We start from the raw sequence: 71,725 nt of genomic DNA on the forward strand, positions 1-71,725 counted from the left end.
TCGCCATGTCAATCTGAATGCAGAATATAATGAGCATCTTGATGATGTGAATCCGGTCACAGGTCATCCTGCTCTTTTTGAGGCTAATGGACTCAGGTCTAGGTTTATACCAGAGGACAGTGTTAGAGATGGGCGTCGCGTATCCTGTAAAAGAAAAGCTCTTGATGCAAGCATTGGTCAGTCCTCTTCAAGCGGAGGTTTCCGTGAGGTTCAGCGTGGAGAAAGCAGTTCTTGGATCTCACCTTCTGCGTATTATAGTCCAGCAATGACAACAAATGATTTAAACCTATCTCTTGATCGTCGAAGGGGTTTGGTGGTATCTAATGCTGTTTCAAATGTATCTGCTCCTGCTATCACAGAGAGCTCTAGTAGAAATTACTCTGTCAGGGTTAATCCAACTGATCAACAAGACACCGTAAGCCCATCTGTCTTTGCTGCAGGAAGTGTCATCAGACGACTTGCTGCTCCATCCTTGAACTCACAAGGGTTTCCACCAGCAGATCAACAACTGATCGACTTGAGATATGGACATGCTTTAGGCAATTTTGCTTCTCAGAATCCAAATGCACCTGCTACTCACATGTCTCCTGTATTTAACTTGAACGCAAGCCCAGTAGCAGCGGCTGTACCGTCGAGTTCTGCTACTCCTGTTGAGAGAAATGTTTTGCATCGAGATGAAACGAGACAGATAAATAATAGTCTACAGATTCCTTTGTTTGTACCTGCTCCTGAACTGAGACATGTAGCCAATGGTCATATCAGCAATAATGCAAGTAGTGCTAGACATGCTGTATCTTCTTCATCCAGGACAAATGTTCAGCAGTGGCAGTTTCCGTCTCCGTCGCCGTCGCTATCTAATCCAGCATGGAATCCTTACCCGAGTAATAACTCGCCACATAATCAAGGAAGTTTATCTGAACACTTGCGTAGGTCATTGCTTTCTTCCCTTGCTACAACAAACCAGAGAGCTGCTGCTCGTTCCTTGGTCCCTCCTGCCTCTCCTCCGGTTGAGCATGTGGTTCAGTCTGGTGGTGAAAACACCTCTCAGGTGCGTACTCGGGCTTCCTCGAGAACAAGTCTAAGACAACGGCCACATGCAACAACTGCTTTGCGAGGCAGAAGCAGAACGGCGTCATCCGAGGTTAGTTTCATATCAAAGATTAATGCTCCCTTTTGTTTCTTATGGATTGTAGTAATGTTACATTTGTGTTCATATCGACTGTAAATACTAAATACCCTGTAGACGGTGACGCATTATTAATCTGATAATGTATGTGTTTCTCTTATGAAACAGATGCGTAATGTCTTGGAGCAGATGCGTAGAGGAGGGAACTTGCGTTTGGAGGTACTGTTTTAGATATTATGTATTTACAAAAAAGATTTAAGTATAGCAGAATCTAACTTGATGAATGCAATCAACAAATAAATGCTACCTAGATTTTACCTTAATGGTCATATTTAATCTGTTTTATCTTGGGCTGCTTTGTTCAGGATGTTATGCTTCAGTCGATGGTGCGAAGTGTGGCAGATCTTCATGACCGACATAGAGACATGCGACTTGATGTTGACAACATGACATATGAGGTAAAGCCAGAGCAATCCCATAATCATTTTATTTTGTTTCATCATATTATTAACAGTGTGTATAAAATCTACAGGAGTTGTTGTCTCTAGAAGAGCGGATTGGCGACGTTTGTACCGGTTTGAATGAGGAAACCATATCAAACAGATTGAAGAAGCAAAAGTACAATAGTAGTACCGGAGCTCCACAAGAAGTAGAACCATGCTGTGTTTGTCAGGTAAGAATATCAGATTTGACCATTATGAGTTGCACTTTTATTTAATCTTTATTAATTATTCATGACTTGCCGGTTGCTTAAACTTTGATGCAATGACTGCAGGAGGAATACAATGAAGGAGAAGAATTAGGAATATTGGAATGCGGGCACAACTTCCATGGCCAATGCATCAAAGAATGGCTGAAGCTGAAGAATCTTTGCCCAATTTGCAAAACAACAGGATTAAACACTGCAAATAAGCGAAGAAGACAATGATTGAACCTGTTGGGTTTTAACCATTTGTCGAGTGTTCTATACCATTGCAGCCTCATCAGAACACTGCAGTCAAGTTGGTGTCTTGTCAGATAGGAATGAAGGGAAGTAACTGAAGGAGATAGGAAGAAAAGGAGAACCTAAAGAAAAGAAAAAAACTTGGGTTCTTCTGAATTTGTTTGGATAAGTTAATTTTACCAATTAGATTTTTTCTTTTCTTATGATTTTACCCAGCAACACCAAGAAAGCTTGTAAGCCAATTTGGCAATTTATAGTTTTTATGGATGATTGGTTATGTAATTTATTATTTATCGTATATCCAAATTGGATGTGTCGACATAGCATAAGATATTCATATTCTTTGATTCAAGAAGGTAACAAGTTCTTAGCTTGATCATCATCGGAATCTTCGAATTGATGAAATCCACAAAACTGGGACAGAACAGAATCAGCTGTTGAGGCATTTGTCACCTGTGGATAGAGATGTTAATATGGTGGTTTGATATGGTTTCCTCATTCAGACAGGTATTATTATTATTACTAGGTTAGATCGGATGCCGCGGGATGTTATTCTATACATTTAAAATATATTGGATGTTTAAAATCTGATTTACATTTAAGTTAGGGTAAATTTTATCTTATAATTGACTTAACTCTAGTTTGGTTCATATCTTTTTTTTTTTGTTAAGTTTGGTTTATATCNTATATATATATATATATATATATATATAAGCTTTCTCACAAAAACAAAAAAATGCTGATGTATTGCGCTCACAAACCTCCAGAAATGATTTCTTTATTTGTCTTCAGATTTTAATAGTATTTACATACCATTGTATTTTTTTTTAAAGTGACACCCAAAATATAATTCTTTTATTTTCCTTATACCTTAACTGTATTACTTAATTACTTACATTTTCATAAAATTTTAAAAACTCTTGATTCATATAGCGAGATAATATAAAATTTATATTATAATAATTTCCATATGTCAAATCTAATTATTATACAAGAATTTTATATATTCAAATAAAACTGAAAAATATATACTACACAAATAAATTTTAGATCCCATTTAAATCAATGAGAAGATAAGAAGAAGAAAAAAAGAAGAGAGTATATGTTGTCCCTATCTGTTGTTCCTTGAATTATTTTGCAGTATCAATGCCATTGACCCTAAGACCAAGATGATTCTCCAGCTTTTGCGTTTGAGACAGGTTAGTGTTCCTTTTTATGTTGTTGTTGCTGTGGTATATTTCTAATGATAGGGTTTCTTTAGATGATGGGTTTTGGAAAAATTGTCGCTAAATGCTAGAGACTTGCAACGTAGAATCATTGCAACGTACCAAAAAAAGTCAGAAAGGACACTTCCAACCAGTTCTAAAATGCGGGCGCTTTCACGGTATATGCGCCGCGTATTCTCTATTTGGTGTCGTAATACAACTTATACAGCTTATTATGTGTTTTCTTATAAAGCAGGCGTCTGGGCACCGTATAGTCTACGTATATAACACCGCCGAGACGTCGTCCGTATGTTTTGTTAAGTGGAAAAAAAAACTAGTTTCTCAATAGTTAATGAAAAACCTTAAATACAATCCCAAGTAATATTGATATCTCTCTGGTTATACCTCTCGTTTTCATAGCTCGTTAAATTCTATTCCCTTATTTGTTATTCTGTATTCCTCTTTGGTTTATCTCTCTACTCCGATTGGCCTTCTTCCCAACGTAAGCTACTCTGCTGCTTCATGGTCACGAGTCTTTGTGATACAGTTTTTCTTTATTATTTAATATTATACTATACTAGTAATAGTTTGTTGATGTCTCTGTTCGTACCTTTGGTTTATTGTTTGTGGCTATTCCTTGTGAAGTGTTTATATAACATTGGTTTATTGTTTGTGGCTATTCCTTGTGAAGTGTTTATATAACATTGATTGTTGGAGTTACAATCATGTTCTGCTGTCATGATTTGATTATTTAATTATTTCTGTTTATATTTTTTGTATTGTTCTTTCAGTAAAAATTGGAGGAGATTATCATCAAAATTCAGCTGATCTCGGACTGAATCTGTATAAATATTTGCTTTAAGAATATAGTTATTTTATAATATATATATATATATATATTACACTAATATATATATATATATATAATTATTTAGTATATATAAATATCCGCCTAGACTCTGCCTAAACACCCGCGTATACAGCTAGGCGCTAGGCGTTTGTGTATCGCATAGAGAACGCCTAGCGCGTTTTAGAACACTGCTTCCAACAAAACCGTTAGCTAAGACAACTTCATCAACTTTTACATTGTGGTATGGTAAACTTGGGTTCAATCGCGAGTGCTGTCAATGCCCACACTGAAAACAAACAACCAAAAAAAACAAATTTTTGATCAAGAGACAAACAATTCCCTGTCTCATATGTTATGTTTTGGATGATACACTTGCAAAACGAAATAATATGGAAGATATTAGTATACCAAGCCACCAGAAAGCAACAAGTGTGAACAGTCTAATGTATGCAAACAGCTTTTGCACATTAAACCCCTTCTCCTTCTTCACCGGCAAATTTCTTAAGAAGCATTGTGTTGTCAATAACAAAAGGGTGGCCACGAGGTTATCCTCCCCAACACACAAAATATTTTAATTATTAAAGGATCATATACAAGAACAACTTCTAACTTGTAAATAGTTTATAGGACTACAGAGAGAAGCCCAAAGAGATCTCCCATAAGGGACCGTTGCCCGTTGCTAAACACAAATATCAACCGTACGTTAAAAAAATATGGTTGATGAAGTTGGACAACTCATGTAATCAAATGAATCATTAACATCCCAAGTTTTCCCGAGCGTCGTCATGACCACACCGGCCACGCTGACAAATACAGCAACTACTTTTGAGAGGTAACCATGCTTTTATTTTGAAAATCCCATAAAAAAAATTTCCACAGTATTTTGAAAAAACAAATAAGAACTTACTTCAGAGAGAAGAGGTTTCTCCTTCTTATTCCCGGTTTTGTCACCTGAGTTTGTGAGTCTCGTTGTTCTTGGGAAATTAGAGGTGATCCTGCCATTGCCTGAAGATGGTAGAGAATGACGTCAAGGAACAGTGGCTTTCTCAGTTCCATTGGTGAGCCTTGCAGCCTTAGCTTTGCTTTTGCAGATTTAGTTGCTTGCATATAGCTTCGGATTGATGGGCTAGTCTGACTGTGCCCATTACTCTCTTCACGCTCGGTCTTGCTAGTAGCTGAACCCTTCTTCCTGGATTTCTGGTTCTCCTTCTCAGCTGAATTCTCTTTATTCTTTGGTTTGGGAGACCGTTCTTCTTTGGTATCCTTTTCTATTGAGGCTTTTTCCTCCACCATGGCTCTTCGTTGCTGTCAATTTGGTTGACCAGTGATGAATCAAGTGCTTCATTGGTTTCTAATGGTGCAGGAGTATGTACTTCCACCTCATGAACATGTACCTCCTCCCCAGGCTGTTCAGACATTTCTTGGTTTTTCTTTTCGTCACATACATTCACAGGTTCTTCTGCAGTTTCATGTACCAGCGGATATGATGACTCAGTTATCTTCTCCACGCCAAGATTTGGCTTCTCGACTTCCCTATGAGGGGATCGTTGAGGTTGGATAGAGCTCTCAACTACAGGATTATGTACCTTCCTCAAGCTACGTTTAACTTTTTCAAGTTCAATCTGAGGATCTTCAACAGCGGGTGGCTCTATTGACTGGCTTGAAACTTTCCGGAAACTTCGTTTGGGTTTCTCAAACTCAAAAGATGTCTGCACTGAGGAACTTTCCAAGCTTGCAGCAGGAACTTTACAGACACTCTTCTTGGGTTTAGCAGATTCAGCCTCGACTAAAAGCTTGTTCTGAGGTTTTCCAGAAGCATGAGGCTGACCAGTTCTCTAACCAGATCAAGTTTGAGTTTGGATTGGATTAATCATAGGCGTGTACAAGTATCACTTTTGGTGATGAAGCGAGAATCTGCAAACACAATTATCCATCAAGATTTTTAAATAAAGTAGAGAGACTCTATAACACAAGGGAGAAAATGTATACAAACTTAGCTCCTTATCTGTTTCTCCTAGTTTCAATGTCAAAAATGAACCCATCAAATTAAGTAACTCACCACCAAGCCAAGTTATTCTGCAAAACCTACTTCTCAAAAGGCTAAAGAACTTACCTTTACGACATAATCCACATCAATGAGTAATTACAACATCCAAAGATTAAGACTTTAAGTGTCCCCAGAAAACGAAAATTCAATTTGGGGACAACATACAAAAATCGAGAGAGCGAGTAAATCCAGATCTGTTGAGGAGTGTTTACCTCGTCCCTAAGCTGTTTAGCTTCATCAGGTTTAACAGTTTCGGCGAGAACTCCATGGTGAAGAACAAGACCCGAGAATGTGAGAGAGATCAAGATGGGAAACAAAAGCCACCTGGAATTTGATTCCATCGATAAGCTGATTTTAATCTTGTGAATCAAGAATATGCACAAAATACCAATTTTGTCTGGAAGTAAGGTTTGTTTACCTGACAATATCAATATATTCGATTGTACCAGAGAAGGAGAAGAAATCAATAAGATCTTCATTACAAAATCAATAAGAACGGCTTGCAAATTATATCAAGAACACCAAAATCGTTGATTCACACATCGTATTACTATAGAGTGGTGGCGAGTTCTTGAGACACGGTAAAGGGAGAATTGAGAAATCAGATTCATGGTTGTTGAGATTTTGGGACATTTTCAATAACTTTAAGATCATTAGAATGTTATTTAATAGGTAAGCAAAATTATAGATGATATGTATTAATCGTTATAATTTAATTGGTTAGCTATTTTTAGTGATGCGTCAGTTTTTCCTTCGTTATAAAAGCTGAACTGTTAGTAGCTGTAAAAAAATTTATTGTATTGATTACAACCACCAATCAAAGTTACAACTTGTATGCATAAAAAAATATGTGTACTAGCATTGGCAAAGCAATGTGAAAAGAATCAATAAGAACATTGACAACACTACTGTACGCACAACATTTATACAGCTTGTCGGTGTGGACGTTGATACGTGTGATCAAAACATTTTCTCATTTGCCTCTCACGTAATTTTCTCATACTAATCACTACATTATGTCACATGATTGACCAAACTAATCAGGATTATATTGTTTTCATTTTATCATTACTTATTTGTATGTAGTTTTTTTTTTTTGTTAAACTTATTTGTATGTAGTTTTGTTGGCTTTATGAACAAAACAGAACACCGAATTGGACAAAATCGATTCAGTTCTAGTCTTCTAGATAGTCACGTTAAGATAAAAGTATTGATTCGTAACTTTCAGGAATATGGCCTACATTTACAAATAATTGTAGAATAGTGAGACAAAATAATTCTGGATATTAATCAAATTATTGCAGGAATATGACCTTCATTATTTTTTTTGCTATCATTTTTAATGGAGTTAACGATTTTCACATATCAAAAATATTAAAATAACATATTCTTTTTGAAAAAAAAAACCTTTTAAAACTTGATTTTTTTTTTAAATATTTTCAATCACAATTGATCTGAAACAGATAGTGTAAATAATAAGTATATGGAAGACATCTAAAGCAGAGTATACGAGAGCCCAAAATGGAAGGGGTTTAGTCTCTCATAAACATGATTGTGTTGCTTCTTCTTGTAGCTTCGTCTGGACTTGGAAAATGCTTCCATGCTTACAGTTACAGCAGGAGTGATTTCCCGGAAGGTTTCGTTTTTGGAGCCGGGATATCTGCTTATCAGGTAACCAAGCAATCCCATCCCTTCTTCTCTGTTTTTTTTTCTTCTTCTTCTCGATTTTCTTTTAAGTTTTTTTGGTTTCTTCTCAAAGTGGGAAGGAGCTTTTGATGAAGGCGGGAGGAAGCCTAGCGTTTGGGATACATTCCTGTTGGTGCGGGATTCAGCACCCCCGACATACCGAACTAAACCAGAAATACTAATTGATTAGTTAACCGGGAAACCGGTTAAGGGCTTGATTAGGTCAACAAGAGGTCAGTTCGGCCAAAGCGTAGCCTCACTTCGGCACTCTCGTAAGCTTTTTTTTTTTTTTCCATTATCTTTTTCTATGTTTTGGTCTTTGCACTACGATCTGAGGGAGGGTGGGTATTCCTGTTTACACTTCACTTTTCCCGGTTTTACGGTCTTATACAAACTGAAACCATTTAAAAGTACGGTATGTAATTCCATTTGGTTATGTTTGGTTTTATGGTTTTAGGATATATTGCTTTTAAAAAAAAACTAAAACCATATGCAATTCTGTTTTGGTTTGGTTTGGTTCAGTTTTGGTCTATTCAATGACTTTTCAAAAAAAAAACATTGCATAAAATTAGCTGTTTTTTTTTTTGGTCAAACAAAATTAGCAGCTCTATGCTTAGAGAATAAGGTTCTCTTCAAGTACTTTAAGAAGAAAAATACATTTGATTTTTTTTGTCTTTGGTCTTTATCATCTTCTGTTTTATCTCCTTTGCTCCAATACACTTGGCAGGTAAGATGGATAACGGAGACATAGCTTGTGATGGATATCACAAGTACAAGGTTCGTTCTCTTTTATATACATGTTATTTATATATATTCACCAAACGAAATACCAAAGATTTTTTTTTCTGACACTGCAGGAAGATGTGAAGCTTATGGCCGAAACTGGCTTACGTGCATTCAGATTCTCCATCTCTTGGTCTAGGCTTATTCTCAGTAACCCTTCTATAATTATGACCTTTTTTTCTTACTTTACTCCAAAGGATCAACTTAATGAGCTCTTGTCTCATTAGATGGAAGAGGTTCCATTAACCCGAAAGGTCTACAGTTCTATAAGAACTTTATCCAAGAACTTGTCAGACATGGTAATACCTACTAACCCGACTTTAAACTCTTCTTCTTCGGAAGTAGACTTTGCTTTTTACCTCATATTAACTATACTATATGCAATTTTACTGCAGGAATTGAGCCACATGTTACACTTTATCATTACGATCATCCTCAGTATCTCGAGGATGACTATGGAGGATGGATCAACCGCAGAATCATGTAGAGCGCAGCATTTTAATTTACTTTGCTTCCACTTTCACATGATGCTACAAAAAATTACCTGAAAAAATGAAAAGCTTCTTCTTGTTATTTTTTCATATCGCAGCAAAGACTTCACTGCTTATGCAGATGTTTGCTTCAGAGAGTTTGGGCGCTACGTCAAATTCTGGACCACGATCAACGAGGCTAATATATTCACTATTGGAGGTTACAACGATGGGAATTCACCGCCTGGTCGTTGCTCCTTTCCGGGCAGAAACTGCTTGTTAGGGAACTCTTCCACTGAAACATATATCGTCGGCCATAACTTGTTGCTTGCGCACGCCTCTGTTTCAAGACTATTTAAGCAAAAGTACAAGGTATAATATCTGTTTTTTAGATAACCCTCTCTTGAATGTGAGACTTGATAACAAAGGAGTAAGGTATTATATATATATATATATATATTTATATGTAATGTGCAGGATATACAAGGAGGTTCTGTAGGCTTTAGCTTATATGCATTCGATTTTACTCCTTCTACAAGCTCCAAGGATGATGAAATCGCAACGCAAAGAGCCAATGATTTCTACCTAGGATGGTGAGTCATGCACAAAACAAACTTTTGCAACATATGTATCCAAAGTTTTAAGCTAAAAACAAAAACAAAACATATATTCTTGAAAACTCAGGATGCTTGAGCCTGTTATATATGGACACTATCCTGATGCGATGAAAAAAACCGTTGGATCAAGACTGCCAGTTTTCTCAGAGGAAGAATCAGAACAAGTTAAAGGGTCATCTGACTTCATAGAAACTATACACTATCTTACCGCTTCTGTGACAAAGAACGAAATGAACCCTTCACTTTCAAGAATCACAGATTTTAACTCAGACTTGGGCGTATCTATTAATAGTAGGAGCCAAAAAACTAATCTATATATATATATATATATATATATATATATATATATATATATATATATATATTCAAAACTCTTTTCTCTTTTATCCTATGATATTTTGCATTAGCTAATCATCTTTTTTTCTTTTTATTGCTTGGGAGGCAGTTTCTTCTCTGAAGGTAAGAGTTTCGAGGCTACTAAATTCAGATGCAAAGCGCCTAGTATTAATTACTTATACCTTTTTCACTAGTTGTTATTTTTTTTGTTTTTGTTAGGACAAGTATGTTGGTTCTCCATGGGCTATGGAAGGCATCCTGGAGTATATAAAGCAGCGCTATGGCAATCCCCAGTCTACATTCTTGAGAATGGTCTCTCTCTCTCTCACTCCGTATGTCTTCTCTCTTGTGTTTGTCTTAGTCTATTTAATTATCTTGCCAATGCAAATAAATATAGGTAAAATAATGAAACAAGATTTGGAGCTGCAACAGAAGGACACACCAAGGATTGAGTACTTAGAAGCTTACATTGGAGCAGTGCTGAAAGCCGTTAGGTAAGTAAAGTGTTTCATAATGCATCTTACCTTCCCTGCTCTCTTATCGGTGTATGAAAGATACAAAAGTCATGACTACATGTAGGAATGGATCAGACACGAGAGGCTACTTCGTATGGTCATTTATGGATTTGTACGAGTTACTAACCGGATATGAGCATAGCTACGGATTGTACTCTGTCAATTTTAGCGACCCCCAACGCAAGAGATCTCCCAAACTCTCTGCCCTTTGGTACTCTGGTTTTCTCAAGGGCAAAACCACCTTTCTTGGTTCCCAAGGCATCATGCAATCGCATAGCAATTTCTCGTCTTCCTCCTAGTACCAGGGTTGCTATTAAATATGATGTATCCGGTTCAGTATATAGTCAGATTCTTGAATAGAAAAGATCACTGAAGTTGTGTGATACGAGCCAAAGAATTCAGCTTCAACACGTACTGAAACGTTTGATATAAGAGAGATATTTAAGCAAAAACTTCCCTTTAACCCAACTCTTTCTTTTTGAGAATTAGGTTAATTGTTGGAGCTTGAGGCTGAGAATTAGGTTAACCCAACTCTCTCTGTACTCTACTTGAATGTATATATTTACAAAACTATATGTGTTTTAAACAGTAGCTGTAATCTGTTTCCTCGATAAAACATTATATGTGGTACGTGAAAAGATTGTTCTCCACTAACACCCTTACATTGACAACATGTAATCACTCCATTCCAAGAAGTGTAAAACATCAAAGATCGAGACCAAATTGTGAGTTAGTGATCCATTTTTCTACAACCTTGCACAATTTCCGCTGGAGAGCGATCGAGTGTTGATAGAGTCGCGGGAGGCGACTTTTTGAGGATCTTTGGACGAGTGAGGGTTGTTAATATTCAGATTACAGGGAGTTAAAGACGACGGATTTGATTATCAGTCCTGTGTAGTTGTATGATGTTACTTGGGTATGGATTGATTGCATCGTCATAAGGTACATATGGATTATCATCGGGGTAGAGTGGTTTTTGAGCATCCAGGAGGGAAGTTGGTATTTGATGGAGTGCGACCGACTTCGCGGAGTCTTATGATCTTGGCCATGCAGGCAGGGAAGATGATCAAAAAGGGACGTGGGGCCTATATGTTTATAATCTCGATGTTGAAGTTAGTGGGGCAGTCTACAGTTGGCGGTATTCGGGTTTGTTGAGGAGTTCGAGGATGTGTTACATTCGTTGTAGGGGTTACCACCATCTCGGTTTGATCCCTTCACGATTGAGCTGGAACCATGGACTAACCAGAGATGGCTCCAACATAGATCATCCTCCTCCTTCTCATCTCCATGATTCCACGCTACACACTACCTACACCACAAACACAATGAGATGCGTGAGTATTAACAGAAATACCCAGTAAGGCGATCCTCCCATCTACGAGCTCTACACAAAAGCAAATAAAGAGTACAACCACAAATAAAACATAACAAACTAGTCATTAAATAAAACACCCAATAACACATTCACCACACTTACACATGATCACACAAAACAAGCCATACAACCCAATCACTTACATAAGCTCATGGTCACGCACTCACCTTATTCTAACAACAACTAAAACCAGGAGAGACTCTCTTGGCGTCTACAAACAGCCCAGAAACACCCTACAACAAATCACAAAACCAAAATGACCTTGAAACAAAATTGAGAGAAATAACAGAAACCTTCAGTATTAAAGACAAAACCCTAAAACAAAAACCAACTGTTAACTATCAAATTCCTCCAGTGAAAAGCTATCTATAGAGGTCAAGGCGCTTCCCACAAAATCTGATGCCGATCAGATAACAGAAGAGCCCAGGATCGCACTTACAATCCCGGCTGGTCTCAGTTTGCGTCTAAGACAAATCAACTCACGAAACTGCAGATAACTCTTCGATTATTAACTAAAATCTAAATCCGTAAAAACTATCATCTAGATAAAAGGCTTATGTATAAATTCACTAAATTCCATTACCTTTGGGTACAATTTGCTATGTAGAAACCCTTTTCTATTAAAACCCTAACAATTCTAATTTCTCCTTAATCTCCTTCATACCACACTGAGCTTCTCTCTCTTTCTCTCTCTTTGCTTTATTCATAGCCCAAGCACGAAATCAGCAGCAACAACAACAAGGAGAAGGTGCAGAGACATATAAACATATAAAACACTTCTTAGGTTTCTTCCAAAACCAACACTAACCGGTAAACTCAAACCAAATCGGTGAACTTAAACCAAACCGGCCAATTTTTAAAATTAGGAAACCGGGATGTTATAGTTTCACCGTGGGGAGCGCTGGTGTTATTTTATAAGAAGAAGGATATGAGTTTTCGCTTATGCATTGATTATCAAGGTCTAAACCGTGTCAATGTGAAGAACAAGTACCCTCTTCCCAAGATCGATAAGTTGTTAGATCAGTTGAGAGGTGCTACTTTGTACTCCAAGATTGATCTGGCGTTGTGTTACCATCATATTACAATAGATTAGGCAGATGTGAGGAAGACGACTTCCAGGATGAGGTATGGGCATTATGAGTTTGTGGTGATGCCTTTCGGGTTGAGTAATGCACCAAAAACATTCATGAGGTTGATGAACAGTGTGGTCCAAGAGATTTTGGATGTGTCTGATATCATCTTCATCGACAATATTCTGGTGTACACTAAGAGTCCTGATGAGCATGCAGTACATCTGAGAGCAGTGTTAGGGAAGCTGCGAGAGTAGAAGCTGTACGTTAAGTTGAGTGAGTGCAGTTTTTGGCAGAGGGAGATGGGATTTGTGGATCACATTTTTTCTATAGAGGGAGTTTTTGTGGATCCATAGAAGATTTGGCCATTAGGGATTGGCCTAGACCGCATAATGCCACGGAGATCAGGAGTTTCCTTGGTTTTGCGGGTTATTACAGGAGGTTTGTGAGGGGTTTGTGAGTAAGGCACAACCGATGACTAAGTTGACGGGTAAGGATGTTCCTTAATCTTGGTCACGGGAGTGTGAGGAGGCATTCACTACCCTGAAGGGGATGTTGATTACTACGCTAGTGTTGTCATTGCTAGAACAAAGTGACCCATATTGGATCTATACAGATGCTTCCAGAGTTCGCTTGGGTGTGTGTTGATGTTGCATGAGAAGTTTATTGCCTACGCTTGGAGGCAGTTGCAGAAGCATAAGGACAACTATCCTACTCATCACCTAGAGATGGCTACTGTGGTTTTTGCCTTGAAGATTTGGAGGTCTTATCTTTATGGCGGGAAGGTACATGTGTTTACCGATCATAAGAGCCTGAAGACATTTTCACTCAGCCTGACCTGAATTTGAGGCAGAGACAGTGGATGAAGTTGGTGGCGGATTATGATCTAGAGATAGCTTACTATTCTGGTAAAGCTAACTTTGTTGCAGATTCTCTGAGTCGGAAGAGGGCGGCTTTGGCTTAGAAGCATGATATGTAGACTATGATTGGAGAGATTAGTGCATTGAAGTTGTGTATTGTTTCTTAGGAGCCGTTGGGTTTGAAGGCGGGTGATCGAGCAGATCTTCTGAGTAAAGTGCGATGGGCTCAGGAGATAGATGACTGGTGAAGGATTTTAGAGATGTTGGTATGGAGTATCAGGTCTCAGTCAATGGTACAATTCTTTTTCACGGTCGGATCTGTGTTCCCAAGGATAACGAGTTGAGGCAGAAGATTCTAATGGAGGCTCATGTGAGATGTTCTCCATTCATCCATAAGTGACCACATTGGGTTGGGATGAAGAAGGATGTACCTAGTTGGGTCACGAAGAGTGATTTCTGCCAGCCAGTGAAGGCTGAGCATCAGGTTCCAAGCGGCTTCTTGCAGAGTTTGCCATTCTAGAGTGGAAGTGGGACATGATCACGACGGAATTCGTGGTAGGACAGTGTCTCTGACTCGTGATATGAAGAATTTAGGTCATTGTGGACCGATTGACTAAGTTGACACATTTTCTTAAGCTGAACATGAAGGAGGCTCAGGGTCAGTAGAGAAGTTATGCTGATAAAAAGAGGAAGAATATTGAGTTTCAGGTTGGCGATAGAGTGTACCTCAAGATGGCCATATTGCAAGGTCCAAACTGGTCATTGTTAGAGACTAAGCTGAGTCTGAGATACATGGGTCTGCTCATAGTGGTTGAGCGGGTGGGACTGGTTGCATATAGGCTGGATTTGGCTGATGCTATGATGCGTTACACAAGGTCTTTCATGTGTCGATTCTGCGAAAGTGTTTTTATGAGGATGATCAATTGTTGGCTAAGATTCCTGACGATCTTCAGCCCAACATGACCTTTGAGGCGAGACTAGTGAGGGTTTTCGAGAGGAGAGTCAAGGAACTTTAGATGAAGAAGGTTCTTTTGATGAGAGTCTTGTGGGACTGTGACGGTGTTGATGAGCAGACTTGGAAGCCAAACGCGAGGATGAAGGCGATGTTCAAGAATTGGTTCAAGAAGCAGGTCGAGGCCTGAGCTTGTCTAACCTTGGTCTCAATTGTCGTTGTGGTTGTTGGTGAGGTGAAGTGCGTGGCTAGAGTGGAATTAAGTATTCCAGCCCATCTCTCTTGACACTTGGTCTCTTAGAGGTGGTTGGTTGTGCGAGTAAGTATCAAGATAAGGTGGTGTTTGAGATACATGTTTTAGGTGAAACTTGTTCCTAGAAGTGGAAATTTTCTACTAGTGGAAAGTTATAAAAATGAAGAGTTTTATGTGAGTTAGAATTTTTCCATTTTTAGTAGGTGTGGGCCTTTGTGGTGCTTGTGGGGCCTTCGTGGTGGACTTTTGAGTCAAAGTTTGTCTCTTGTGGCGATCTTTCGAGTTATTGTGTGCCCTTTGTGGGAGACTCTTTAACCAATGTTGTCTGTTTAGACGGTCATTCGGGATTTGTGGTTTGTTTGGGCGGTTCTTCGGGATTTGTGGCCTGTCTAGGCGATCTTTTAGAATGTATGTTCATTGTGTCGGTTCTTCAGGATGTGCGGTCTGTTCAGGCGATCATTCGGGATGTGTGGTCTTCGTGACTATCCTTCGGGATGTGTGGTTTTCGTGATGGTCCTTAGGGGTGTTTACCCTTGGTGGCGATCATCTTTAGGATAGTTGTTTGGCCTTGGCGGTGGTCTATTTAGACATTTGTTTGGCCTTGTTGGTGGTCCTGTTTAGGACATTAATTTGTTGGCCTTAGTGGCGGCTCTTGTGGTTTTTTTATGATCCTTGTGTGGTCATGAAGTATTCTAGTGAGGGAATATGTGGTTGGTAGGAGATTGTGATGTTTTATGCGAGCCATGGGAGGGAGACTTGGATAGGAGATATGACTTAGACGTGTTCATAATTGTTTGCTCTAAGAATAGTTGGTCCTGAACGACTCTTTGGATAACTTTAGTTCTCCTAGTACTGTCATATTCTCAGACTTTGTGACATGAGAGTATGACATATATATCGACTTCGGATGATCATCCGGGGGCGCTGTAGGGTGGCAAACCGAGAGACGAATATTGGACTTCATTTATTCATATATGGTATTAGCCTGACGATGAGCCAATACTATGGCATGCATGTGATAACATCATTATCTTACCCATTTTAGCTATAGTTTTAGTATGCATTTAGGAAGAGTTTAGTATGATTTCAAGGCTTTAATGTCTATTATCAAGTATTTTAGGTTTCAAGAAGGTTTTACAGGTTTTATAGCAAAAAGGACCAAAAGACAAGGAAAATACGTTTCAGGACAAATTCAGAGCTTTACAGTACGGGAAACTTTTGAAGAACTTCCAGAACGCACATTATGACGAGCTTGGTGTCTATGGAAAGCTGATTCTCCTCGAAGTGGAATCAAGTCAATGCGTTCACTCACCAGGAAGTTATGCCCGATTTACCGAGACGTGTTATAAATCGAGGTAAAGAGAACCATTCAGCCGATGGGCTTTTATTGAAGGCTTGACCAGCGACCACCACAGCGGCCCAGTCCAAGTCTTCACCACATTCTAGAACATTCCTACGCCGCCCTTTGTCCTGCACTCAATAAGAAAAGACGTTTCTACCCTTACAAAACCCTAAACATAGACAAAACCCTATAAATACTCTTATAAGCCCTAGGGTTTAGTGTACCTTCAAAGTGCCTTCACCTGCCTCCAAAGAGATCACGACCAGAGAAGCAACCACAACCAAAGCCCTCTCTCGTTCATCTCTTAAAGCTTTGAAGATCCACCAACTCTTTCAATTCTATTTGTTTTGTTCTTTGTTTCTAAAGAAGAAGATCATACACTTTATTTGACAATCATTGAATTAATATCTAAATCCCTTTTCTCTATTTCATCTTTTATGTTTATGAGTTTATTAAACCTTGCTTTGCTTTGATGATTCCCTTAAACATGCTAGAGTAGTTTTCTAGTTGGGTTTAAAGGGATACTCAAAGGGGGGAGATGATCTTAGTTTAGGTGGCAATTTTTAGGGTTTGTTAGATTTATATTCTAGTTTATTCTATGCTTTAATTCTAAGTCTTTGCTTAATGCTCTATGATCTAAAGTGTGTGTGCTTTGCCAAAAGCTTGCATGTGTGCTTGACCTAGCTTAGATGTGTGAGGAGTCATAGGAAGCACATACCCCTTACCTATGGAATTTCATGGATTAGAATCGAACTTGTTTAAAATGCTTTGATCTATGCGTCGTTGTCTGCGATAGTTGAGTAACGGATTATAGTGATTTTAGACGGTTAGCTTGTGAACTATAAGTTAATGGTTCATTCGTGTTTCGTAGTCCGAGTTTTAGATAAACAAACTAATCCTAAACTTTCCTAGGTAGATAGATCATCAAACCCATGTGATTCCCCTTGATGCCCAACGCTTTTTATTTATTTATTTTATTTGCTTATTGCGACCGTGACAACCAAAACCCCATTTTTATTGAGTCCTAGCCTTACATCTCTTCCGACGGATTCTCTAAACAACAACTCTCTTTCTGTGGGATCGATCCTTAAATACTACTACTGATTATCTGTGCAATTGCAGCCGTTGTGTGGTTTTTAAGGTAAAAGATTTTGAAGCGAAATAAACCACGCATCAGCATGAAAAGGCATGATGTGAAGCCAATAAAAACCCAAGGTTGATACCTATGAGTAAGGAAAGTCTAAAACTCAAGAGAAAATAGTGTTTGGAACATGAGTCAATCGCTTGGAGGTAACCTTCGTAAATTGGTCGAAGGAAGTGTGGGCTGTGGAGACGGTTTCACGAGAGTCTTTGTCTGATCGGTGAAGTTTATGAACAAGTATGCAGAAGTCTAGAGAAATCTGGTGAAGTCTGCTGTCTTTTTGCCTGTGTTCCAGACACTTATTTCCTTTTTGAAGTTTTTTTATTTTGTTTTGCTTATTTCATTAAGGGTGTAAATACCCCCAAGTACCTAATTCCCAGGACGTTCTATTTTTTTTAATGAGTTTTCTGCACCTTGATGTACCTTTATAAGCCATTTCTGGAGATTAGAGATTTATTCATCCTTCTTGACAATTTGAAAACGCAATCTAAACTCATTAATTTAATGATATGTCTATATTTTGCCTCTGCTTAGCATGTATTTGTCATGCATTTAGCTAGGATAACTAGTTGGTTTGCATCAATTTCTAGCCTTTTCTGTACACTTTGCATATTTAGGTAGTTATTGCATCATCTTTGCATACATTGTGCATTTTGGAGTATTTCAGATATCTAGGAGACGTCGAAGACGCATCGTTCGAGCCACGTCGTTTGAGCCAGCCTCCCCGCAACCACTCGACCCCGTTCGAGCCATGTCATTCGAGCCATTATGCCACTCGACCAACCACGTCAAATATCCGACTTCTTCCACCTCTTTGATCGAGTCGAGTGAAGATTTTAGTTTTGGATTCAGCTTTCAACGTCCTCACCAAAGTTTTAGGGAATTGAGTTATCTTTCTAATCCGTTTATTTCAAGCCAATCAGAGGTTTGGTTCAATAGTTATCATTGTTTTAGTGGATGCGTATACAGCCAGCTCAAGCCAACACCACATCAGTTCGAGCCGACCTTCGAGCCACCCGTTCGAGCCACTCATCATGCGCATCAATCGACTTCACTCGAGCCACCTGGGTCGAGCCACGATGAGATTGCATTCAACTCGACACGCACGAACTCGATCGCACATGTCAGGAAGAAAGACGTTTGGTTTCACACGCTTCAGGAGATTCCCAAACAGACTCCTTACCTTGTCGTTTTAAGTTTTAGGGCTTTACATGTTTTGACTATAAATACATTTTGTTAAGTCTTGGCCGAGGACATCTTTGATCTCGTTTTAGTTCTTTTCCTTAAGGTTTTACCTAGCCACCAAAAAACGTTCTAAGACTTTTAATCCGACATCTTTGAGTTTATTCAGTTTTTACATTTGATTCCTTCTACAAAGTTGTTCATCTTATTTTTATCTATCTAATTATGCTTGATTCATTGTTTTCTGAGTTTGTATCATCGATGATGATTTCTAGATCTGAGTAGTGTTAGAGTTCTTGAGGATGGGATAGACTAGGTGGAGGATCTTAGTATGTAAGGTGTTTAAGCTTAGATTCGTGTGATTCCTTTCTGGACTAGAGGTAGAAATACTAGTTTCTCTCTGACCAATTGGAACTAAGTCTTAGACATTTCCACACCCAAAAGGTGTTTGATGAAATGTCTGACCAACTAGTGCCAGAGACTTACGTTCCTAGCCTAAGAGATTAGTTGTCTAGGATGTTTGTTGACGTGAATGAACTTGTTTGTCATGCCTGCTCGACCATGTTTATCTAGCAAGAGATAGGTATGGAAGTGGTTGAGTCTGAGTAGCTTTTGCCAAGAGATTGGATTAGCTAAGTCGTGATGTTCATTGTTTAGGGATAGCTTGCTTGTGGCATGTTAAACACTCTATAGACTGAGAGACTCCACCGACATCAATTACCCCATCCTTAGGACTTCTATCTTTTTGATTGATATTGCATTTCGGAGACCGTTTCTGAACCTGCTATCTAGTTATCATTTTTTGCTTTTTATTCATATTTACTTCTTGACATACATTTTCGTTTCTAGTTCTGTAGTCCATTTTCGTTCAACATTTTCAACATTCTAGGATTGTTAGACAAATACTCTTTTGAATTGGCTTGACTTGTGATTGCTTGATTGCATCTTGATTGCTAGCAACATCCCATTTGGATTGACACCTTAAGTACTACAACACATAAGGTTAATTGAACCTGCTAGGATAGACACACAAAAAAACCTAGTATCATTCAATTATGTCTTCTTCATATTTTTGTGTTATTTTCAGCAACATGAGTGAGTAGTTTCCTTATTGGGTTTTAGGATTCCAATTAGGAGATTCAATAAATTGATTTTTTTAATTGTTGTGTGGAGTTCTTAATCCGTAGGTTCTTTGATTCACATGATCTTAATGCTAAAATAGGACTTCTCACCTTGTTTAATAGTTGATTTAATTCAAATTTTTATTTACAATCCTGAAAACCAAAAAAGTTTCTTACGCTTTAGCTATTTATGACTCTCGCAAATATTTAGTGTCCTTGTGCATTCGACGCCATATATACTACCTTGCGGTTAAGTGCATCGGGTAATTACTCAAGCAATCACTATGGCCTATTGTGATTTTTTGGTGAGCTTTGGCTGCATTGAGGGCGGTGGAAGGTGGAGATTAGACCTTCAGCTTCGAGGAGAACGTGTTTGCATGGTCAATGTCGATCGACACCAGGTGGGTTTCGGTTGACACTAAGGTTGTGACAGGGCGAGGACTTTGGCAAGTGTCGATCGACACAAGGTGGAGGTGTCGGTATACACTGTTAGAGTTTTTGGGTTGTTGAGGTGGGGTGTCGGTCGACATCAACCCTTCAGCAGAAGGCTGATACTTGTTTACCTGGTTTGATTGTGTTGGTTGTTGATTGTTGAGCTTTGGATTCTCAATTGCTTGTGTGTATAGCCCAGTAGATGGGAAGACTGGCTCACTAAGTATTTGTGATAATATTCATGCATCTCAATTGTTGTTTGTGGTGCATGTAAAAGCAAATTGATATTGTGGAATCAAGTCGATGAAGAGGAGATGTTCTAGAGGCTCGTTCTTTAGAATGTTGCCTAGGATTGTTGGATTTGTTTTCGAATATTGATATTGCTTATTTGAGTATTTATTGGAAAATTGATGAATTAATGTTGGTTATTTCTGTTGTTTGGGTTGAATGTTGGTGGGTTGTTAGTGAGTATGAGATCACTAGTTAATTTTTATATTAAAAAGGAAATAAATTGGTCGGTTGTTTTAGTTTGGTATTAGAACCTCACGGTTATAGGTATGGGTTTATTGAGCTTTCATTGTTGATGTTTGGATTTACATGCCTTTAATTGATTATGTGAGTTAGTTTATTATGTGTGGCATGAGGTCCTAGAACATACTCTTCGAGTCTTCAATGAGATTCCACGATATGTTGTATTCTTTGTGTTTGGTTTCGGACTGTTTGATTAGCCTTCTGTTCATGGTAGTGGAGATGGTTAGAGGTGGTGTTGTTGCTGGTCGTGGACGCGGACGTAGTCGTGGTAGAGGCAGAGGCCCAATTGCTAACGACATTGTGGATCAGAGTGTGACGGTTGAGAGCATCGGCGAGTCGCAAGCTTTTCAGGAGAGATCAGTGGTGTGGCTGGTAGTGGTACCGATGGGGCAGAGCGTGGGAATCATGTACAGGGAAAAGTTGCACAACTCTTTCAAGTTATCAAAAACTGTTTGAAATAAAAGATAACTTACTTGAACCATACAAACAGTTAGGCCATCATTAACGGGACATCTTTTACACTGATCTTGGGTATAAAAAAATAGAAAAAACTCAAACAGTAGAGAAACAAGCAGAGGAACGATCTTGAACAAGATCTGGTCTTGAGCATTGATCTTGATATTTTTCTCTTATTATAATAATATTATCTTATTATAATATTATTATAATTACTTTAAGATCAGTTGTGTCATTAAGTATGCCCTTAGAGATATAAACTCTTTGCAGTTGCTAACAAGAGGTACCAATCCATCATCTGTGATGACACCATCCACGTCCACTTCCATAAATGTCCTCTCAAAACCGTGGTCAGGATCCAGTAGAATCTCTAATTTTTTCATCTTATGACAGAATTGAGAAAACACAATGAATCCTGCATCCCCAATGAGATTAAAGGTCCTTAGATTCTCCAGGTTCTAAATCTGCTCCTCCAAAAACAGTAATAATAAGTGCGCAACATTGTGCCAACTAAATCAAGTGTTATGATTTTATGAGTTATATGGCATAAAATCGCTATTTCATCAAAATGGAAATCCACCAGGTCACCGACACTAGGTTATTTTAGTTATTAAATCCAATAGATATATTATTTTATTTATTTTCCCTTGACTTTTATGTAGGAGGGAATTAGTTGTGATGACAATGAGTTTGGGATAGTGCATATGTCAATTTATAAAATGAGATATTAATTAATTAACATCATCATCTTCCCAAGTTAAAAGCCTTGTTTATCGTAACTATTTTATACAAATTCTAGCATAAAAATGAGACACTCATTTTTAATTGATTTTGGCATCTATGTGTTTGTTTTTCACATGATTTTTGTTTTTTCTTTTAATATATTTTTGATTGTTTTTAATTTTACATTTGTTTTGATAGGGAGAGGGCTAATGTCCCTAAGAACAATAACACTTTGTGATGCAAGAAATAAAAATCTTAAAAGTATTTATTTAAAGCAACAATACCACATATTTTTCCAATGATACATTTGAAAGTTTTTTGATTGCACTTTATGGTTATTAATTCACAGCCTACAACAAAAACTTCATTGTATAAGTCTATGTTTTGTATTGTTAATGTTACGGTATTTTTATTAAGTTTACTAAAAAAATTGATTATGTGTTAGCTGTCTCATCTTAGAGAAAATATTATTAAATTGAAATTTAAATAAAAAGAAAATACTCAAAATGTTAATTTTTTCTGTGTGTTCAAGCAGATGTTGAACATCTTTTGTGCAATTAATTCTTAAAATATTTTACAACACTTAAACCATATATGATATATATGTATATAAATATACTATATGTACATTCATTTATATGTTCATATATCAAATGTGTAAATAAATATAGTACAGTAGATAGTGCATTATAACTTACTTATAAGCAATGAAAGAAATGGTTGCTGGAAATGTAACAAGAATAGTTCCATTTGATTATTAAAATATATTTATTACTAAAAAAAATTAGAAAAATGAGCCTGTAGAAATTAATTGTTGGTTAACTGATAAAAATTGACATAATTACTACTTATGAAATTAAAACATATAAAAAAATAATATTTTGGATATTTTTGGATTTCAAAATTTTTTTGTGGATGTTAATTGATTTTTTTTACTAATTTTTTTTTGTTACATTTGAAATACTAACCAACATACATATTATCTCATATGATGCACATATTATGTTTGTTATAACCATTTTAACTCTAATCTATGAAGAACGGGATTAAAATACGGTTTTACGATAAAATAGATAGTTAAATGTGATTACCGAAATAAATGTTTAACGATGAAATTTAATTTAGATTAAAAATTATCAAAATTTTAATATGTGCCATTTTAAAAAGAATCATTTAAAAATATTAGTAATATTTTTTTTTGATTTTATAAATTTCAACACATGTACGTTTGTAATGGATACGTGAAAATATAAAATAATTTAAAATAAATAATAATTTATAGGAATGAATCCTCAGTTATTTGATGAAAATGTCTATATATCTTTATATATGTTTTATTTTATAAATTTCACTCACTTAAAATTAATTATTTCATGAGGTAAAATTAGTACTTATGAGATAACAATATATCAAATCTATCTTGGATAATGTTGATTGAGTTTTTTGCTAATTATATTTTGTTAACTTTTATATTTATTTTCAATTCTAGCTAAGATATATATTTGATATGATGTACTAATTGTGTTTGATATAAAATATTTAGCTCTATGCATTAAGATGAAATGTGTAAAACTTAAAATATGGTTTATTATGATAGTATAGATATTTAATTATACTATTTTGTGTTATTTTGTAAGAGTTTTTGGGTAAAAGCACAAAGATTAAGAAACTATAAATATTTTGTTCTTTATAATACTTCAACCAATAGGAAAATATACGGCATAATTCAAATATACAATCTAAAAACATTTATATTACTAATAACATTTTAATTATTCTCAATAAAAATTTGTAATTTTATTATGTGTTATTACGCGGGCCTTATCTAGTATTATTGACTATGTAGTTTAAGTTGTTCATAAATGAACAATTCTAACTGAAAATTTTATAATCAATGAACAATTCTAATTGAAGACGAGAATAAAGTGTTTTGAATTTAATTTGTCTTTGAATTCATTCGAGACGTGAGTCAACCCAATATATAAAGAAGAATATGGTCCATATATGGATTTCCTTTATTGGAACCCTTTTTTCTTGAAACATTGCAATCCTGATTTCTAATATTCGCTGAGGGACATAAGGGAGACGATCTCACTGAACCCATAAGTCCGATGAGACAACCAACGTCAATTAAACTTTTTACAAATTCTTCCAAACGTCCATGCTAGATCCAACTAACCCTGACCAGACAATGACCAACCATAGTCACATGAACTTACAAATATAGCAAGCACCTAAACCATTCACATACTCTTATTCTACCTCCACTGGACCACTTCGTGATCCATTCGATCAAGAAAAAAAGTTCCAATAAAAGAAATCCATATATAGACTAAACTTTCCGGAACAAGCTTCGCTTAAGCGACCAAGTAACAAAATAGATGATCTGAAATACTCCATTTCGCTCTGGTCATGGACTTCGTCTCTTCAATGAACCATCTTATATTTAACCCCACACTCTTAAGTGCCACCTTGGTTCTGCATTAACCAAGACCTAACTCCATAATCTATAAAAGCTCTTACAAGTTCTAGCTCAAAACGAGCTCGTTGGCCCAACCAGTAGTGAAACTTGCCACAAAATAGTCCATATAAAAAACCTCCATATCAACACCTGATTAGTTCACAAACTAACCGTACAATTCGAAATCCTTACTGTTGAATACGGAGCTTGTAGGCGACGAAGCTACCCAACAAATTTCAACCAAATTGGACCTCCATTTTGTCCTCCAAACGCTGCCTCACAGCAACCATCCCGAACTAGTTGGGCGTTCCCTCTGCAGACCTGCAATCATTGATGTTTTTATTTATTTTCTTAGTGTATCTAATGGTAATCATAACTCAAGTAAGCCATTGTTGGGTATAGGTTCATTAAAGTTGGCCCTTAATGAAGTGTATTTCCTGAATATTTTATGTTTGTTTTAATAATAAAAGAGCAACCGATGAATGTTAAAGACAATTAGTGGTATGGCAAAATTGAGTGACGCCTTTTTCATGATTTTAAGCCGCAGTAGACCGCGGGTATATAATTTATATTTTATGTTGTATCTATTTGTTAAATATTGAATGTTTTGTAAATAGAGGAATAACTAAATTTTCTAGTTGTTGTGCGGCTAAATATTTATATTATTTTTTAACCTGCAATACACTTCATGACCATTTGTTTGTTATATTTAGTTTGTTTTATTTAGTGTTTGAGATTATATTTTAATTTTTTATTATTATAAAATAACGGATCTAAATACATAATCAATAATTATACGCTGTGATTAAGTCATATTTTTTCTAATAATTTAATTATTTTATACAGTCTTAGTTAAATCAACTTGATTTTATGTCAAATATTCTAATATTAGTAGTGTTGATAAATAATTAAATGAGGACTTAACCCGTGTTAACACAAACTTAATAATATTTTATTAATTTCAACATGTTCTCTTTATAACTAATCTACTATATAACCACATTATATAGTATTTTAGAATTTTTTAATTTTACATATTCGTAATAATTAAAATTTTTATTAAGTTTATATATGTTAATTGTAATATTTAAATAATTATCAATCAAAATTTTTCTTACGTTAAGAATCAAAGCTCACAGAATGTTGTAAATAATTTTTTAAATAAACAAAACTAAAAGGGCATAACATAAAATGTACTACAAAAATGTTAATATAGATAAATAGTTACTTAAACAATTATGTATTTTAGTGGAATGGCGAGATTCAGTGAGGTTGAGGAAAGCCTAAAACATATTACTTATCAATATGAATAGCTTTGGGCATTCGGGTTCCCGAATCCGATCGGATTCGAGTTTTCGGGTTTTTGGGTTTAGGCATATAGAACCAGTTCGGGTTTTTTGTACTTTCGGGTCGGGTTCGGGTATTATATGTTTGGGTTCGGGTTTTTCGGGTATACCCGAACTCAAAAAAATCATGAACAAACAATTTTTTTTTCATCTTTTTATAAATTTTAGAACACATGTATATATATAAATATTAAATGTTTCACATTAAAACAAAGAAACTAAGATGGCAAAATGGTTTAATATGCATCCTTAAATGTCCACGGTATTGGGTTCGATTCCCCTTAGATGCATTTTTACATTTAATTCGGACTAGTTCGGGTTTTATTTCGGGTTCAGATATTATTCGAACTCGATCAGGTTTTACACAAAACCCGAACCGAACCAAACCACCTATTTGGGGTCGGGTTCGGGATTCGGGTTCGGATAAGATGCCCAGAGCTAAATATGAATGTTAGTTGACATTCATGTTACACGAAGACTATGAACATATCAACTAATTAAACTAGCAATTCCGGCGTAATACGATCTCGTGTTTTGGTGTAGAGGTTGTAATTATACAATTACTAGGTACACTGATACCCCTATATGACTACTGTATTGGTAACATTCTAGATGGTAGTTCCAAATATTGAAGGGAAACTTGGGAATTTGTGACATATATAAACCATATATATGTGGTTGTTTCTCAAAGTTGTTTCCAAGTGAGTCTTGTTTAGAAAGTTTCTTTTTATACAGTGCATGACATCCCAGCTTCACCTTTAAAATGAAGGAATTACTATGATTCTCTAAATTTGAATATTCATAATGATGTTAGGCCAAATAATCTATGATAACTCCTAGTTTACTAGTTTACTGAACAAGATCTCTTAAAACCTCATCTAGAGAAAGCTACTAGCTAGCTCTGGATCCAACACTAGTGTGGGTATAAACCTTGGATATTTCTATCCAAACAAGTCACTCCAATAGGTCCACTAATAGAAGAAATATAATTAATTTTTGTAAGTTTCAAACCTCCTCTGGCCATTGTTGGTGTCGGATCATGCATCCTGGATCCATGACCCGGGGAAGGATGTCCACATGGTCTCCACATCACAGCGTCGGAGGAAAAAAGGGGGCATGCAGTCAAGCAGAATTATCCAAGGCCATCACGAGTTCGGACATGCAAGGTGGAGGGTCAAGGAGTTATTAGAAGCCCAAAAACGAGCACAACGGTTAGAGGCCCATAAAAAACCCATAAATATTCGAAGTCAAGACGTTATGACATTGAAGGTAGGATCGAAATGGATTTATCTAAAGGGAAATCATGGAATGAATTATCCGAATTATTTCTCTACAATGTACGTATAAATATATATATACAAGTATATAACCACATAAGAATGATAGGGAGGTTTTTTCAATCGTTGGGATACAGTTTTTCTTTATACATTTTATACGGTTCATAAGCATACTAAATATTTTAAAGATACGTTCTAGATTTTGTTCTAGAGATTTTTAACCTACAAACATTATTTATCATTGAGTGGTCAGATCCGGTAACCACAGCCATTATCCCAAACTTAGGACAAAGAGAAAATTCGGCAACTCCTCTAAGAACATGAGAAGAAATCCTTGCAATCAGGTCAAACAAATGGGACGCTCATCAAGATCTTTATGTCATATCAACTCAGGAGAATACATTGCAAATATGGATAACAAGTAGCAACAATGGAGAAAAAAAAATTGATAAACAATCCAGCGACCTCAACGATTTCAACTGGATCAGGGAGATTAGGAACATTAGAAGGCTACCACAAATAAAATTTCTTCTTTAGAAAGCCATGAAAAATGATCTACTTGATGGTGAAAATCTGAAATCTCGAGGTGTTAATCATTCGGGTCTTTTCTCTCACTGCACCCAAGAGGTGACATGCTTACACTTGTTCTTCCATTGCAACTTCGCCAGCCAAATGTGGAACAATCACCTTTTAAACTCCACTTATCTCGTCTCGGATCTCAAGTCTGAGAATGAGAATTGAATCCACAAAGCTTTTGATCTGATTACCGCCTACAAGAATTAAAGAAGGGTCCTTAGTCTTGTGGTCATCATATGGATGTTTTAGTCTTGACGAAATAAACGAATATTTGAGAAGAAAAAAGTGGTAGTGTGCATAACTGTTAGTGTTGAGCTGTTGAGGTGCCTAGTTCGACCTTATGACCTTTTTGAACATTTAAAAATCTTTTTGATTACTTTTTAGGTCCAAACTTTTTTTTGAGCTTGCGGTATAATCGAGGCCGGCTCTGAATCAGAGATCAGAGATCAGAGATGACACGGTTAAATTATTTACGGCTGATGCAGCTTAGCGTGAGGATCAATGTGAGGCAGAATTCAGATTGATGTTTTAATTATATTGTTACCTTTTGAAACCATATAGACGAGTCACATCTGTAGCTCAAAAAGTGAGCTCTCCTACTTAATTTTGGATATTATAAACAGGAAATTATCATCCCAAATAAAATAAAATAAAAGTAAAAAAAACAATAACATACCCACAACCAGTTATCAAACACATAAAATACCCATACGCTCAAATTAATAACGATTGTAGTGTGTAGATGGCTAGATGCTATATCACACACAATAAATGCAAATCTCACCCGCAGATTCATTTTCAATTATTAGTCGAAACGGAGAGGTTTGGACGAATTCACGTGGTTCTATAAAAATTTGATATTTGTATGAAAATAACTAATGACACGTTATCGAACACCAAATAGAAATTACAATTTTTAGCTTATTTCTTTGACTTTTGATATCTTTTAGTTACATAGTGAGAATGACTTCAGTTAACTCTTAACTTTGATAAAAGATTATATTTGAATATTTGATATTTTTGAAAACTAATTTCTCAAAATTTGATAAAATATTATATTCTTCAATCTTTATGCAACTTCACAACGGTAGTGAGTAAAAAACAACGTTTGCCTTTGTAAAATATTGCGAATACCTTGTACACGAGTTTCCTTTTCATTTTGATCTTTTCTAAATATTTTTATCGCATATATAATAACTTGAAATTTTTTCTAACACGAAGAAAATCATTTAATCAAGTCATTCTATTTTGAAATGTAAGATGACATGTTGTATCAATACAATTGCACTAATATTACTATTATACTGTATTTTTTAGTTAGGTTGTTATTATAATATACTTTGGTGATATAAGTTATCAAATCATTTATGTTTAAACTCTTATTATGCATAGAAATCGGAATATTACAATTATCCCAGTAACTTCATATTTCTTAAAGTCATAATGATATAATTACCCTCATTCATTGAGTGCCAAAAACTACACCCTCGACGATGTGAGACCACATGTCGCTAAACGTTTTTCACGTTATTCTCTTAAACATACATTCCAGATAATATTAATTAGTTGGATAAGTTGAAAATGATCATATAAAATGGCTTCAATTAAAAACAACCCAAAATCTTAAGATGGACTTTAAACCTTAATAATTTGATCCAAAAGTGGTTCTGTTTCAGTTCGGTGCAAATATCTTGATATGAAATTCAATTCAAATTTTACAAAATTTCATTCCAAAACCTACTTGAATCCACCAGCTGATGGCTGGAAAACGAGGGTAAAATCACTACAACTAGAGCCGGTTCATTCAACGGAATGATACAATGTGACTAAAAAATCTGACAAACAACGATAGTTTAGTTTTAAGTTTAGTCTTATTTCTTTTTTATAAGTTAATTTGGGTTTTGTATTTCTTTGGACATATTCATTTGTTTATTAAGTTTGGGATTCCAAATCAAAGTTAAAAAAATATAAATTTGAGGGTTTTTAATTAAATAAATTCAGCATAATTAAATAATATGTATAATGAAAACATTACAAAAATTTGGTCTTAATTTAGTGTCTATGTGCAAATGCACTTATTGCATTCTGTCAATCGTCGGGGCTGCCTCGACTGATTCTCTAGTATATATATAATTCAAACACATATCTGAGCATCAAATTTCTATTCAGCCTAATCTTTTCGTATATTATAAATTCAAGGGATATCTCTCAACGTCAAATATCCATTTAGTTTTTTCTAACAACAGTAATTAAAATATATTTAGTTTTATCAAAAAAACAAAATATAACTTATCTTGTTTCGGTGGCAGCGATTATAAAATCCTACATATTTGGTGAAATGTCAAGTGTCTCGATGATAAAGATTAGTGTAGTAGTGGATCTAAGCGTTTTAGTTAAATAATGCCTCCCAAATCTCGTCAAAAATCGTATATATAAGTTTATTGGTACAATGGTCAAAACTAAAATATATTTCTTACGTATCCGAGAGATGTTACGGTTGATCAGATGTTATTAGATGTCTGTTCACAAATTTGGAATTATATATACATTTTTTAAAATCGTGCTACTGTAGATTAATTAATGCTAATTTATCTGAGTTGAAATATAGGTGTCATATTCATGTAGGTAAATAAAACTTGCGGCTTTATTCATTCAAATATCGATATTGGCATTAAGTAAAGTAAAGTTTGGTCTAATTCGTATATACCTTATTGTGTTTTTCCGAGGCCCCTTTAAACCGTGCTAATTAATGATGTACAAAGTATTAAAAGGTCGAATGTCACAAGCATAGTTTGCTGATTTGCTCTCTACCGGACAAAATTCTCGTCCTAAACTCTTTAGTTGTTCTAAACGACAAGTAGTGGATAATACTTTTGCTGGTTTGAACAAAAAAAATGCTCTTTAATTGTTTTCAACCCATATATTTTTTTCTCGTAATAATATTTTTGCTGGGAGATAATCCTCGGGTGTTTCACCAAAAAAAAACCCATGAATTTTCCAACCAACGAACAAATTCAACAGTTCAAAAGTAATAGCCCTACTGTTTATTTTTATTTGTTGTTTTAGAATTAATTTTTTGTTTTATATTATTTGTCGTTTTGTAATTACCTTTATGAATCAAATTTTCAGTTTCACCTTTAATTTTTGGGGCATTTTCAAAAATACATCTTTTAATATATTATTTTTCAAAAATACCCGTATACATTTTCAAAAATTCACATTTTTAATATACAAAATGATTAAATTCTAAATCCTAAACCTCAAATACTAAATTTTAACCCTTTAAAACTATACCCTAAATGTAAAATAGAGAACCCAAACCTAAAAAAAAATTCTAAAAATTAATTTAACATATTGTAATAATGTAAAAGAAGGCAAAAATGAAAATGTTCAAAAAAATCATATTTTTGAAAAGGGATATCTCAAAAGGGGTATTTCCAAAAAATTCCCTTAATTTTTAGCTTATATAGTAATTACTTATATCAAATGAAATAATGTATCAAATAAAGATAAAACAGAAAATTTAATTATTCTCTTAATATGTGTCAAGTTATTAATCTGAGATTTTGACATGTGTAAAAATTAATATTTAATAGGGGATTTAAGATTATTTCTTTGAAAAATATTAATAATGTAAAAAAAATAATTATTAAAAAATACAAAAATTAAGTAATTTTTAAAAATAATTATAAAGATTATATATATATAATTCATAAAACTAAATATTATAACATTATTTACTTATTTTAATTTTATGTTATTAATTCTACAAAAAAATAGAAAAGAGATTAATGAAAATATACAGTAAATTACAAATTCTAAAAAATTTAAATACTCACTTCTATATAAATATAGATCGTCTCGTATTTTTCATCCAACAAAAAATTTATGCACAAAAAAATTCTTTCAACTTTTTTTCTATAGGTGAAACTTTTTTAATGGGAAAACAAATTTTTCTATTTTTTAAACCAAAATATACTTTCTCCTTTTTCAGTTTTGAATAGGTCAGATTAATATGCTGACCCAAAAAAAAATCGAAGATTAATATATGCATCTTCTTTTTCTAATATAGTATTTTCAAATTTATTGTAGTAGTTGTAGATGGCTTTATTTAATTTATATTTTCATATTTGAATTATTTGAGATTCATATATTACCAATTTTATAATTTTCTATTATTTCTTTAATTATGTCAAATTAAATTCGTTTATTTTTTTAACCTTGATTGGTTGGTCACAAACCTTTTTTTGTGCAAACAAATTATTACCCATTCGCTCAATCCCAAAAGGAGATAAAGAGGAGAAGGTTATCAACCTAATGGTTGGATAAAATAGGCTAATCAAACATAAGCTTACAACAAACATAGATAGATTGGAAAAACATAAATCGTTGTTGATAGATTCATACGAGCTCATAGACAGAGTCTACTTCATGGTATGTCAAAGAAACTTCCACAAATACAATAAGAAATTTAACATTAGTTACTATCAAAAGATTTTGTGACATTTAAAAAGGGTATTTAGTTTCATTGATTACTGGAGCAAGCCACTTTGAGACAACTAAAAGATGTGAATATGTTCTCTCCACATAGAAGGAGGGCAGAGTTGAGGTTCTTTCTATGGTGGAGGAGGTTAGACACACGGTGATCTGCGCAAGAGAGGAAGGTGGGGGAAGTTGGATGCAAGGTTCTCTTCCCAAGGGAGGAAGACAGAGCCAAGGTTCTCTACATAGTGGAGGAGGGCAGAACCAAGATTCTCTCCATAGTTGGTTGTCATACACTATTGTGATGTAATTTCTTTTTTATTCAAAAAAAATTTTTAGCCAATAATTTTAGTGATTAAAGAAACTATGCAAAAGTGAAAGTAAAGAGACATTTGATAGTTGGCCTAATTTGTTCATATAGATATTTTCTAGATGGTGGTAAATAATATATTTGTAACATACAATATACCTAGGTGTAAAAAAATACACATACGTAAAATATTTGTATATGGATATAAATCAGTGTATTATAGCAAAAAGAAAATTTATAAATAATATCTAATAAATTTTAATATATTTTTATTTACAATTTTTTAAAACCGGATGGATCTTTATCTAGTATATATATATAAGATACGGTTGAATTTTTAATGGTCATTATTAAAAAAAAACGAGACATTTTCTATTCAACTAAATTAATGCAATTTTTATATTAATTTTATAGTTTTTCTTAGAAAATGGAAACTATGCACCAACACAAATCAATCTACTTCGTGCTTATTTGGATTTCATCTTGAGAATTTAAATCAAATTATAAAAAAAACTATATATATATATATGGATATACATGGACATTTTTAACCTAATAAAGGATAACTGGAATCATTACATCTTGAGCATATTTTAGCATCAAAAGAAAAAGGAAAAATAAAGAGGAGAGAAAAAGATAGATTTTTTTTTTACATGAAAAGAGGAAGTTTTTTGGACATAAAAAGAGAAATGTGGTTTTTTTTTGGACATGAAAAGAGAAAGTTAGATGACCTTCTTAATTAAAAACCTCTAAAATACCAATAAAAAAATCTAGATACACATGTATACCTAAAAATTTAATCTTATAATTAAGATACTTTTTTTTTTGTCAACAATTATAATTAAGATACCTATTACTTTGTTATTATAATAAAATATTTCTATTATTTTGTTCATATTTAACTGTATTTTAATATTATATTTAATATATTTTAGTAATATAATTAAATTTGAAACTGTTACGATAGTCCGTTATAAATGAACAAGTGGCAAAAGAGGGTATCTAGATAAAGAACCGATCGTTTCTCTCTTTTTCCAATTTTTACCATTCTTCCCTTTTTAACGCTAAGACACCCCTTTCAAAAACTGACGGTGGAGCTGCCCTAACCACCACTACAAGGCTCCGGTCAAATCGAACTTATTTAATGCGCAGTTAAAACACCGACGAGTTTTTTTACCAAAAAAAACAATTCTTTCCAAATCTGTTGAGTATTCACAAAAATGGTCGGTAAAAAGTGTATATTCAAAGGGATGGGCATGGCTCATGGTCATGGCTGCATGGGAAACCATGGGCAAAGAAAAGGAGTGTTCGTTTTCACTTTTAATTTCAATTTACTAGTGTCTCATGATAGTAACAAAGTCATCGTTATCCTATGTCTATTATTATTTCATTTTACAACAAACATACATATTATAACCAAAAAGATGGTTTTGGGGTCAAAATGGAATTTCAATCATTATGTCAACAAGTTTTCACACTAAGCTAAGGCATAATTAATACGAATATATCGCAGACAGCTGCCACCAATGCTATCTTAGGCAGATCAATCTGATGTTGCAGCTTAGGTTATATCTTCATACAGATAATAGTAAAATCAATAATAATTCGATCGATAGTAGTCAACTTCCATGTTCCAGGACTAGTAACTCGCACATATGTATCATGTATGTGTGTTATATTATCTTACCGACCAGTTTTTCACTTTGATCGGACATTTTTCGTTTTAAAAACAAAAAAAGACAGAACGATTAGGTTTAAATGTGAATCGATCATTTTTATTTTCGCACGTGAAAAACAACTTAGGCTTTTTTTACCACACGGCCCTGTATGATTGGCTCTACTATAAAGTTAAATGATAAAAATATTATGATCCTTATAATTGCTAGCACTATAAATACGTAGCCACACTCTAGGTTGCATGACTCACAAATCAACCATAGTCACTTATTCTTTCTTCTTATTTTTGAGCAAATATTGTTTCTTCCTTTCATATTGTGAGAATGTCGAAAACCAATATGAAAGTATGCAATAATTATTTTCTGGTCGATCCGACCAAAGCAAGTTTTCTTGATCTCCTTCTTCTTTTGTTTTCCTCCAACCTAACCAGCGCAAGATTCATCGATTCTCCTCCGGATACGCTCAAAAGTTTCCGGAGAAGTTTCACGAGTCGATGGATCATTGTGTTGGCCATTTTGCTTCAGAAGATTTTAATGTTCATAAGAAAACCCGTGGCGATCCTAGGTGGTTTTCTAACGTATTCGCTCAATCTTCTTACGGCAAATGGTGGCTTCTTCAAGATGATACTAAACCTTTTGACAGGTGAGAAATCTAACAATATAGTTTAACCTTTACTTATTCAGTTTTTTTTTCCCTTCCTTTTTTGTGCATATGATATAATGTATCCCAAAAAAATTTAGATATGTAAAATCATTCCAAAGATGTCAAGGACCAAATATCATATAGAGTTCCACATATTAATATTCCCCATGGACTTTTGGACAAGGAGGACCAATGACACTAATTACCTCATATCAAACGGATTCGAGACAGACCGAAGATCTCTACATGCAAGACGATATAGCACATATCAAAACCCAAAAAGATTTAACAATATTTAATCAAGAACTTAGTTTGGTTAAAAAAACAAAACAGAGTTTAATCTCCTATAAGGTCTTCAAAACACTATTTAAATTTTGAGACAAACTAATCTAACTATTTTGGTTTTTGTGGATGGTGTTTCACAAGTATTTTTACAGGACTAACTCAGGCTCGAACATTTTACAGGAAAGCTGGTGAAGCCTGATAAATCATCCGCGGCATATACGTCGTTTATAGGATGCTCAGATCGAAGAGTTGAACTTGACGAGAAGATAAATGTTGGTACCGTCGAATACAAGGCGATGCTATCAATGATGGCTTCTAAGATCGCTTATGAGAGCAAACCTTTCATCACTTCCGTCGTCAAGAACACTTGGAAGGTTAACTGCATTCTCCTCTTCTTCTCCTTCTTTTAATTAGGGTTATCTGTCTTATTCTCTCATCGGTATAAACAATCCTTCTTATTATTGGAGAAAAAATAAACAAAAGTTACAGCATCCATAAAATATAAAAATCTAATAAACTTTTTCATTTTCTTTCTTATCATATACAAAATTTTTTGCGTTTTGTGTTTCTCATGGCTAATAATCAAATTAAATTATAAACACGGTAAATTAATGTACTCTACTTTCATGTTTGTTTTACGTCTCACTCTCACTGTGTGGTTTGTATCCTGTGATGCAGTTGGACTTGGTGGGTAACTACGACTTTTACAACGGTCAGTTAAAAGCTAATTAATTTTTTTTTATTTGGTACCAGCTATGCTCTAAATTTCTTTAGGAAATGCTATTATTTTCCCATTTCAGAGCTTAGGGCACTATTTTGTGTGAGATTTTGGATTAATTTAACTTCTTTTGGTGTATAAATAATTAAAGCCAGTTAAATCATTTTAATCATCCATATAGAAAACACAACCTTGAAGTTCTACGTACGTAGGACAAGCATACTCGTAGTAGGGTGAAAAAAAAACAAAGAGAGAGACGTAAAGTTAAAAATTTCTATCAAAGAAAAGGAAAGAAAAATAAAAGCAATAAGTAAAGATCTTTCAGTTTTCCAATGAAAAAAAATCATAAAAATGCCTTTCATTTTCTCAATTTTGATAATACGACAGAAACAAGTCTACGAGATCACCATCATGGTGCTTATAAATGTCAAATAGCCAAATAGGTCTCTCTCTGTTCCATATGGAGTTGTACAAAAATGAATGCCAACTATGCAAGAGACCCTACTGATTATAAATGTGTCATCTGTCGGATAAATAATAGATGCATATTTAATGATGAATGTAGAATAGAAATAACAATTACAGCTTTACAAGTGTCTTCAGTTTTAGTGATAGAACTTTTTTAGATTGCATTTAAATTAACCATCTAAACAAGTTTACTATTTAAATTAATAATATAATGCTAGATTAACTCATTTTCTACGAGTACGTTTATTTGTTGGAATTCCAGTTAAAGTTTTGGAGGAATTATTTTTAATTAAGATTAGGAGTAAGTCAATAACAGTAGGACTATAAATTTATCAAAATTTTAAAAATGTTTAAAATATAATTAAGATCTGAGTATCCACTGATCTAAAAAGATAGTATGTAGATTTATTTAGTTTATAACTTACATACATATTCTACAAAATTTAAACTCGATTTATAATAATATACCGATGATGATAGTATAATTTCTTAGGCTACATAGTCTTTTAAAATTAATTAGGATATATATATATATATATATATATATATATATATATAAGTGTTCATTAAATTTTAGTATATAGTATATTAAAAAATAAATTTCCAAATATTAGATTTTTAAAATTTTATTTTATTTGCAAAATTTTAATCTCTGCATAGAACGTAAGAACTTAAGTTTACATATTATTTTTAAACTATGTTTATGATTTTCTTTGTTAGTCTGGTGCATCTGTGGCTAATATAATATTCTAACAGAAATGGATAATATGTTGGTTGTAATTTTTGTGTAACCTTTTTTTCTTTTATCATGTCTTAAGCATTCTCAAGAGAACAAATATAAAGATTCCAATAAAAAAGAGAGAGAGAACAAATATAATAAGAATAAAACTGGTGACCCAAAATATAATAAGTCACGTGTTTTGTCCGAGTTTAGCAGCTAAGATTCTTAAAGTCAAATGCTGCATGATAGTAGTTCGATTTTTTTCTTATAATATTATAGTAGATCAATTTACAGAAAAGAGGAAAAAATAAAATAGTAACTTTTTCTATTCAAAATTAATCGGTACTTTAACGATTAAACACAAAAGTTATATCGATTAACGTGAATCAATATTACTGTTTTTCATGCAATTACTGATTCTAAAATTNAAATTTTTTTTTTTTTTTTTTTTTTTTTTTTTTCTAAAAAGATCTTATAAGTGTTACTATCTTTTCTATTCATACAACATCAAATTTACCTCTCGATATATATTTATGTATTTATGCATAACCTTGAAATAGTTTGAATATTTAAATAACATTTGAAAAATCCATAAATTCTAAGTTTGTATTTCTGTGGTCAGCTTTCCAAGAAAGTAAATTGACGCAAGCCTTCGTGTTTAAGACGTCGAGCACCAACCCAAACCTCATCGTCATCAGCTTCAGAGGAACTGAACCTTTCGAGATGGCTGATTGGTGCACTGATCTCGACGTCTCTTGGTACCTACTATATATACGTTCTATATATAGTTCTACATCAATACATAGTTACTCTTATTAATTCATATATATACTTCCAAATTTTAAATTAGGTACGAGATGAAGAACGTTGGCAAAGTCCACGCAGGGTTCTCGAGAGCTTTAGGCCTCCAAAAAAATGGATGGCCTAAGGAAAACCTAAGTCTCCTACACCAATATGCTTACTACACCATCAGACAGATGCTTAGGGACAAGCTTGCCAAAGACAAGAACCTTAAGTTTATTCTAACAGGTCACAGCCTCGGGGGGGCCCTAGCTGCTCTTTTCCCGGCGATTCTAGCGATTCACGGTGAGGATGAGCTGCTAGATAAGCTAGAGGGAGTCTACACGTTTGGACAGCCACGTGTAGGAGATGAAGACTTTGGGGAGTTTATGAAGGATGTCGTGAAAAAGCATGGGATAGAGTATGAGCGATTTGTCTATAACAATGATGTTGTACCTAGAGTGCCTTTTGATGACAAGATTTTGTTCTCATACAAGCACTATGGACCTTGCAATTGGTTCAACAGTCTTTACAAAGGAAAGGTAAATTAAAGTAGCCTAAATCCAATTATTTGTTTTTTTTCTTGCTAAATTATTTAAAAAGACGTAATAAAAAAAGAGAGTGAATATTTAAAAAGTTGACATGAAGAAACCTTAAAATTTTCTTTTAAAAGAATTGTCCATTTTCACATGAGATTGACATGATAGTTAGAAGGTAGCAACTTATCCATGTTTAGTTTCCTAATTGCCTTTTTCTTTTAAGAGACTAAATTAGGCAATATTTTTTACTAAAACTAATTACAACGTACGTGGTCCGTATTTTAAAAAGTTAACAAAGTACGTACGTGTGTAATTAAATCTTAAACTCTAATTCAGCTCTATATATAAAGCTAAATTCCAAAAATTAGATCCTAAATCCGAAAACTGTATTTCTTATTTTTTTTATATATAAAATAGTCTATTTTTTAGTTTACACGTTTTCAGCATTTTTTCTAGATTGTTCCTTTTTATATTCATTATTGGTGCATAATCATGAATGTTTACGCTTATTAGGTAAGAGAAGATGCACCGAATGCGAACTACTTCAACTTGTTGTGGTTAATACCGAAGCTATTGATTGGTTTGTGGGAGTTTATAAGGAGTTTCATATTACAGTTTTGGAAAGGTAAAGAGTACAAAGAGAATTGGATGATGAGATTGGTTAGGATTTTGGGAATAGTAATCCCTGGTGGCTCTAACCATTTCCCATTTGACTATGTCAACTCCACACGTTTAGGAGGCTTGGTTCGACCTCCTCCTTCTACTACTACTCCTGAGGATAAACTTGCCCTCATTGCTTGAATATTGCAAATTGAATAATCCTACCCACTTTATCTGCTCTTAATGAGTTTAATAATTGTACAAGAGCTTTAATTTATTATCTGTTATATGTCTTGTGTTTGTGTGAGTTTCTTTATACCATATGTACGTTGTTAACACTAAATATCTATCTTTTTTCAAGTTCTGAATTAGAATAAGAGAACCAGGTACAAAGTATTTCTCATGGATTATACTGTCACCTTTTGTTTATTTATTTTTGGTCACCACACTATCTCCATTTAATTTCGTTTTCCTACATACAATTTCTAAGTTTTGAATCGAGTGATTATAAATAAATAAAATAAAATAAAAATCATCTAAAAATTTACATTCATTCATATTAACCACTTTACACATGGTAATGGTAGTAAAATTGCACCTGAATCTTGCAAGATTGATTAGAGCATAAATTATCTTGTTTTGGGTGGCAAATAAATTTGAGAAGGTCATGTCCTGGTCTCCTTGAGATTCTTATCTTCGTTAGATGCCTCTTATATGTGGTAGATCTTTTAATGAACATTGATGTATATATGCGATATGCCTCTCTTTTTTTGGCTAAAAATGCTATGCCTCTTTTATGTGGTGGACTGGTGGGTCTTACGCTGACATGATGCCTAATGTATATATGCATGGCGTTACAATGATATCTATCAAATTGTGGAATCATCCTAAATTATTACAAATTTTATTTGACATATACACAATAGAAAATTAAAACTAAAATGTAATGATCGACTTTTTTAGTCTTGATTGGTAAGGCGTTTAGAAAATGCGTATAGCACTTTCGTCTATATTTTCAACTACTGCTTCGAATTCAACTAATTTTATGAACATTATTTTGTTTTGACTTTTTGACATCCAAATTTCCACATCACTCATAAGACCATCACCAACCGTTCAAATGGACAACGTCGTTAAAAAAAAAGTATATATATATTTTAATTATATTATAATATTTTTTTTATTATTATTAAAATTAGACTACGAGTTTACGACTAAAGAGACACATGTACAAATTGTTAAACGAATCGGTTCTGTTTTTTTTGTCATCTCAAATTTTATTGATAAACTTGGTTTTGCACTGAGATAGATTACAACAAGTAGAATAGAAGACCCAAATAAGGAAAACATATGCCGCCGGACTACAAGAATATCCCCAAAATCATTAGTCCACAAGAGGGAACCCAGTTTATAAACAAACGATAATATAGAGAGAAGAACAAAGAACTAAGTTCTATATTTGAGAAAAGGCATGAGAGATTCCACAAAGCTTCCTTATAAAACCTGTGAATATCGAGAGCACTAGAAGACCGGATAACCTCACACCGCATACAACCAGCAAGCAAATCGACAGAGAGGAAAGCAAGAACCCAACACGACCAGAGATACAAATACAACTTCCATCACACCTTACCAGCCGATTAGAGAGAACTAAAAACACTAGAGTCAAGGCCAAAACCTTAAAATCTACTAGAGACAAACAACGCAAGATCAACTATTCTTACATGCGGACACTCGTCGAACCAGTTTCAGCCACCTACAGACTTAAAATTGACGACGTCCTCGCAAGAGAAGAAGTAGAGAACGATTCTACTGCTTCCACTAAAACCTAACTCTAAAACTTCCAAAAGGAAACTTGAAGGAATGCTAGTAGGTGACTCAACAACAAAATACCATCCAAATGGCTCACACCAAGAACGAACCTAGAGCAAAAACTAATCTCAAACCAGCAAGAGGACTTTAAAAAGAGGTAGAGCAAAATTCCAGATTCAAACCCCCAAACATATCCACCACCGAAAATAAATGACCAAGAACTGAATCAACAAGGATAACAACTAAAGCCACCACCAAGCAAACTAGGGATATACCAAACGAGCTTGACTTAATGAGAATGTAGCCAAAGGTAACCTAAACACTTGATATATCATGGTTTTTAGGTGTTTTTGGTCATGATATAAGTCTTAATTATAGAGTTTTTTTTTATATTTTAGAGTCTTTATAGGATTTAACATAGATGAGAGCATAATGAAGCTAAATAGGAGGATTTGGAATACATTCTAGCATTGAGGCTGAAGCTGCAAAGTTGGGAGACGAATTCAGAGAAGGCATCGACTGATGCAATTGATAGTGTCGATCGATGCATAGCCAAAGAAGAAATAGGAAGTTTTCCCACAAGTTTTGCAGATTTACAAAGTTTCACCAAAGTTTTCCGTATTTGCATTATTAGTCCATGGGCATGTTTTAGGAATATAAATAGGATTTCTAGTTCATTGTTTAAAACTAAGCTTTATTTTTCCCTGCAACTTTTGAGAGAAAACCCTGAGAGATTTTTAGAAAGCTTTTGGAGAGAAGAATCAAAACTTCTTCAAAGAAGATTCAGAACTCCTTTACTTCTTCTTTAATCTCTTAATGCTATCTATTTTATTCATGATTTGTGTTTTTACAATTATGTTTAAGTAGATCTGCTTGTTAGGTTTAGGATTTCTCACTAGAGATTTCATGGATTCTTAGATTGATTAATTAATTGGATTCTTTATCTTTCTTGTTCTTCACCATAGGTTGTTCTAAATGCTAGATCTTTGATTAGTCATCTGGACTTAGATCTTAGGATTATTGATTGATATGAGAATATAACTGATTTTCATGACAAAAACCTTTGGTGAGCAAAATTACTTTTTGCAAAGAGATTTGAATTAGTGATTTTGTGAACTTATCTAAACTTGATTTTATTGCTGGTTTTTAACTTGGATTTTGCAAAGAAATTTGGATTTTCGGGTTTTAAAACTTAGATAATATTTGTAGTGAGAACTGATTTATTTTACAATTGTGTTTAGAGTTCAAGAACGGTGCTTAATTATTGAATCCTGCTTGCTTAATTAATTGATCTGATTTTCCATGATTTCCTAAGAATTTCCATAGGCCTAACGTTTCATTCTACTGAATTTTACAACTCTTTAATTTTCTGTTTTATTTTGCGATTTAATTACAATATTTCTGTTTAGCATAATTAAAAATTATTAAATCTATCGTGTGAATCTAGAGTCTTTGTGGATTTGATCCCTAAGTACTACAATTGATCTCTTAAGAGTAGTTCAGGGTTAAATTTGAGCATATAACCACTTTCTAAACAAAGAGACCTAAGGCAGCACTCTCAGGGCAAAAGAATACAAAGGCCAGATGTTACCAGAGAGGAGGCAAAAACATCTCGGCCGCAGTAGAAACCAGCAATCCATCTATCACCATCAACGACCAAGGCCAAAGAGAACCATATATGAAATTACGCTCAATAAAGCCATCAACGAGACAGGGCAAATCGCGGTTCACCATCACAAGCCCAAATAATAAAAAATTGCCGCAACTCTAAAAAAAATTAGCCAAAAAATGAAAAACAAATTCTGCCAAATTACAAAATTGGATTTTTCCACCAAATATTTTAAAATTTATATCTTTAAAAAAACTTACAAAAACCTTGTAAACGCTTTTAAAAACTTTTTAAAAACCTTGTAAACGCTTATATAAGGTTTTAAAAAAGTGTTTAAATTTTTTTTAAATGTTTTTAAAGGTTTTTTTATAAGGTTTTTATAAAGCATTTACAAAAAAATTTACAAGGTTTTATAAGACGTTTATAAGGTTTTTAAATAGTTTAAAACCTTATAAAAGCCTTGTAAACTTTTTTGGCGGGAATTATTTTTTGTAGAAATTTTTTGTCAAAATTTGGCGGACAGTTTTTTCAAAATTTATTTTATGTCGGAAATTTTTTAGCGGAAAAATTTTGTTTTTCATTTTATTAATTAAAATATTTTTCATATTGGTCGTCGGAGGAGATGGAGGCATAATCAGAGGAAGGAGAGACGCTGTTAGTGGAGTCACTCATGATTGGAGTACGAGAATAAAAAATATTCACAAAGCATAACCAAATTTCATAGAAGCATCTTAGAAAAAGGAGGAGTTTCTGTGCCGTCAAACTAGTACGGATCCACCGTGTTGCACCTCCACCGCCAATCTGTACATGAAACAATCGAACAAGAGAAAGATTCATCTTGGTTCACAAAAAAAATGAGAAGGTGTGGAAATGAAGAAGAGAAAAGAAGAAAATAAAGTAAGGCCATGAATGGTGACATCTAAAGTGCGTAATTGGAAGTGTGGTTTTCAAAAAACTAAATTTTACACCATTCGCAAAACAACAACGTAATTTGCGTTATTTAAGAAAGAGAAAAAAAAACTGTTTGCGTTTTTGAAGGAATCAATTTAACTCATGGACCGCACTTGTGTTATGACTCACCAATTAGCTACGGTTTTGTGTTTTTATGTTTTACCAATTAGAATAATTGATTCATTAATTTTTCATAAGTTATAAAATATTGAGTTTTTATGAAAAAGCAGATTTAAAGAAAATAAAAAAGTTAGCCAATTGAAATTTCAATTTATTTATTATTAATTCACAAATATTTGTTATATATATTATACTTATCTTTAAAAAAATCACATACACAATGATCATAAAAAATTTCTTATACTATTTTCTTATGTACTAATCGTTGAATTAATCTATATTTTCTTAATTCAAGATTTTATTACAATAATAGAGTATATATTTCATTTGTAAATAGATAAATATACTTAGTATATAACTATATATAGTTATTTTATTATAATCAAAGTTAAAAGATAATTTTATATAAACATATAATATGTAATATATCACCATTTTTACAAAAAAAACAAAAAAAAAGGGTTTCACCATATACTTTGATAATTTTATCTATAATTTGTAATTTGTATTGTTTCTTGCATTTTTACCATTCCAACATTTTCTTGTAAGCCGTAAATATTTTTTTTCACCAATCAAATTTTATTGTGTACCCCTTATTTTTTGATAAACTGCACTTGTCTCGCAAACCGCATGTACCGCAGTTTATCCGTACCGTACTCTAAAACCGCTTTCTCCGCACAACCAAATACGCGGTCACCATTCGGATCCTAAGAGTTTGGTTTATTTTATTTTATTTTTACTCTTCAATTTCTAAGTTTTTAATTATTTTAGTAAATTATTTTAGTAAATATATATTTTTTTTAGTAATTTTTTACTATAATCTCTGACATCTTGTGTTGTGTGCACTTATGCAACAATAATTTGTGTATCTATATTTATAGAAAATTTGCTTCAATTTATCTTTGTTACTATTTGTAATTTTGTAGTTACGTTTAGCAACTAATTAGCTACAAAATATTTGTTACCTAAATTTTCATCACTAATCTATAACTATTTGTAATTAATATTTGTTATTATTTTTTCTGTAGCGAAAAAACGTAGCTATATAATCATAATTTTGTATGGATAGATAGCTATATCATCCCAATGTAAGTGCTTGAACATGCAAGAAAGGATTAGGTTGAAGTTCTCTTCTTAATAGATCTTTTGAAAATTTGCATTTGCAGGTGCAAGATTATAAGATCTACCTATATGAGTAAGAAGTGGAGCCGCATCAAGAACTTTGGACTTAGCTTCCTATATGCTCATGAATGGATAGAGACACATGGCTTATAATAGTGTCAAGTATAAACACTTAGAGTAGTATAGAAATTCATGTGTGTATTATCTTCATGTACCCAAATGAGTTAAAAGTATTCAATCCATTGGACATCCTAATTATCGGGTATTTGGAATGTGTAATATTACTAAGATGTAAATTCAATCGTTACGATATTTACATTTATGCATGAGTTTAGTTTATGTGTGTAATTTTGTGAATCAAAGATTAAACTTAAATGGGGGAGGAATGTTGGTGATTTAAGTTATTAATCAACATTTATCTCACTAAAAGTCACAACGTTTGGTGAATGGTCACAATGGTCATAACTTTTTGTGAATGGTCACAACTTTTGGTGAATTGTCACATTGTTAACGTACGGTTGCAAATGTACGTGGAAACCCATCGAGTATTATAAATACTCTACTTCTCCACAACAACAGAGTTAGAAAAAGTGAGAAAGTGAGAGATTAAAATCAGATTCACAAAACTCAAAGTTTGAGAAAAACTTTGGTGATAAACACAAAATTTCTATATGTTTCTTTTGTATCTTAGCCTAGAACAAGAGAGAAATGTTTGATTGTCATATCTTACAATGGATTTCGTGTAACCCTAGGCTTAAGAGAAGGGTCGAAATACTCTTTAAGGAAAGTGATCATTTGCACGTTTCAATCATTATCCAAGTTCACCTTACACTGTTTCTACAACATGTTTGGTGTCCTATGGTACATTGCAACAAATAAAAAGAGGCCAAGAGAGCCTAAGTGATATTCAAATCTTAAAAATTTTGTCAATTTTTTTAAAAAAATGAACGAAAATACACCAAAGTTTTTTGATCGTGCTAGACAGATATGCCATATGTCTAATCCATCTCAGCCAGTGCACTTCCTTTCTCGACGATACAATTGCAATCTGTACAAGTGCATTGGCTGCTACAGCAAGAAAAGTGCTTTAAGTATCATCTCCATTGTGATACCTACGATTACGATATGCACAAGAAATGTTATTTTTAACTGAGATTTCGTTTGTCGGATGTAACTAGTCCTCACACCCTTTACAAACAGTACAATAAGTTCTGTTCAGATGTGGAGGTAAAGGCTTGAGTGGTTCTATGGGATATTACTGATGTGGTCATTGTCGTGTTACTTTCCACAAACTTTGCCACTTGTATCCGTCAAATATCAAACGTCCTTTTCACCCTTCCCACCCTCTAACACTCACCTTCTCCGTATAATAATTTGCAGTAGATCCTCACTGTTGGGGAAACAACTAATGTGAACCTGTGAGGAAAATATAATAATCTTGGTAGCAAAAACTTTAAAGCGTAAAATAACAAGACACAAAATTATACATGGAAAACCTCCCCAATGTGAGGAGTAAAAACCACGGGACCGTAGTCCACTCAAAATTCCACTATCACCAATGTATTTGAGTACAACCACGTCCTCTCTAGAGATTAAGGCTACAAGTAGCAATCTCTAACAATAAGAAAACAACACAAGAGAGAGAACACAAAAGGCTAATAATATGCAGATCCAAACGACCCTACATTCACTAAGATTCCGGAAACCTATTCAGATCTCCACAGTACCTATCCTAGATAAACAAGTCAGGAACAACTCTGCAAAATTTCAGCTCAAATAAGAGCTCTTTTGAATGTCCAAACGTGCAAAAAACCAATCCCTAACAGTTATGTTTTTCTCTCCTCTTCTAGATCCGAAAATCAACTCTCTTCTCTCTCTTTTTTCCTTATGCCAATAAAAAAGGTTTATATAGTGTCTCATAATCCGAAACCCAATATTAATCTCATGGACTAATATAATGGCCAAAGTCCAGGTTTGGTTAACCAAACCCAATTGGTTTCCCCACTAGGAGGAAAACCCAACACCCACTTCACGGCAAGAAGAAGAAGAACCCTATGATTCTGAAGAAGAACCTGATGCATCCGGATCTAATGATGCATGTATCTTAATATCCGATGTAAAATGCAAATGTTGCTGGAGGAAGCTCCAACACATATACTACCACTGTTCTATTTGCAATTTTAGCCTAAACCTCACATGTACTAGAAACCCACCACCACTTACCATCAACCACCTTAAGAGCCATGAGCATATCCTCACCCTTTTTCCTAGACGAATCCATTCTCCATGTGATGCTTGTGGCTTGTCGCTCGGGAACAACCATGATCTCGTCTACACTTGTCTCCCTTATAGCTACATGGTCCACATGACACGTATCTACTTATCCTGTGTCATTAAGATCACTAGTCACCCACACCGCTTAGCTCTCTCTTCCTCCCTTCCTTCAGGTGAATTATCTTGCGGAGTCTATCGCCAAACCATTGATGTAACCAATGGGAACTTTTCCTACCAAAAGGGATGCCACAATGCTGTCAACTCCAAATGTGGAGTGGAAGGCCGTGTGTAGGACAGGAAAGATCTCCAAGGATGGACTGAAGAACCAGATGAAAACGTTAAGCCATTCGTGAGGATCGATGAAAAGAACCATACATCATTTCAGTCATAATAAGTATTATCTAAAACTCCACCGTAACGACGTATGGGATGAAAACATGTTCTGTCGGGCATGCATCCTCCCAATATTAATATACGAGAGTTTCTACAATTGTATGCAGTGCCATTTCCTTCTCCACAAAGCATGTGTATCACTTCCTCGCAAAAAAAACATCTGCTACACAGACACCGCCTTATCCTCCATCTAATTCCTCCAAAGCCATTAGCATACTTTATTAACGGAAGATTGGAGCATTTCCATGACATATTCAAATTTCATGGTTGTGACCAAATAGGTGTAAGTCTAGTCAGTGTTCACATTATTCCATAGAGTGTATGGAATGCAAGTCATATTTGGGCCTAAAATGCGCTACTTTACCAAGTGTGACACACGACAAACACGACCGACATCCACTTACTCTTTGCGGTAGGGAAGAAGTTACGACGAGTGGTCAACATTGGTGCGAAATATGTGAAGCAAAATTAGATGCAAACGAATGGTTCTATACATGTCATGAATATTGTAATGTCATGGATCACGGTGCATATTAGTTGTTTATTAAGAAAACAACTCTTCATGAGGCCCATGCAGTGGCGGACCCAGGAAAAAATTATACTCAGGTCATAAATAGAAAAAAAATACTGATAATGTAGTGTGGAAGGTTCGAACCTTGGTTTGGGGAGGTCAACAAAGCGAAAAATGACCAACTATGCTGCTGAAACTTCACAACTTTACATACAAAAAACGTTATTTCAAAGATTTACCCTGTCAGTTGACCTTCCCAAGCTCTATGTGGATCCGCCACTGGCCCATGTCCATTCTTAGAGGACGATATTCGTTGTTAGTTACTCGCAACAGTGGTAACACTCGAGCAGTTTGCTGTGTATGTGATCGTCGTTGCATAGAGCCCTTTATCTACGAGTGCCGATCGAGGTTTTCATATTTGTTCTTGCTTGTACTTGTATACTTTCATTGTTTGATATGTCTTTGAATTATTGTATTACAGGTTCTATTGTTAATTTATTATTGTTGTATAAGTGTGATTCTTTCTATACATGATGAATTATTTAACAGAATGGTTTACATGCAAATGATAATCTCGTCTGATTGGGTTGCAAACACATTATGTGGACCGTACCAAGAAAAATTGGTCATAATGTGAACCATACAATATGATATAAATTAATGAAATGTTTTGTCAGAAACTTTACTTAAAAGGTAAGAACATTTAACATAATCAACACAATGATGCATATGTGATCGATAAGGTAAGTAAAGAAATCTTGTCCTCTCAAGGGATCAAATCACCTCTAAACACCTCCAGGCTCCAAGGGACCAAACAAAGGTGGAAAGGGGTGAACTCATCACTCGGATTTTAACTCTCAGCTAGGAACTAACATACAAATGTACTAAGCGCATGTATTGGAAACAATTAACAGCTACTTACGATCAAAAGTATATTATTACAAAGTAGGAATAAGAACACCAAATATTACGCATACGCACGAGTGAAGAGTCTCCATTTACCGTATTTTCTTCGAAAAAGGGCAACTAGAATGCATGACAGGTGAAACAACCACTTAGGGAAGCCATTTTCTTCTTCCCACTTCTTTTAAAAGATGAAGCCTTACCATGGGATGTGGTTGTTGCTTTATTGTCTAACACCGACCTCCTCATCTCCTCTGCTTTCTTCTCTGCTGATTTCACTTTTCTCATTATTTTTTCCATTGACGACGATCTTTTCTTTTCCAAATTCATCTGAGAAAAATATTTCTGACATTAGATTACACTAACATACTAAAGCAGTTACTTAAAGGTGTTGATATCAAATGTAATTGTTTCGATGCTTAGCTTTAGTTTTTGTGCTTCAGATAAAAAATAATAATGCTACAGAAACAGGATGAGAGGGGATTTAACCTCTAGCTTTCTTATTGCGGCCTCGGCTTTAGCTTTCTGCAAATTTTCCCAAGATATGATGCTGGCTTCCGCGGTCTTCACACTACAGATATACGAAACATTCAATCAGAATTTCAAGTCTAATTCATTTGAAAACTAGCATTCCTGTTGCTTATAAGATTCTTCAGAACTAAAGAGCGTGTGACTAATGTGTCAACCCTATAATCTAAGAACATACCATGTCAGACCTTGAGGATCCCTAGCTTTGCCATTTAAGTGGTCTCGCATTTTTGAGCTATTTCCATGGTATAGACCTCTGTGCGTCTTTGACCAGCGAGTTACGGTTACCTTCTCATCAACCTGTAAGTCCTTGACTTCTGCTTGGTTGGAATGACCATTCAGTAGTTCCGAAACAGGTCGTGCTGATGGAGAGGAGGGAGAGAATGAACACTGTCTCTCAGGTGATAAGCGGATGCTTCCCTCAGGACTCATCTGGGTCGCCATATCCCTTCTCGAGACAGCTTGAGCATCAGTAGCTGCATCCTTTATACTTTCATGGATGTCATCTGTACATATTGGTAACAAAAAGTAGTTTACCAAATGAGAATGTCAAAATTTCCAGATCATGATATTTAAACGATTAATAGAGCAGGATAACAAAGTTTGATGCATGAGTCCTTTTTGTCCACTTTAATTTTAGCACAATAAAATTTATGGAGAGTCGGATAATAATATCAAAACTCAAATGTAGTTTATAAAAATGAGTTGCAGAGAGTTGAACAGTATTATTATACCTTGGGATGATGGTGCAAGTCCTTCAGTGCAGCCATGAATGCTAATCGATCTAGCCATGCAAGGATCGATTCGTTGAGGAAAGGCTGATGCAGTAGAACCCCTAGAAGAGACAGTTTCTGGCAACACACCAGCTGAAAATGGAGAGCTTGCCGTTAAGCAGCCCATGTTCCCACCATGAACCATAGGAACCGCAGGAGAATACAATGAATAATATGCAAATCCCGGAGGTCCTAATGGACCACTTTTGGCTTTAGGTCGCCTTTCATGTGATGCTCCAAATGAAGTTCGGGCAGCTCCGTCCTTAGTAAGAGGACTAACTATCCATCTCTCTGCATCTTCCCATTTAGAAGGAACTGTTCTACCACTATATAAAGGCAAAAAACCAGCATTGGGCGGACTTCTTCCCCCGTTTGAGCGTAAAGGTACCCGCTCTGAGCTCCAACCCTTTTGTATACTATGCAGATAAGTAGGAGTTCCAGGGCTAGGAAACACACTGGATTTATTAGTTGAAACTGAAGTTCTCTTAACATTTACCACTCTTGGAGACGAAGAGATTACATTACTAAGATCCAATGAAGCAGTCCTTTGGTAATCTAGCTTTTTCGCCAGCGCTTCAGATCTGGATCTTCGTTCCTGACATTCTATAAAGAGTTGAGATTATTAAACAACATGTGTTTCTATTTTCTTCTTTTCCTTTTGTTATGATGTAAAAAGTAAACTGACCTCTAAGAGCTACAGAGAAAGAACTCCTAGCTGAATCAAGATTCTGGCTTTCATCATCTTTTTTAACCTCAAACTCCTCTTTCCAAGCTGCTTTTATTTTTTCAGTAGAAAACAAAGAGACAACAAAGTAAAAAGTAAGAGAAACAGAAAACATGGTACATACATTTTTTTCAAATTTCCAAAAGCATAATTGATCTCTTTTAGACTATTTTTGTCGCATGTCTCTCTCTTTTCTTGACAACCTTTAATCCAATTCAATCACTAGCAGTAACACTACATACATCAGTACTACTAGTAGTAGTAGTAGCTTACCTTTCACTTTATTTGATTTTCTAGAGTTACGACTATTCTTCCACCCTGTTCCACGCTTGTCTAGATCTAGATCTTTACAGCTCGAACTTACCCTCTGATCTCGCTCCTGTTCACATCTCAAATAATTCCAAACAAAAGTTACTTCAAAATTCAAAATAAAAAAAAATAATACATTCCAAGATCCAGAATCGTGTTTTACGAACGAAGCTACTTCACTAACTCAAATCTCTATATAGCTCTGTTGCATGGAATCATCATCTCTAAAAACTCTAAAATCCAGTGCAAATCGAAACAACAAATCTGTTTTTTTCTCTAGTGTCATTGAACGATGAACAGTGAAATCGAATAACAAATTTTGCATGATTTTGACTAAGTCAAACACACACACGCGGATTCATAAAATGTGATAGTGAAACTCTTAGATTCATGAAGTGAAACAATGTGGATGGAGGAGTACCAGAGAAGGACCGGAGACGAGAGAGTCACGGTCGTGAACGTCGGAGGTGGAAGAGCAACGATCGACGCTAACGGAAGCGGAGGAGAAGAGACTGAGACTATATTCCGGTGTGAAGATTATAGAGTCGGGGCTTGAGTCTCGTCGAGATCCTCCGGGTTTCGCCGGACGGTTGACTTTGTATGATGACTCCGACGGCATTTGAAATCTTCGCGAAGAAGCTAAATCTCTAACCGTTTTTTTTTTTTGTGAGCTCGAGCTATAGAGAGAGAGAGAGAGAGAGAAAGAGGTTTTGTGAGTAATCTGGTTTTTCTTTTTGGTGGTGGTGACTCAGAGACACTCTGCAGGGAAACAATGTGTGACTTTGACTTGTGTGAAAGACTGTTGAGAGAGAAAGGTAGAGAGAGAGAGAGATGATTTTTTTTAAAAGATTTTTGCTTTTTTTTTTTTTTTTTTTAAATGTCTTTACTTATATATTTAAAAGAGCAATCTTTTGAGGCGTGGTTGATACGAATTTAATGAATTATAAGTGTTGTGATTGGTGTGTTTTGTTTTGTTTTTTCTTTATTTTGTTTTAACATGAGACTTTCCATTAACTAAGGAGGGTGATCATGATCATCATGTACTTATGAGTAATGATGATTTGAAACTTTTTTTTTTTATGATAAAAAGGTATAGAATGGGTGGAGTTAAGCTTTGAATGTTACACCTTCTTGCTATTATTTTTACTAACTACTTATGTAATAACGAATTTATTGAAATAATTTATACATCTGTTACATGAGTGTGCAATATATTGTTTTTTATTTTAGTTTTTTAAAATAATTATGTTAAGCATTTTAAATGTTACTTTGTTGATTTTGTAATTGTTAATTATTTAAAAGATAACAGTTATGGAACATAAATTTTTTTACGGGTAGGGACGAGATGGAACAGGACCTGACAAGACGGGATAAGACGAGATGTCTTTATCATTCTAAAATAGTTACGCATACATTATATACGTGCAATCATCCAAACTAAAACTAGATTAAAATCTGATATTTGGATTTAATACCTTTAAGTATACTGTTATCATTTTAAAACTTCAAAACGATCATTGTATATTTATTATCGTATAAAGGATTAACAATGTCTAAACAACGTACTTATCTAAATATGTTTTAACATTTACCATATAAGTAAACCAAATATACTACTCAACACTATTTAAAATTTCGAAATTATAAAAAACACATTAATCAAAATATTTTATGTATTCAAAATATACATAAATTAATTACAATATGTGTCATCACTAGTATGTTATATGAGTGTGCAATATATTGCTTTTTTATTTTAGTTTTTTAAAATAATTATCTTAAGCATTTTCAATGTTACTTTGTTGATTTTGTTTGGATAAAAATTTAAATCTTCTCGGATGTATGGCTAAATTTGTTGTCGATGCATGGATTGGAGAAACTTCGTATATAGGAATAACTAGAAACATACCGTTTGAGATTTTATTTAATAGGAATAACTAGAAACATACCGTTGTCGATGTCGGCCAATGCTGGCCATTAAGAAATCTAAATTAAGTTGAGTAGGATTACATGCTGAACATAGGTATGACTCTATAAATTGATTAGGTCTATTTATTCGAAGAATGGACATTGCTCTTAAGGGTATCTGCATTGGGATAACTGATTTGGGTGTTTTTAAAGTAAAAATATTATTAACATAATGTAAGATCATTAGTTTAGATATTTTGTTTATTTAAGATCATAAGATTTAATAATATAATAATCTAAAACATATTACAATTTTAAAAACTTTAAAAAATAACATTTAAATTGCAAACTTAAAAAACTTATACTAAAATTCAAAATACAATACCAAATTTTTATGAAACAAAAACCACTAAAGATATAAATAAAAAAAACAAACAAACATATTACAATTTTAAAAACTTCAAAAAATAACATTTAAATTGGAAACTTAAAAAACTTATACTAAAATTCAAAATACAATACCAAATTTTTATGAAACAAAAAAAACATTAAAGATATAAATAAAAAAAAAAAACAAAACTTCCTCCAAACAAATAAATGTTTTTTCCTTTGCAAAAAATTGTATCCATTCACGAGTTGCCACGTCACCCAAGAACTGACCCAAAATCAATTCTACATCAAGAACTAACAACATGTTCTTAATGACTATTTCCTATATTATCAGTTTTAATAAGGTTAAGAACACCAAATCAGTTCTCCCAATCCAGATGGCCTAATAATTGACATATATTTGAGTCATGATATATATAACCGCATCACGATGTCTATTTAGGGTTGCTCTCTCTCTATAGTATATACTCGTAAGAATCTTTATATATATCACGATATATGGATTCTTGATGTGCATACCAAAATAGAATTTTTATTCGGTTTGTAAAAATCGTTACACAAATAAACAATAATTCAAAATAATAATATTAGACAAAATAGCTTAAATTAAAAAATGTTTTGAATCTTTTGACATCTTGTTATGTCAACAAAAAAAATAATAAAACTAATTTATTTCTTAAGCACAGAAACGTGCAATATATTATTATAATGCCTATACATTTTTAAAAATATGTTTATCCTTTTACAAACATACGAAAAGAAATTATTTAAAAAACAGAATCACCTTATAAATTTCATTTCAAACATTTTCTAGTACTTTTTTGCCATTTACTAATGTTAACTAAGTGAATAATCATTTAATTTTTCATCCAACAAGAACAAATTATAATGTCTTCTCAACTTCCCAACGAATAGATGTTAATATGTGTATTGGATACTAATTATTTTGATTTGCCTGTCTTTTTATCAAAAGCAAATTGTCTAGCAAATGATTCAAAATTTACAATACTAAAGATATTCTGTATGGTTCCATTCTCAGTTTTGTGTTGTCTTTTACTTTCTCGGTTTTTTTTTCCCTTTAGAGCCCTATATATATTTTGTAACTATGCCTTTTCAGTTAATTTACCAACTTTGTAATTGGCTTTTCTTATGTGAAATTATAACAAAATTGTGTGAAGTAAAGTACATTTCCAAACTTTTATAAAATCACGCATCCACATCACACACGTTATTGGCTTGCAATCTCTATTTATATGCAAGAATAAGAGAAGTTACCATGAAACTTACCGAACTAACTCAGCATTGAAGGAAGAAGCAAATATGTATGTGAGTGAGAGATTTTGTACAAGCTGGGCCAGAAACATGAGACATTTAGTGATGTTTTTCGAATATGGCTGTTGCTTGTAGAAGATGGCTAAAACATAAATAAATGTTCTGATTTTCTAATTCGGACAAATGTACATTTTTTTGGCTGTATATTGCTTCCCATCGTGTTCTGTTTGCTTGGCCAAACAGAGGATAAGATTCAACAGTACGATGCTGTTGCACATGATCCCGAAAAAAATGTCTGTGGAGATATAGAGTGTGAGCAACAATATAGAAAATTAGAAAGACTTTTGTCTCACTTCGTTTTCTTACACAAGTTTTCATTTTAAATTCACAGTTTGAAGCAATGATTGATTGCATAACACAAAATTTCTGAATCGGAGTTTTATATCGAATGGGCTTAAACCCTGAGTTTACCAAACACATTTTTTACATACAAACGCGTAACTTATGATCACAACACTTAAACTTATGATCACAACACTTTTCATCTACTTGGATTCAACAAGCTGACACAAATGCAGATTGCAAGGTACCTTTCGCCCTTTGGGGTCTTCCTGCATCGCCCGCTGTCTTCTTATAAGTTCTAAGAGCTATTTTTGTCTGACGTAATATGCTGTTATCGCCTTCAGCTTCCCATTTAAGTAGTTCTTTTCTACCTGAAAACATTGGTGCTTGCCCGTTAGACAAATGGAGTTTGTTTCCAATATATATATCAAATACCATACAGTTTTCACCAATGCAACATGATGACAAATCATCAGCTTTTAACCATCATGAATAAGCATCAGAATCTATCCAAATTCTTGGAACGCCTTTTTAAATTCCAAACAATATGCGCACATACATAATCGATTAACTAGGAAACTGATAAGAAAAAAAACACTTGCCTCCAGTGACCATGGAGGAGATGTTGATAAGGCTAGTTCTGCCAATTGGTTAATATCAACATTTCTTGGAAGAAACATAATGACTGTTGACGCAATGTTCATGGCCGCCTTAAATAAAGCGTCTCTGCATCATTCAGGGACAGTGAGTCAATATTTCTTATCCTCGAAAGAGATTAAGGAGCTCAAAAACTCTTAATCACATAATAAATAATCAGCACAAGAGATATACCCATCACGAGGTCTCAACATTGTCTTCATGTCATACGTACTTGCTTTAAGATAATCAGGGCCTCCCCAGGGAGGCGATAGGAATACAGTGCCTGCCTGTAAAATGAATTTTTAGTTCAGTGGCTACACGAAAACCAAAATATATAAGACGAGTTGAAGAAAAAGACCTTCAAGTTATGTGCCAAGTCAAAGAAGTCTCCCTTCACAAAGTCGATTTTATCAGCAACACCATATATGGCAGCATTATGCTGTGCTAAATCAAGTTTCTTTGGATCCAAATCAACTGCAATTACATAGTGACTCCTAAAAAGGGGCAACAAAGCAGAAAATTAGACAAGAAAATTGCCCAAAATGTTTAAAACCTTACTTCCACCAGTTGGTGGAGAACTCTTAGTTAGATTTAAATCCTGCTATCGTGAGGAAATCTAGCAATGATTGAGTGACTAAGAACTGCCAATATTATGTACTAAAAAATGTAAAAACTTGAGTATAAAGAGTGTATGTTCAATCACCTTGATGCCAACTGAATGGCATTTCCACCAACTCCTGTAAAACAGTCAATGACTATGCCTTCATTACAACGTGCGGCATGATGCTTAGCTATAAGTTCAGGAGTGACAGAAAACCATCCTTCCTCGTCCATTTTGATGCCTTCATCAAATCTGGAGAAGAGGAGGTATCTTTGGCACCAATACTTGCCAAGGATTGCAGAGTATTCTTCAAGAACACCTTTCATTCCAGTCCCTGCTCACAGAAGAATCCAAAAGATTTTAAAACCGGACCAACTGCAGCTATGAAAATTCAAAGCTACATGTATGCAATAAGTGGTATTGCAAACCTGTGTACGAATTGAGTAATTTCTTTTTGGCTCGAGCTCTTCTGGACTCCTTCTTAGCCTTGCTAACGGAATTGACAACAACAGATGCACCGTTTCCCTCTTCATCAAGAGTAGTAATATCAAAAGATTGATTTCCAACGGAAGTTTCTTGGTATGTATCAGTCAAACTGGAAACAAGGAAAATGTTAGAAGGCTGTTGCTAAAGACGCTCAACAACACATAGAAAATCAACTTTACGTTTATGAAGCATACCGGTAGTTTCAAAGTTATGGCACTTAAAATTATAACATAGCTAAATGTTTGATTCAATAGGGTTTATATCAATAGCTTCAACCAAGACCACTACACACTCTCAACGTTTTTAGTTGTACCAAAAAAGTTCTGCGTATATATCAAATATTTCCACACCAGATTGCTTATCAGTGCTCAGTACAATGGGTAAGACTGACACATACTAATTAGATCAACGTTGTAATGATCAATAGCTAATACTAAAAGATATGAAAGAAAGTATGGTTGTTTGATCCCTTGTAAAAATCTCAGTTCAACTAAGTTCAGTCCAGGAACATAATGCCATGCTAAAATCAGCAGGAGAAAGACCACATTATATTAAATTTTTATACCTGTTAACTTCCGCTATAGCTTCTGTTTCACGTTGAATCTGACAAACTCCACCAAGATCATCAGGTTTTTCAGCATTAACATCATCAGCAGGTCCAGTTCCAAACAGGGCATCATGTTGCTTCTCTGTTGTCTTAATACCAAAAAGAAAAGAATCAAACACACCTAAATGAACAAGATCTCCTGAAAGTTTACAAGAAAGATAAAAGGGCAGGTATCCATCTCAATCACCTCTACAGCCAATTCAGTCAAGTTGTGGCTTTCGTTGCTATAAGCTAGATGCTCCATCCCAAGTGGCGGCTCCCATGTGGACTCTTGTGTCTTAACATTGTAAAAATAACTCCTTCCATAATAAGAATCCCAGTAGACTTTCCATTCATTAGATTCATGTTTATCACCCTGAGACTCTCCATCTCCATTTCCCAAGAGACAGCTTCCTAAAACAACATCATGATTTTCTTTTTTCAGGGTGGTACTTTGAACACAATCATCTTCTACACACGGTTTGTGAACTTCCTCATTATCACCAATAGCATAATCAGAAGTCTTCAAATCAGAAACCAAATATAAAGTGGATGCTACATCCTTGTTGTCTTCTTCTATGAAAAGAACATTAGCCTCGTCGTTTATTTGAACCTTGAGTCCTTTCTTTTGGTAGCCTCTTGTTCTGTTTTTCCACTGCATAAGTAGATGAATTCTCAGAGCATGCCAAACTAACTAAAAACCAATGAATTTTGATAACTGGATCAAAAGGGTACCTCCTTATTTGTTCGAAAGGTAACCGGAAGACCCATAGCATTCATCTCTTTCATCAATCCCATCTCCTCAGACCTAATATCTTCAAACAAAAATTTCAAATTCAACAACTTTTAAACATCTTTACCAGAATAAGTAAAAAAACAATACTTTATAAAAGTAAGACATACTCGCAATTCCATCAACACTCTTGTTTGGGGATATCTGCAATACAAATAAAAATAACCAAAATTTGAACCCAAAATTCACAGAAACATAAGACAAAATTCAACTTTACAAAGAACACTTACGCCACTGTGTTCATGGAAGAGAGGAACCAAATGAGTATCTGTAGACCCATCGTCCCTGAGTATTTAAACAGACGAGAATCAGACAATAACAAAAAAAAAAAAAACCAGCTGAAAACTCAACGAAAGAGCTAAATCCTCTGATAAAAATCAAGAATTATTACCATAGATGGATTTGAGTAAGATTGAAGAGAGAGCCTAGAGCTACAATTGCTTCACCTTCTTCTTCTTCTACTTCGCCTCTGACCTTTCCCATTCTCTCAGGAATACGAATCAACCAAAACCTCCGTACACCCAGAGACACCTCTCTTCTTTATATTTGCTATTTAAAACGACGCGTTTTCGTGGTTTGGTAATTTATAATGTTACTTTTATGAAAACATATAAAACTGAACTAAACCGAAATTTGTCTAATTTGGTTAATTAGATGAAGCTAGCCGGCAAAAAGAAGTAAAGAACCATACTTTTTTTTAATTAATGGTTCGACTTCGTTCGGTTCGGAAATACCAAACCGAGATAATCGAAATATTATTTAAATTTTGATCCAAAATAAGGGAGTATACAAAATGAAGCCAAAATATTTAAATAATAAACTTAACCACATTTGGTTTCTATTCCAATTTCAGCACAAATTTATCAAAATAACCGTTCAAATATGTTCGGTCTGGAACTAACCTAACAAACAAAAATGACCAAAATTCAATTTACCAAACAAACCAAACAATATCAAATTAACCGAAACTAATTAATAATAACCTATTTAGTTTTATTTGTACCAAATTAAACCGAAAATTTTCATTTACAAACCGAACTAAACTCCAATTTTAGTATAACTTTGTCAAATTTTCCAAACCGAACATTGAAATACCAAAATGTCGAACCAAACCAGACCGCCTCAGTTAGAAACACAAAACCCTCTCTCGGAGCTCGGCGAGTTTAGGAGAAAGGAATCTTGCAATCGGAGATGGCGAACAACATGGTGGCTACGGCGAATAAATCACCGGTAGAGCTACTTCAAGAGACCAAAGCCTACATCGAGGCCATCTTCGAGAGGATGCTCTCAATCAAGCAAAAAGGAAAACCCAAATCCGAGAATCGAGAACTCCTCACTCAGATGTTTCTCAACTTCATCAATCTGCGAAAAGCGAATCGCGCGATTCTTGTAGAGGAAGAGAAAGTTAAAACTGAGACTGAGTTAGCAAAATCTCCGGTGGATTTCACGATTCACAATCTCATGTATGAGAAGAGTCATTACCTCAAAGCTAATAAAGCTAGCAGAGATTTCAAATCTAGGTATCCCAACATCGACTCATATCTGAACTAGAGTTCTTCAGTGAAGCTCCTGAAGCAATCAAGTCTCAAACTCTTTCAAATGATACTTCTCATGATTTGATGCTTAAAAGACTCAATTTTGAGCTTCATCAGGTAATTAATTAAGAGACTCAGTTTAAGATTCTTATGTGATTGAATATGTTTAGGCTCGAATTTGTTGGACCAAGTTCATGTTATTAGGAGTTTTTGTGGTTCAAATGTGATTTTGAGTGGTTAAGCTTTTATGCACACAGAGGAAAGAACTATGCAAGCTTAGAGAGAGGTTGGAACAACATAAGAAGAGTTTGGTGGAAAGTAATGAAGAGCGTAACAAGTTTCTGTCAAGTCTTCCAGTGCATCTCAAATCTTTAAAGAAAGCATCTTTGCCAGTACAGAGCCAGTTGAGTTTGCCGGATCCGAAGAAGCTGAAGTATCATAATTTAGCTGAGCTTCTTCCTCTGCCGCTTTATGTTATATATTCGTAGTTCATGGCACGAAAGGAAGCTTTTGAAGAGAATATAGATCTCGAGGTATCTGGGAGCCTTAAGGATGCTCAAACTTATGCCCGGGAGCAGGCAGAACAGAACTCAGGTTAGCAGTTGTGAAACCTTTTGTTGAAATTAGTACTGAAAATAAAGTCCTTATTTGCTCTTTTAAATGACATGTATATACAGAGAGTCTAAGATTGGAGGATGATGGTGAAGATGATGATGGAAAAAGGCAAAGGAAACGACCCAAGAAAGAGGGTTCTGATGAGGGAGGACTATATGAGAGTCATCCTCTTAAAGTTGTCCTTCACGTATATGATGTTGAGATTCCAGATCCGAAATCCGATAGACCTGTCGTGCTAAAGTTTGAGTACTTGTTGAAGTTGAACGTTGTATGTGTTGGCATTGAAGAGTCTCAGGATGAACTTGAGAAAAGTATACTATGTAACTTATTTCCAGAAGATGCTGGTCTTGAGCCTCCTCATCAGGTGCATACATATATCCTTTTTATCACTTTACATTCATTTTATAACGACTATTTTCTTAAAAGCATTGATACTTACTTTCTTTTGTTTGTTTGTTCAGTCAGCAAAGCTCATTCTTGGCGATGATCATTTATTTGATATGAGCAGAACTTCGAGACCATATAAGTGGGCACACCATTTGGCGGGGATTGAGATTTTACCTGAGATGTCACCATTTTTTACTGACAAGGATACTCAGACTAGTGGTACAGCTATAGACTATGCTTCTGCGTCTGATCACCGCAATGTGCAAACCGTTCTGGAAAGAATACGGTCCCAGAAAAAGGCTAAGCTAACTCTTGTCTGAGTCACCCCACTCAGTATGTTTTTGCCCATCTTTTTGACAGTAGTAGAAGTTCTTATATTTGTAAGTCAGTTAGTTGTTGTATCTGAATTTGAAGACTGTCTTGGTATTTGTAAACTATGCACACATTGTTATGTTATATTGAGGCAACGAGAAGAAATAAACGGAATGATATATGCGGCGTTTTATTAATTAACAAAGACCGACCTCTGAAGCATAGCAATTACAAAGTAAAGAGATTCTTGATGGTCCTGTGTATGTATAGAGAGAGGTTACAATCTTAAAAATGAGAGCTCAACTCAACACCTAAGATAAGTATGACCACAAGAACTTAATTCACCATTGATTTCACCAGGACCTTAGTTCTTGCCAACAAGATGAATAAAGTCACTAGAACTTTTTTGATGAACATCTTTAATCTCTGAGCCACCTCAGGTCATTTGGTTACATTCCAGTATATGGTTGGGCAAACATATAAATTCAATTCACTAGGACGTTTACTACACAATGAGAAACTAAGCCAGCTCTGCAAGAGTTTCCAGGAGCTGCTTAAACCCCAAACAACATGCATAAAACTAAAAGGACACAACAGCAGGGCATTTAGTCTACTAAGTTACAGATGCGGCTCTGATCAAGATTTTGGTAGCTGTAATGTGATAACTAATAATCCTTATTTCCTGATCTCTAGTTAAAAATTAGTTGAAATACTTTTCACCCTCCTGACGAATCTAGTTCTCATCCTGGACAAAATGTTTCAAGCACTGATGTGTTCTTCAAAAGAAATTAAAACAAAATTGCAACAGAAGTACCTTTGAGAAGGAAATGAGAGAACATGTCCAAGGGTACATAAAAACGCATCTTCCATTTCAGCAGGATTTGGTGTTTATATTCAATTTGAATGCCTCTTTGTCCTGAAAGACTCTTATCACAGAAATTGCACTACATAGCTGCATTAGAGAACCAAGGACAGATGAGAAAAAACACACTCCAGAAAAGGATACTCTCTCTCTCTCTCTCACTGCACAAAAGGAATAGACAGCTTGACATACAACAGTGAACATTTGGCATAGATCCTAAAATAAGAGAAAAGGAAGATGCATGATTCTACACCAGCGACTAATAAGCTAGATAGTGTCTTAGATTCAGCAGAGAAACTTCTGGCATACTTCAGACTTACACAAGCAATCAAGAATCATACTACACTCATACTGCAGATTCAACAGAACCAAAAATCATGCATTAACTCGAACAGTAGATTCTAACTTCATGGTTATAGTGCTTCAGTTGTGTACATAAACAACAGGGCATTTGGTCTAGTGGTACGATTCTGGAACAGTGTAAATCCAAACAATATTTAGACAAACAAGATCATAAAACTAATTCAAGAAAATGTAGGACGAGAAAGACTTCCTCTTCTGATTGGTTTGTGGTGGAAAAGGTTAGAACACTTGTAAAAATATCTAACTGGAATATAATTAGAGTACCATACAAACTAGAAATTATTATACGGAGTACAATACAAACGAGATATCTATTTTCTAGAGGAAAAACCTAAAAAATACGCCATCTAATTTTTTATGAAGATTAAAAATAACCCCACGTGGTTAATTAGTTGCAAATAAAGACACTGTTATCCTTTTATTTTCCCCCAAATCGATTTGGGATCTAAAAACCCTAAAACAAAATTTTTTCAAATCCCGAATGGGTTCTTTGATTACCTCAAAGCGATATCCATTGTCACCTTACCAACCATCAAAATCACCATCAAAACAACCAATGTGAAAAGGAAGAAACTCAAGTCTCTAATGAAACATTTTTTATCGATCTTAACTTCTTTGTCCGCAACACAAAGCGAAACAATCCCAACAACAACAAAAGTTACAAATACGGCACCACCCAAGACGTTATTAAGACCCACTTCTCCTTTGTTCGAACCAACAAAAGCAGCTATACTCGCAAACACATCAGGCGCGCGGTTACCAAGTGGAAGCAAAGTAACACCAACAACAGTTGGAGGTAACTTCAAAAGCTTAGAAAGCTTCTCCAACGAACAACAAAAGTAATCAGCAGCAGTATTACCCAACATATAAAACGGATCAACAAGCCAAACCCCTAACCAAAGAAGTTGAGCTAATCAAAGAACCCATTCAGGATTTGAGAAAATTTTGCTTTTAGGGTTCTTAGATCCCACGTTGATTTGGGGGAACAATAAAAGGGCAACAATGTTTTTATTTACACATGGTGTTATCTTTTAATCTTAGTTAACAATTCTGTCACTATTGTTACACATGGTGTTATTTTTTAAGCATGGATCTACTATTATAAATAGAACGATGGTTTTTTAAAACAACATAAATTAAATCAGGTATTTTTTTGTCCAATTTAACAACTACAAATATTAAACGTTCAAAAAAAAATTAGATGACGTATTTTTTACGTTTTTTCTTTATTTTCTACCGAATATGGAAATGACTATTTCATCTAATTTTCAATTAAGAAAAGGTCACATAGACTAGATCCAGGGACAGCCTACTAAACTAATTATATAGTAAAAGTCAACTAAGAGAATGAAATAAAAAATATGATCAAACTGTTCAACGAACGGGGCATTTGGTCTAGTGGTATGATTCTCGCTTAGGGTGCGAGAGGTCCAGAGTTCAATTCTCGGAATGCCCCATTGACTTTATCGGAAATTTTGTTCTAAAGTCTTGCTGAAAATGTTATAACTAAGAATCTACCCTTTGATTTTTTTTTTCAGTGGTCAGGTTATATAGACCAAACAGCAAGTAATTAACGTAAATTTCAGCATGAAAATAAACCATATTTCCTTAAAACTTTCAATATCAAGTGTGTTAGGGGTGGATCTCACCCCTACAATAGGCCCAGCCCAGAAAAGGCCTAAAGGAATCACTAGGCCAAGAAGGCTATTTTGGTCTTTTCGGATGACGAACCGACACAATAATCTATAAATATTGATTGCACGGCGTATGACAAAAAGACACAAAAAACGGAGGGGGAATTTGTACGAGAGAACAGGTTCTCGAAGTATCGATTAGACGAGCTCGCAGTTCGTCAATTGTTTCATTTTCGTCATTTTCTAACCCGTCGTTATCAATTGTAGCCCGAATTTTTCATATATTAAAGAGAACTTTGACCCTCTAGATACCGAACTAAAATAATTTAATTGGACCGATTTGGACATCAACAAAGTGTTGAAAGGCAGACCAAAGAATAAGTTTCAACTGTCACGTACCTTCACTCATGTCTGGCAACGTCTCTGTATTTAATCAACGAACTCCAGCCAATGAATATTAATGCTTCCCTTGCATTTCATCAGGTGTAGATTAGAGACACCAGTAGTTGCGCACAAACATTTTAACAAACAAAGGACCATGACTCAGCTATTGCTTTCACATCCATTGACTTCAACCAGAAAACACCTCCCTCCGCTGATTCAATCTGAAAACATGAGACAGTACTTAAACTAGTATTGTACCAATAGATACTCCAAACCCAAACCATATCAATATGGAATGTATCGCACGTAAATTTCAATGAATCTTGCATCTAAAACTTTGAGAATCAAGATCAGGTCGAGCAGCAAACTAAAACTTTTTTAGTTTAAATGATCTGCAGAAAGCACATGCATTTATTCAACTCAGAATTCTTGCATCTATATCTGTCATTGGTGCCTGATTTTTCTCACATCACATTCAGCATTTCAACTAAGTTAATCTACATAACGATTCACCAAAATTATGCATGTATTGTCTAGGGTCGTCAATAACAAAGAACTTGGCATAGTCATAGTGGCATGATCAAGACTATCACATTAAGATAAAAGAGATTATGATGAATCGAATTACAGGAGGATTTTCAACTGATTGATATAACGCTAATTATAAATGTAGGATGCGAAGACTATCCATTTCTAATGATTTTTTGCAGATAATTTTCTTTTGGTCTATTTCTATCGAGAGTACATTGAAAACCATAATCCACATTCAAAGATAATTAGCCTGTTCGTTAAGTTGCCGCAGCAATCACATCCTGCGACTAGAAATATAAAAGTTGCCGGAGTTTAAAACAAGTCGTCGCTTCTGTTAAATCTATGAAATGAGTCGCCGCTTCCGTTAAAACAAGTCGCAGCGGCAGTGTTAACTATCGCTTGTTTTTCATGGCGACAAATAATACACTGGTATATTCTCCGTAAAATTAGCCGCAACGGCAGCTTTCACGTTTATTTGGCCATGTTGACATTTAAATTTTGGCCGCCGGAAGGAGACGCAGCGGCAACGTAACGAACATGCTCAATACCATTCGACTGAATTGAAAGAGATCTCACAGAATATATATCTTGGATCATCCTATCAAGACTAACTTATTAAGTAAAAGTCAACTTAGAGAACAAGACCAATATGATCAAAAACATATGGTGGCATTCAATATTTAAACCAAAGTACTTAGCAATAGGGCATTGGTCTAGTGGTATGATCCTCGCTTTGGGTGTGAGAGGTCCCGAGTTTGATTCTTGGAATGCTTCATTGTCAGTATTTATAATCAGTATTTCAATTTTTTTATTTTTTAATAACATGAAAGAATATGGCCAAAGATGACCAAATTAAAGCAAGTGAACACAATATGACCAAATATGGTAATCTTTCATGTTTAACTTAAATTTTACAGCAAGAGGGCATTTGGTATAGAGGTATGATTCTCGCTTTGGGTGCGAGAGGTCCCGAGTTCGATTCTCGGAATGCCCCGTTGACTTTTTGGATATCAGATTTAAATACTAGGTAAGAACTATCATGGAACTACATGTTCTTTAGTACATTTTCCTATCAAGACTAACTTATTAAGTAAAAGCCAACATAGAGCACAAGACCACAATATGACCAAATACATATAGTTGCCATCAATGTTTAAACCATAGTACTTAGTAATAAGGCATTTGGTTTAGTGGCATGATTCTCGCTTTGGGTGCGAGAGGTCCCGAGTTCGATTCTCGGAATGCCCCGTTGACTTTTTGCATGTGAGATTTAAATACTAGGTAAGAACTATGATGGACCAACATGTTCTTTAGTGCATTCTCATATCAAGATGAGCTTATTAAATAGAAGTAAACTTAGAGCACAAGACCACAATATGGCCAAATACATATGGTGACCTGCAATGTTTAAACTAAGTGCTTAGCAATAAATGATTTGCTCTAGTGAAATTATTCTCAGAATGCTTCATTGACTTTTTCGAAAACAATATGTAAAAAATGGCCATTCAAAATCAATGGATATAAACATTTGGTGCCTAGTTTGTCAGTATTTCAAAAAAAAAAAATTAAAAACATGAAAGAATATGGCCAAAGATGACCAAATTAAAGCAAGTGAACACAATATGACCAAATATTGTGATCTTTCATGTTTAACTTAAATTGTACATCAAGAGGGCATTTGGTCTAGTGGTATGATTCTCGCTTTGGGTGCGAGAGGTCCCGAGTTCGATTCTCGGAATGCCCCGTTGACTTTTTGGATATCAGATTTAAATATTAGGTAAGAACTATCATGAAACAACTTGTTATTTAGTGCATTTTCCTATCAAGACTAACTTATTAAGGAAAAGTCAACTTAGACCACAAGACCACAATATGACCAAATATATATGGTGGCCTGCAATGTTTAAACTAAGTGCTTAGCAATAAGGGATTTGCGCTAGTGATATGATTCTCACAATGCTTCATTGACTTTTTCCAAAACAATATGTGTTAAATGGCCATTCAAAATCAATGGATATAAACATTTGGTGCCTAGTTTGTCAGTATTTATAATCAGTAATTCAAAAAAAAAATTTAACAACATGAAAGAATATGGCCAAAGATGACCAAATTAAAGCAAGTGAACACAATATGGCCAAATATGGTAATCTTTCATGTTTAACTTAAATTGTACAGTATGAGGGCATATAGTCTAGTGGTATGATTCTCGCTTTGGGTGCGAGAGGTCCCGAGTTTGATTCTCGGAATGCTCCGTTGACTTTTTGGATATCAGATTTAAATACTAGGTAAAAACTATCATGGAACTACATGTTCTTTAGTGCATTTTCCTATCAAGACTAACTTATTAAGTAAAATTCAACATAGAGCACAATACCACAATATGACCAAATACATATGATGGCCATCAATGTTTAAACCAGAGTACTTAGCAATAGGGCATTTGGTCTAGTTGTATGATTCTCGCTTTGGGTGCGAGAGGTCCCGAGTTTGATGCTCGGAATGCCCCGTTGACTTTTTGCATGTGAGATTTAAATACTAGGTAAGAACTATCATGGAACAACATGTTCTTTAGTGCATTCTCCTATCAAGACAAGCTTATTAAGTAAAAGTCAACTTAGAGCTAAAGACCACAATACGATAAAATACATATGGTGGCCTTCAATGTTTAAACCAAAGTACTTGCAATAGGGCATTTGCTCTAGTGGTATGATTCTCGATTTGGGTGCGAGAGGTCCCGACTTTGATTCTCGGAATGCCCCATTGAATTTTTTCAAAACTATATGTTTTAAATGGATAGGTAGAGTCATTCGATATAATCATTTGGTGCCTCGTTTATCATTATTCATAATCAGTATTTCTACAATGTTTTTAATAACATGAAAGAATATGGCAAAATATGTCCAAATAAGAGAGAGTGACCACAATATGACCAAATATGGAGATCGTCAATGTTTAACCTTAATTGTGTAGCAAGAGGGCATTTGGTCTAGTGGTATGATTCTCGCTTTGGGTGAGAGAGGTATCGAGTTCAAGTCTCAAAATGCCCCTTTGACTTTTTGGATGCGTAAGTTAAATACTAGGTAAAAACTATCATCGAAAAAAATGTTATTTAGTGCATTTTCCTATCAAGACTAACTTATTAAGTAAAAGTCAACATAGAGCACAAGACCACAATATGACCAAATACATATGGTGGCCATCAATGTTTAAACCAGATTACTTAGCAATAGGCCATTATGTCTAGTGGTATGATTCTCGCTTTGGGTGCGAGAGGCCCCGAGTTCGAATATCGGAATGCCCTGTTGAATTTTTTGATGTAAGATTTAAATACTAGTTAAAAATTATCATGGAACTACACGTTCTTTATTGCATTTTCCTTTCAAGACTAACTTATTAAGTAAAAGTCAACATAGAGTACAAGACCACAATATGACCAAATACATATGGTGGCCTTCATTGTTTAAACCAAAATACTTAGCAATATCGCATTTTGTCCAATGGTATGATTCTTGCTTTGGGCGCGAGAGGTTCCAAGTTCAATTCTAGGAATCCCCCTTTGTCTTTTTGGATGTAAAATTTAAATACTATGTAAGAACTATCATGGAAAAACATGTTCTTTAGTGCATTTTTCTATCAAGACTAACTTGTTAAGTAAAAGTCAACACAGAGCACAAGACCACAATATGACCAAATACAAATGGTGGCCATCAATGGTTAAACCATAGTACTTAGCAATAAAACATTTGGTCTTGTGGTATGATTCTCGCTTTTGGTACGAGAGGTCCCGAGTTCGATTCTTGGAATGCCCCGTTGACTTTTTGCATGTGAGATTTAAATACTAGGTAAGAACTATCATGGAACAACATGTTCTTTAGTGCATTCTCCTATCAAGATGAGCTTATTAAGTAAAAGTAAACTTAGAGCACAAGACCACAATATGAACAAATACATATGGTTACCTGCAATATTTAGCAATAAATTATTTGCTCTAGTGATATGATTCTCAGAATGCTTCATTGACTTTTTCCAAAACAATATATGTTAAATGGCCATTCAAAATTAATGGATATAAACATTTGGTCCCTAGTTTGTCAGTATTTATAATTAGTATTTCAAAAAAAGAAAAATTACCAACATGAAAGAATATGGCCAAAGATGACCAAATTAAAGCAAGGGAACACATTATGACCAAATATGGTAATCTTTCATGTTTAAGTTAAATTTTACAGCAAGAGGGCATTTGGTCTAGTGGTATGATTCTCGCTTTGGGTGCGAGAGGTCCCGAGTTAGATTCTCGGAATGCCCCGTTGACTTTTTGGATATCAGATTTAAATAATAGGTAAGAACTATCATGGAACTACATGTTCTTTAGTGCATTTTCCTATCAAGACTAACTTATTAAGTAAAAGTCAACATAGAGCACAAGACCACAATATGACCTAATACATATGGTGGCCATCAATATTTAAACCATAGTACTTAGAAATAGGGCATTTGGTCTAGTGGTAAGATTCTCGCTTTGGGTGCGAGATGTCCCGAGTTCGATTCTCGGAATGCCCCGTTGAATTTTTGCATGTGAGATTTAAATACTAGGTAAGAACTATCATGGAACAACATGTTCTTTAGTGCATTCTCCTATCAAGATGAGCTTATTAAGTAAAAGTAAACTTAGAGCACAAGACCACAATATGACCAAATACATATGTTGACCTGCAATGTTTAAACTAAGTGCTTAGCAATAAATGATTTGCTCTAGTAATATGATTCTCAGAATGCTTCATTGACTTTTTCCAAAACAATATGTGTTAAATGGCCATTCAAAATCAATGGATATAAACATTTGGTGCCTAGTTTGTCAGTATTTATAATCAGTATTTCAAAAAAAAATTACCAACATGAAAGAATATGGCCAAGATGACCAAATTAAAGCAAGTGAACATAATATGACCAAATATGGTAATCTTTCATGTTTAACATACATTTTACAGCAAGAGGGCATTTGGTCTAGTGGTATGATTCTCGCTTTGGGTGCGAGATGTCCCGATTTCGATTCTCGGAATGCCCCGTTGACTTTTTGGATATCGGATTTAAATACTAGGTAAGAATTATCATGGAACTACATGTTCTTTACTGCATTTTCCTATCAAGACTAACTTATTAAGTAAAAGTCAACATAGAGCACAAGACCACAATATGACCAAATACATATGGTGGCCATCAATATTTAAACCATAGTACTTAGCAATAGGGCATTTGGTCTAGTGGTATGATTCTCGCTTTGGGTGCGAGAGGTCCCGATTTCGATTCTCGGAATGCCCCATTGACTTTTTGGATATCAGATTTATATACTAGGTAAGAACTATCATGGAACTACATGTTCTTTAGTGCATTTTCCTATCAAGACTAATTTATTAAGTAAAAGTCAAGATAGAGCACATGACCACAATATGACCAAATACATATGGTGGTAATCAATGTTTAAACCATAGTACTTTGCAATAGCGCATTTTGTCATGTGTTATGATTCTCGCTTTTGGTGCGAGAGGTCCCGAGTTCAATTCTCGAAATGCCCCGTTGACATTTTGCATGTGTGATTTAAATGCTAGGTAAGAACTATCATGGAACTACATGTTATTTAGTGCATTCTCCAATCAAGATGAGCTTATTAAGGAAAAGTAAACTTAGAGCACAAGACCACAATATGACCACATACATATGGTGGTAATCAATGTTTAAACCATAGTACTTAGCAATAGGGCATTTTGTCTTGTGGTATGATTCTCGCTTTCGGTGCGAGAGGTCCCGAGTTCGATTCTCGAAATGCCCCGTTGACTTTTTGCTTGTGAGATTTAAATGCTAGGTAAGAACTATCATGGAACTACATGTTATTTAGTGCATTCTCCTATCAAGAAGAGCTTATTAAGGAAAAGTAAACTTAGAGCACAAGACCACAATATGACCAAATACATATGGTGACCTGCAATGTTTAAACTAAACAGTTAGCAATGAATGACTTTCTCTAGTGATATGATTCTCAGAATGCTTCATTGACTTTTTCCAAAACGATATGTGTTAAATGGCCATTCAAAATCAATGGATATAAACATTTGGTGCCTAGTTTGTCAATATTTATAATCAGTATTTCAAAAAACAAAATTACCAACATGATAGAATATGGCCAAAGATGATCAAATTAAAGCAAGTTAACACAATATGACCAAATATGGTCTTTCATGTTTAACTTACATTTTACAGCAAGAGGGCATTTGGTCTAGTGGTATGATTCTCGCTTTGGGTGCGAGAGGTCCCGAGTTCGATTCTCGGAATGCCCCGTTGACTTTTTGGATATCGGATTTAAATACTAGGTAAGAATTATCATGGAACTACATGTTCTTTACTGCATTTTTCAATCAAGACTAACTTATTAAGTAAAAGTCAACATAGAGCACAAGACCACAATATGACCAAATACATATGGTGGCCATCAATATTTAAACCATAGTACTTAGCAATAGGGCATTTGGTCTAGTGGTATGATTCTCGCTTTGGGTGCGAGAGGTCCCGAGTTCGATTCTCGGAATGCCCCGTTGACTTTTTGGATATCAGATTTAAATACTAGGTAAGAACTATCATGGAACTACATGTTCTTTAGTGCATTTTCCTACCAAGACTAACTTATTAAGTAAAGGTCAACATAGAGCACAAGACCACAATATGACCAAATACATATGGTGGCCATCAATGTTTAAACCATAGTACTTAGCAATAGGGCATTTTGTCTTGTGGTATGATTCTCGCTTTGGGTGCGAGAGGTCCCGAGTTCGATTCTCGAGATGCCCTGTTGACTTTTTGCATGTGAGATTTAAATACTAGGTAAGAACTATCATGGAACAATATGTTCTTTAGTGCATTCTCCTATCAAGATGATCTTATTAAGTAAAAGTAAACTTAGAGCACAAGACCACAATATGACCAAATACATATGGTTACCTGCAATGTATAAACTAAGTGCTTAGCAATAAATGATTTGCTCTAGTAATATGATTCTCAGAATGATTCATTAATTTTTCCGAAACAATATGTGTTAAATGGCCATTCAAAATCAATGGATATAAACTTTTGGTAAGTCAACATAGAGCACAAGACCACAATATGACC

At 34.6% G+C, this 71,725-nt stretch overlaps 7 protein-coding genes, 2 non-coding genes and 2 pseudogenes across 16 annotated transcripts in view; 7 read left to right on the forward strand and 4 right to left on the reverse strand.

Moving 5' to 3' along the window:
• Positions 1 to 2,424, forward strand: part of LOC104777612 (probable E3 ubiquitin-protein ligase RHG1A) — a 3,700-nt gene extending 1,276 nt beyond the window's left edge. For both annotated transcript variants that reach the window (XM_010501893.2, XM_010501892.2), the window contains exons 2-6: positions 1 to 1,141; positions 1,295 to 1,345; positions 1,492 to 1,584; positions 1,659 to 1,799; positions 1,902 to 2,424. The exon at positions 1 to 1,141 is cut by the window's left edge and continues 456 nt beyond it. In XM_010501893.2, the coding sequence (XP_010500195.1) occupies positions 1 to 1,141; positions 1,295 to 1,345; positions 1,492 to 1,584; positions 1,659 to 1,799; positions 1,902 to 2,054 (1,579 nt within the window). In that variant the 3' untranslated portion in view covers positions 2,055 to 2,424. The remainder of the gene's footprint in view (positions 1,142 to 1,294; positions 1,346 to 1,491; positions 1,585 to 1,658; positions 1,800 to 1,901) is intronic.
• Positions 4,175 to 6,512, reverse strand: LOC104779145 (annotated as a pseudogene).
• Positions 7,476 to 11,148, forward strand: LOC104777613 (beta-glucosidase 1). 6 transcript variants are annotated; one of them, XM_019243850.1, is made up of 13 exons: positions 7,476 to 7,842; positions 7,931 to 8,129; positions 8,585 to 8,634; positions 8,715 to 8,790; positions 8,868 to 8,939; positions 9,036 to 9,123; positions 9,230 to 9,482; positions 9,588 to 9,703; positions 9,795 to 10,018; positions 10,169 to 10,186; positions 10,283 to 10,375; positions 10,461 to 10,557; positions 10,627 to 10,717. In XM_019243850.1, the coding sequence occupies exons 3-13, from the start codon at positions 8,590 to 8,592 to the stop codon at positions 10,640 to 10,642; spliced, it is 1,098 nt and encodes a 365-aa protein (XP_019099395.1). In that variant the 5' UTR covers positions 7,476 to 7,842; positions 7,931 to 8,129; positions 8,585 to 8,589; the 3' UTR covers positions 10,643 to 10,717. The 6 variants fall into 6 exon arrangements, with proteins under 6 accessions (XP_019099395.1, XP_019099399.1, XP_019099394.1 ...); XM_019243849.1 differs by having other exon boundaries at positions 7,485 to 7,842; positions 10,643 to 11,148; XM_019243854.1 differs by lacking the exon at positions 10,627 to 10,717 and having other exon boundaries at positions 7,479 to 7,842; positions 10,173 to 10,186.
• On the forward strand, positions 34,387 to 39,301 carry LOC104777614. The gene is given in 7 exon segments (XM_010501895.2): positions 34,387 to 34,440; positions 34,442 to 34,787; positions 35,253 to 35,446; positions 35,751 to 35,784; positions 37,602 to 37,737; positions 37,830 to 38,301; positions 38,812 to 39,301. Coding segments are annotated over 7 exon segments (1,524 nt in total). The 3' UTR covers positions 39,100 to 39,301.
• LOC109130649 lies at positions 46,000 to 47,495 on the forward strand (annotated as a pseudogene).
• Positions 48,423 to 51,751, reverse strand: LOC104777615. 2 transcript variants are annotated; one of them, XM_019243855.1, is made up of 7 exons: positions 51,349 to 51,751; positions 50,892 to 50,997; positions 50,580 to 50,669; positions 49,856 to 50,497; positions 49,300 to 49,627; positions 49,083 to 49,164; positions 48,423 to 48,923 (listed from the first exon to the last, which is right to left on the reverse strand). In XM_019243855.1, the coding sequence occupies exons 1-7, from the start codon at positions 51,544 to 51,546 to the stop codon at positions 48,717 to 48,719; spliced, it is 1,653 nt and encodes a 550-aa protein (XP_019099400.1). In that variant the 5' UTR covers positions 51,547 to 51,751; the 3' UTR covers positions 48,423 to 48,716. The 2 variants fall into 2 exon arrangements, with proteins under 2 accessions (XP_019099400.1, XP_010500198.1); XM_010501896.2 differs by having other exon boundaries at positions 50,580 to 50,666; positions 51,349 to 51,749.
• LOC104777617 (trimethylguanosine synthase) lies at positions 54,869 to 58,462 on the reverse strand. The gene is made up of 12 exons (XM_010501897.1): positions 58,336 to 58,462; positions 58,175 to 58,229; positions 58,055 to 58,088; positions 57,887 to 57,966; positions 57,360 to 57,806; positions 57,131 to 57,261; positions 56,508 to 56,674; positions 56,182 to 56,413; positions 55,837 to 55,972; positions 55,671 to 55,765; positions 55,442 to 55,565; positions 54,869 to 55,210 (listed from the first exon to the last, which is right to left on the reverse strand). The coding sequence occupies exons 1-12, from the start codon at positions 58,425 to 58,427 to the stop codon at positions 55,145 to 55,147; spliced, it is 1,659 nt and encodes a 552-aa protein (XP_010500199.1). The 5' UTR covers positions 58,428 to 58,462; the 3' UTR covers positions 54,869 to 55,144.
• On the forward strand, positions 59,076 to 62,892 carry LOC104777619 (THO complex subunit 5A). The gene is given in 5 exon segments (XM_010501899.2): positions 59,076 to 59,478; positions 59,481 to 59,596; positions 59,737 to 60,073; positions 60,157 to 60,458; positions 60,556 to 62,892. Coding segments are annotated over 5 exon segments (1,344 nt in total). The 5' UTR covers positions 59,076 to 59,135; the 3' UTR covers positions 60,802 to 62,892.
• Positions 61,658 to 63,076, reverse strand: LOC104777618 (cation/calcium exchanger 4-like). Its single transcript, XM_010501898.2, has 2 exons — positions 62,517 to 63,076; positions 61,658 to 61,745 (listed from the first exon to the last, which is right to left on the reverse strand). Exons 1-2 carry the CDS (start codon positions 62,882 to 62,884, stop codon positions 61,724 to 61,726), a joined length of 390 nt encoding a protein of 129 aa, XP_010500200.1. The 5' UTR covers positions 62,885 to 63,076; the 3' UTR covers positions 61,658 to 61,723.
• On the forward strand, positions 63,403 to 63,474 carry TRNAP-AGG. Its single transcript has one exon. It is a non-coding gene; the product is annotated as a tRNA-Pro (tRNA).
• Positions 70,323 to 70,394, forward strand: TRNAR-UCG. The gene has a single exon. It is a non-coding gene; the product is annotated as a tRNA-Arg (tRNA).

This window comes from Camelina sativa, chromosome 3, assembly GCF_000633955.1.
Source record: "Camelina sativa cultivar DH55 chromosome 3, Cs, whole genome shotgun sequence".
NCBI classification, from domain to species: domain Eukaryota; kingdom Viridiplantae; phylum Streptophyta; class Magnoliopsida; order Brassicales; family Brassicaceae; genus Camelina; species Camelina sativa.

Bases quoted from the DNA above. Each gene is read 5' to 3' on its own strand.
- LOC104777613 (XM_019243849.1), top strand. From the start codon at position 8,590: ATGGATAACGGAGACATAGCTTGTGATGGATATCACAAGTACAAG. The intron at 8,791-8,867 runs GTAACCCTTCTA...TTGTCTCATTAG, and splicing joins TTGGTCTAGGCTTATTCTCA to ATGGAAGAGGTTCCATTAAC. The intron at 9,704-9,794 runs GTGAGTCATGCA...TTGAAAACTCAG, and splicing joins AATGATTTCTACCTAGGATG to GATGCTTGAGCCTGTTATAT.
- LOC104777615 (XM_019243855.1), bottom strand. From the start codon at position 51,546: ATGCCGTCGGAGTCATCATACAAAGTCAACCGTCCGGCGAAACCCGGA. The intron at 50,998-51,348 runs GTACTCCTCCAT...AGATGTGAACAG, and splicing joins TCGTCTCCGGTCCTTCTCTG to GAGCGAGATCAGAGGGTAAG. The intron at 49,628-49,855 runs GTATAATAATAC...CAATATGTACAG, and splicing joins ACTTGCACCATCATCCCAAG to ATGACATCCATGAAAGTATA.
- LOC104777617 (XM_010501897.1), bottom strand. From the start codon at position 58,427: ATGGGAAAGGTCAGAGGCGAAGTAGAAGAAGAAGAAGGTGAAGCAATT. The intron at 57,262-57,359 runs GTGATTGAGATG...TTTGGTATTAAG, and splicing joins TGACTGAATTGGCTGTAGAG to ACAACAGAGAAGCAACATGA. The intron at 56,675-57,130 runs GTATAAAAATTT...CCTTGTTTCCAG, and splicing joins GCTATAGCGGAAGTTAACAG to TTTGACTGATACATACCAAG.
- LOC104777618 (XM_010501898.2), bottom strand. From the start codon at position 62,884: ATGTTGGGTAATACTGCTGCTGATTACTTTTGTTGTTCGTTGGAGAAG. The intron at 61,746-62,516 runs GTAATCAAAGAA...TCTCTAATGCAG, and splicing joins ACAATGGATATCGCTTTGAG to CTATGTAGTGCAATTTCTGT.